Source organism: Lipophrys pholis, assembly GCF_963383615.2.
Source record: "Lipophrys pholis genome assembly, chromosome: 11".
Lineage (NCBI taxonomy): Eukaryota > Metazoa > Chordata > Actinopteri > Blenniiformes > Blenniidae > Lipophrys > Lipophrys pholis.
Window position 1 is genome coordinate 4,408,056 of NC_137631.1, and position 62,711 is coordinate 4,470,766.

The following is a 62,711-nucleotide window of genomic DNA, read 5'->3' on the forward strand; positions in this document are numbered from 1 at the left end:
CTGCATATAAAGAACAATAATCAACAGAGAGATGAGCATGAAGAGTGAAAGCAAACACATACAAATAACATCTGAAAGTGACAGGCCTCAGATATAATTTTTTTTTTTACTTTAAATCAATTCAACAAATGACAATATACTATTTACAACTTTTGTTTTACAACAAGTAAAATGTAAACACGACTACTTTGGAATTTATTCTCGACTTTTGTGATCAACTGCATGATTTTCAAAGAATAATTGTAATTGAAACATGAAATCTGTGCCCACCACAATGTTTTATTTCATTGTTTCACTAAAATGAAGATGGAAATAATAAGACAAAGATATATTTCAATGCAAACGAGCCTTTTATTGGAACAGGAAGTCATGAGAACAAAGTCACAAAGAGACATTTGATAATATGTGAAGCAGTTTGAATCATGGTAGGATTTATAATCCACAACAGTTTCACAGTTCAAATAGTCAAACATTATTGTATTGAAGAAGAGACAATCCTCCAGTAGAGTGGTCATAAAGGATGTTTCAGACTGGTTGCATTATTCTCAGAGAGCAGGCTCAGCTCGGTCACCACCACAGCTCTCAGCGGTAAAAACACAGGTGGAAGGTGAAACTTCCACAGCAGCTGCTGACTTGGGTCATCATCATGACGTTGGCCCCGACCTCTTGATAAGGCTGGACAGCTCGGTTGGTGATCATCCCCATGCCCCTGATGGGGTTGTTCCCATCCTTCCTGAACCACAGGAACACCTGGTTTCTTCCGGTCCCCTTGTTCAGATCCATGTTGACCAAGTTGAACCCTTGTTGTTGGATGTTGTTGTACTCGTCATCATTGGTGGAGACCTGCAGATCCCTGATGGTCTTCTGCTTGTCACTGGTAAGAAGGTACCAGATGTAGACCCGGTCCTTGTCCACAAACTTGTTGGTGTTGTCATCCATTCGGGTGTAGCCTCTCTCCAAGAGGTCAACGTCACTGGTCCAGGTGGAGGTGGCAGTGATGTCACTGATGTACACTGACGTCTGTCTCTTCACCCACAGGTAGATCCAGTTTCCTCCAGCCTCCTGGTTCAGATCACAGGTCAGCCTCTCCCAGCCGAATCGAACCCTCTGGGCTTCATCAGTGGCGTCTGTGGAGACATGAAGGTCTCTGATGGCAATGTCAGCCTCTGTGGTACCCTTGAAGTACCACAGGTAGACACAGGCTCCACATGCTCCGGCGTTGAGGTTCTTGTCGATCTTGCGGTACCCTGCATCAGAGAGACCCTCTGCCATATCATCGGTGTATGAAAACTGGATCCTGGTGATGGCCTCGCCACACTTCTCATTCTTGTACCAGAAGTGGACCTCGTTGCCTCCGGCTCCTTGGTTCAGATTCACTTCATCCTTTTTGAACTTCTGTGCACGGAGCTGACTCTCCTCAGTTTCATTCAGGGAAACGGCAATCTGAGTGATGGGCATTTTGGTTCCTGCATCAAATGAAGTGAAAGAGTTCATGAGTGAACATCAGCTCATACACAATGTGTGTTTACACATGAAGAAACACCCTGGACATGATTCAAAGGATAAATTCATGTACAATGTGAAGAAAGAAAACATTCCAACTGAACTCCCTGAAACTGAGGCAATCTTTTAAAAATCACTTTCACGTGCACCAGAAGTAATGCAAACTCTAAATCACAGGCTTTAATTCATAGGATATCAATGTATAGATCAAAATGAAGACAATGAGATGTGGATCAATGTGAACATGCAGAGTATAAAATATCATCTTATCTTATTCCAAGATACTAAACTTTTTAAACACTCAGCTGTGGACCAACTGATTTCTGAAGTGAAACGTGTAAATCATGTCTAACAATGTTTGAACAATGTGAAAATGTAATTTCAATGGTTAAAAAGGAAGCACTAAAGTCCAGTTTTAAAGTCTCCATGTTGCAGAGACATGATAAGAATGCTAAATATTTGATGCAGAGAGATGCTGCATGTGTGTGTTTTTGTCCTACAAATGGATTATTGCCATTTTGGAAAATTTAACATAAAATGACTCTTTGTCAAAGATAAAACCAACTCAAAAGATTAATGGGTTTGACATGTTTACATCCATAATATTTATATCCAAAACATTAGAGCTCAAAATGCTCATTATTAAATATTCTAAGTGGTCTTGAAGAACAACTTTACAAAGCATCCTTCAATATGCAGTGAAAATCCTCCTGATACTGACCAACATGTTTATCCAGGATAAAAGGACACAGAGAGGAAGAAAGAAAACAAGAAGCAGGTGAACACTTACGTGAAGACTGACTGTGTCTGTTGGTCTGAAGTCAGTTGGAAGCTGCTGGATGCTGCTGTTCTCTCACAGAGTCACTCGTCTTTATATAGGGAACAAAACGTGGAGGTTGATTGTGAAATCACCACCTGTGGCTGTGAAATTCTTGAGAAATCCTTTTGAAACCTCCAACACTGTCAATCATCTGTCTCACCCACCCACCTGTCTTTACCTCTTTCAGGAGAATCCATCTTTCAGTTTTCTGTCTCAGTCAATTCCATATCAGATGAGTGTCCCCTTGTATTCCTCGGGGCAAAGTTTCTTTCCTGGGGGTGGGAATGAACTCTGCGACTCCTGTTGCCACATCCACCTGAAGTGGCACATTAAGCCGTCCATTCTGAGGACTGATGGACTCAGTGTCAGGAGCTCTCATGGAGGATCAGCATGTGGGTCCAGCATCAAGCCAGAATGGGTCGGCTTTTGTTGCCCCCTTCCAGAGAAACGCTGATGTCTGTTGTGAAGTGACAATCTGTGTTCATAAGCTTTCGCAGTATTGTTCCAATCTTTATGTGCAGGTTACGGATTTCTGGAAGAAGAAGAGACATTGGATTCGATGCAAGAGACTTTATATAAGGGAACTGCCAGCGATCTCACAGCACAGTGAACGGACACCGGCAGAAAACAGACCCCCGGACACCTCTTCACCTACCCTGAAGTCATCTCCCCAATGTCAATACTATCCGCCCTGGCTCCACCAAATCTGTGAATGAACCCTCACGTTTGTACCATATGGAAGGTCTCTGAAGGGGGGCCACTAATAAACATCTGGTTGGTGATGGCTGTATTGTACCAATCTTTATGTGCAGGTTACAGATTTCTGGATGTTAATCATATTTGTACTTCTCCGGGGAATGTAAACTATCAGATTATGTTTATTGGTCCTCAAAAGACAAGAGGAGCAGAAATCTCTTTTTCCTTAGGCTTCCAGTGTAAGACAACCTCACATTTACAGAACAGCTTCTCTGGAAAAAACTAACATTTGGACCATTACAATAGTTTCATTTTGCTGGTTCCTGTTTTCATCCATCCATCTTCTATACTGCTTCTATCTTGTGGAGAATAGCAGGGCGCTGGAGCCACTGTCAGCTAACTATGGGCGGGGCAGGATACGACTGGACAGGCCTCCAGTCCATCGCAGGACAAACAGAGTGAGACAAACAACTGCACACACTGCCATCACACCCATGAACAATTTAGGCTCACCAATTAGCCTCACCGGAGTACCCGGAGGAAGCCCATTCACAAACAGGAAGAATATGCAAACTCCAGATAGAAAGGCCCGGCTGGTAGTTGAACACATGACCCTCTCCCCGTTAGGCATGTGCTGCTACCCACTGCACCAGCATGCAGCCCAGTTCATTGATCGATCCTTTTTATTTAAACCCCCTTGTATTTTGAAAACATTTTTATTGTCCTCCCAACAGATTACTGAAGTAATCCCTTTTGTTGCTGCTCCTAATTCCCATCAGTTTATTTGAAATACAAAACGCAGGCCTCACTCCTACTGACAGCCAGAGCCCATTTTATTGCCTTGGACCCTGAAAACGTGGACTGACTGTACCTCTGCTTATCTCCCCTCCATGTAGCCTGCTTGAACCCTGCTTGAGCCACACCCTCAAAATGCCCAGGCCCTGTGTTCTCTGGAACTGCTTCTGCTGTGTTCCCACCACTGAACACCTGCTATCATACCAGAGAATCAGGGGCGAGGTTGTGGAGCTGGAGCCCATGGCACGACAAGAACTTGATTGATGGATGAAAAAAAAGGACAAAAAAGGCCCCAGGACCAGCAAGCCGAAATTCATTTCATGTGAAAGTGGTTTAGAGAACTGTATGGATTCTGTGGGATGAAGACATAAAGACAGATGGTTATGCAAGACTGATAATTCATTTTCCTGTTGTTGGTTGTACAAGAGATGTCAGTGTTTCTGTGGAACGTGGCTTGACTTTGGACCCCGAGGCAAGTTTATTCATATGGCACCATTCATACACAAGCAATTCAAAGTGCTCCTTCAAGGCAAATACATTAAATGACATTAAAATAATCAATAAAACACAATATTATGGCAATAAAAGAACATACAAAAGTCAAATAAAACTGTAGAATGAATAGTCAAAAATGTAACTGAAGCTAATAATTAATTTAGAATATCAAAAAAAGTGATTAAAAAAACATAATTTGTAAGAATCATGACAATGCTGCAGTGAACAATAATGTTTTCAGATCTGATTTAAATAAGCCGAGTTGGAGAAGTTTGTTCCACAAGTGAGGAGCATATAACCTAAATGCTGCTTCATTTTGATTGGTTCTAGTTCTGAGAACACACAGTGGACCGGTCCCAGATCACCTGAGGGTTCTGGATGCTTAATAGGGAACTAATCAATGTTGCATATGTTTTGGTCCAGAACCATTGAGCGTTTTGGAGACAAGCAGTGAGATTTTAAAATCTCTCCTTTGACTCACAAGAAGCCAGTGGGGAGTGTTTTGAGGACCGGTGTGATCTGGTCCAGGTTCTTGGTGTTTGTTAGGATCCTGGCTGCGGCATTCTGGATCAGCTGAAGCTGCTTGATTGAATTTGTGGTTAAAACCTGTAAAAACACCATTACAGTCATGGAGCCTCCTGAAAATGAAAGCATGAACTAGTTTTTCTGTCTTTAAACCATCTCATCCGAGGGGATGAGGAGGAGGACTGCAGAGAGGAAGTGAAGGCCTTTGTGGAGCGGCGTGACGGGAACAATCTGATCCTGAATGTCAAAAGAACCAAAGAACCAGTAATCAACTTCATGAAGAAACAGCCTGTGCACACCTCACTTTACATCATGGACACGGCAGTGGAAATGGTGCAGCACACCAGATTCCTGGGGGTGAACAACCTCACCTGGTCTCTCCACACCTCCTCCATCGCCAAGGAGGCTTATCAGTGCCTGATCTTCTTGCGGCGTCTGAAGAGAGCTCACCTGAGCACATCAGCCTCACCACCTTCTCCAGAGGAGCCATAGAGAGACGCTGACCAGCAGCTTCTCTCTGTGTCATGAGAACAGCACTGCCTCTGACCGAAAAGCACTGAAGAGAGTGGTGAGGGCCGCCCAGAAGATCATTGGGGGCTCATTGCCAGTAACAGGGGGCTTGGCAGAAAAACGTTGCCTGTCAAGGGTATTGAGGATCACCAAGGACCCTGCTCAGCCTGCCCTGGACTGTTTCCTCCCCTCCCCTCAGGCATTAGGAACCACAGCCTGAGATGTAAAACTGCCAGCTTCAAGAACAGCTTTTCCCCCCACCGCCATCCGTCTTTTAAACAGAGGACTCTAAATATTATTAAAGCTTATTTCCACTTATTTATTCTTGTAATGCATTTTAGGCACTTTTTTTAATCTCTGGGATTTTTAAATTATTTTAACTCCGGTACTTTTTGTGTTTTATCGTTGACCCTGCATCGGAATTTTGTTCTGCAGTGCATCTCTAATGTAATTGTCAGAATGACAATAATATTTATTATCTATCTATCTATCTATCTATCTATCTATCTATCTATCTATCTATCTATCTATCTATCTATCTATCTATCTATCTATCTATCTATCTATCTATCTATCTATCTATCTATCTATCTATCTATCTATCTATCTATCTCTCTCTCTGTCTGTCTTTCGGTTTTGTGACAGTTTATCACACCAGAGAACCAGGGGCAGAGTGCACAATAATGGTGCTTCAGGAACTGGATTGATTGATGACTTTCAATCATGGTGAGATACTTACCTACACAAGATTGACTGAGAGATAAAACTGAAAGATGGATTCTGTTGAAAGAGGTAAAGACAGGTGGTGGGTGAGACAGATGATTGACAGTGTCGGAGGTTTCACAGGGATTTCTCAAGGATTTCACAGCCACAGGTAGTGATTTCACAATCAACAGCCACGTTTTGTTCCTGGGGCCTTTTTTTCATCCATCAATCAAGTTCTTGTCGTGCCATGGGCTCCAGCTCCACAAACTCGCCCCTGATTCTCTGGTATGATAGCAGGTGTTCAGTGGTGGGAACACAGCAGGTGACGGAGCAGCAGGGCAGGAGTCCTCTGAGTGCCAGAGGCAGAAGCAGTTCCAGAGAACACAGGGCCTGGGCATTTTGAGGGTGTAGCTCAAGCAGGGTTCAAGCAGGCTACATGGAGGGGAGATAAGCAGAGGTACAGTCAGTCCATGTTTTCAGGGTCCAAGGCAATAAAATGGGCTCTGGCTGTCAGTAGGAGTGAGGCCTGCGTTTTGTATTTCAAATAAACTGATGGGAATTAGGAGCAGCAACAAAAGGGATTACTTCAGTAATCTGTTGGGAGGACAATAAAAATGTTTTCAAAATACAAGGGGGTTTAAATAAAAAGGATCGATCAATGAACTGGGCTGCATGCTGGTGCAGTGGGTAGCAGCACATGCCTCACGGGGAGAGGGTCATGTGTTCAACTACCAGCCGGCCTTTCTATCTGGAGTTTGCATATTCTTCCTGTTTGTGAATGGGCGTCCCCCAGGTACTCCGGTGAGGCTAATTGGTGAGCCTAAATTGTTCATGGGTGTGATGGCAGTGTGTGCAGTTGTTTGTCTCACTTTGTTTGTCCTGCGATGGACTGGAGGCCTGTCCAGTCGTATCCTGCCCCGCCCATAGTTAGCTGACAGTGGCTCCAGCGCCCTGCTATTCTCCACAAGATAGAAGCAGTATAGAAGATGGATGGATGAAAACAGGAACCAGAAAAACAGGAACCAGCAAAATGAAACTATTGTAATGGTCCAAATGTTTGTTTTTTTCCAGAGAAGCTGTTCTGTAAATGTGAGGTTGTCTTACACTGGAAGCCTAAGGAAAAAGAGATTTCTGCTCCTCTTGTCTTTTGAGGACCAATAAACATAATCTGATAGTTTACATTCCCCGGAGAAGTACAAATATGATTAACATCCAGAAATCTGTAACCTGCACATAAAGATTGGTACAATACAGCCATCACCAACCAGATGTTTATTAGTGGCCCCCCTTCAGAGACCTTCCATATGGTACAAACGTGAGGGTTCATTCACAGATTTGGTGGAGCCAGGGCGGATAGTATTGACATTGGGGAGATGACTTCAGGGTAGGTGAAGAGGTGTCCGGGGGTCTGTTTTCTGCCGGTGTCCGTTCACTGTGCTGTGAGATCGCTGGCAGTTCCCTTAAAGGGGACATATCATGCTAAATCCACTTTTTTAGCCCTTAAATGCATTTTGTTGTATATTTAGAGTGTTTAGAAGTACAGAAAAGTTCAAAGTAGTCTCTTCAGGTGCTCCGTTGATATCTTTATATTCTGTTTTGGTCATATTTTGCGATCGGTTTCGATTTTTCTATTCTCTATTATGTTTTTTGAACAATGACGTCACAGTATTCTCAGCGGAACTGCCAAATTAGGACATCGACATTTCGAGCAATCCGCCATTTTTGTTTCTCGCTGCGATTTTGTAGTCCAACCGAAGTTACGAGAGGATAAGTTGAAATGTTCGGTTGTTGGATGTAGTAACCCACAAGCTTCGTTACACCGTCTCCCAGCATCAGAACCTTTTCGAAGTGCCTGGTTGAGTTTTATTTTTCACAGAAATGTACCCACATCTGTGGGTAAGGTCATTTTTGTGTGCGCGAATCACTTTAAGGACGACTGCTTCAACAACCTCCGCCAGTATAAAGAAGGATTTGCCGAAAGACTTGGTCTGATTGAGCGGTCAGTTCCTTCTATCTATGGAGACGACGAACAGAGCACTTCGGTAAGCTGTATATAACGCTAAAAAGTGTGATGATAAGACGTCCCTGTCATTGTTTTGTTAGCATTAGCAGTTGCACCGTCTTCATATGTTAGCGCTGTGTGCTCGTTTTAGATTATAATGTAACTTCTGTGTTAAATAGTCGTTGTAATACAGGCAGTATTGTAGTAGTGGGCATGGATGGAGAAGTTAGTGTAAATATAGTAACACACCATTGCGTTACATCCATATGAAGACGTTGTTCTGAAGGTGCATCATCGTCATTTTCATCTCGCTCCGCCGGGTCCGACTCTGGCTCCAACATGTATGGCTGGATGGACAAATCTTCCGTTGTTGACATTTTGTAAATAATGTGTGACTATAAAGTTTCTGCGCCGCTAGATAATTGTATCTGTTCTATCAAACTACAAAGATGGCCGAACAGGGTGACGTTGAACCGAGTGTCACCTCTGCAACCTGGAGAGGAGGTGGGGTATGAAGTGTCTCATTTGCATTTGAAGAGACCGCCCCAAAACGAGTTGCTCTCAGAAGCGCATCAGAAAAGGGGTAGAAAAGGGGCCTGTGGAGCTATAATAATGAGGAATTCAGACCCAAGCATTACAGTTTCGCGTTGTATAGACCACAACTGTATGATTTATATGTAAAAAGGAAGGATTTAAAAGCATGATATGTCTCCTTTAAATAAAGTCTCTGCGAAAGCTTATGAACACAGATTGTCACTTCACAACAGACATCAGCTTTTCTCTGGAAGGGGGCAACAAAAGCCGACCCATTTTGGCTTGATGCTGGACCCACATGCTGATCCTCCATGAGAGCTCCTGACACTGAGTCCATCAGTCCTCAGAATGGACGGCTTAATGTGCCACTTCAGGTGGATGTGGCAACAGGAGTCGCAGAGTTCATTCCCACCCCCAGGAAAGAAACTTTGCCCCGAGGAATACAAGGGGACACTCATCTGATATGGAATTGACTGAGACAGAAAACTGAAAGATGGATTCTCCTGAAAGAGGTAAAGACAGGTGGGTGGGTGAGACAGATGATTGACAGTGTTGGAGGTTTCAAAAGGATTTCTCAAGAATTTCACAGCCACAGGTGGTGATTTCACAATCAACCTCCACGTTTTGTTCCCTATATAAAGACGAGTGACTCTGTGAGAGAACAGCAGCATCCAGCAGCTTCCAACTGACTTCAGACCAACAGACACAGTCAGTCTTCACGTAAGTGTTCACCTGCTTCTTGTTTTCTTTCTTCCTCTCTGTGTCCTTTTATCCTGGATAAACATGTTGGTCAGTATCAGGAGGATTTTCACTGCATATTGAAGGATGCTTTGTAAAGTTGTTCTTCAAGACCACTTAGAATATTTAATAATGAGCATTTTGAGCTCTAATGTTTTGGATATAAATATTATGGATGTAAACATGTCAAACCCATTAATCTTTTGAGTTGGTTTTATCTTTGACAAAGAGTCATTTTATGTTAAATTTTCCAAAATGGCAATAATCCATTTGTAGGACAAAAACACACACATGCAGCATCTCTCTGCATCAAATATTTAGCATTCTTATCATGTCTCTGCAACATGGAGACTTTAAAACTGGACTTTAGTGCTTCCTTTTTAACCATTGAAATTACATTTTCACATTGTTCAAACATTGTTAGACATGATTTACACGTTTCACTTCAGAAATCAGTTGGTCCACAGCTGAGTGTTTAAAAAGTTTAGTATCTTGGAATAAGATAAGATGATATTTTATACTCTGCATGTTCACATTGATCCACATCTCATTGTCTTCATTTTGATCTATACATTGATATCCTATGAATTAAAGCCTGTGATTTAGAGTTTGCATTACTTCTGGTGCACGTGAAAGTGATTTTTAAAAGATTGCCTCAGTTTCAGGGAGTTCAGTTGGAATGTTTTCTTTCTTCACATTGTACATGAATTTATCCTTTGAATCATGTCCAGGGTGTTTCTTCATGTGTAAACACACATTGTGTATGAGCTGATGTTCACTCATGAACTCTTTCACTTCATTTGATGCAGGAACCAAAATGCCCATCACTCAGATTGCCGTTTCCCTGAATGAAACTGAGGAGAGTCAGCTCCGTGCACAGAAGTTCAAAAAGGATGAAGTGAATCTGAACCAAGGAGCCGGAGGCAACGAGGTCCACTTCTGGTACAAGAATGAGAAGTGTGGCGAGGCCATCACCAGGATCCAGTTTTCATACACCGATGATATGGCAGAGGGTCTCTCTGATGCAGGGTACCGCAAGATCGACAAGAACCTCAACGCCGGAGCATGTGGAGCCTGTGTCTACCTGTGGTACTTCAAGGGTACCACAGAGGCTGACATTGCCATCAGAGACCTTCATGTCTCCACAGACGCCACTGATGAAGCCCAGAGGGTTCGATTCGGCTGGGAGAGGCTGACCTGTGATCTGAACCAGGAGGCTGGAGGAAACTGGATCTACCTGTGGGTGAAGAGACAGACGTCAGTGTACATCAGTGACATCACTGCCACCTCCACCTGGACCAGTGACGTTGACCTCTTGGAGAGAGGCTACACCCGAATGGATGACAACACCAACAAGTTTGTGGACAAGGACCGGGTCTACATCTGGTACCTTCTTACCAGTGACAAGCAGAAGACCATCAGGGATCTGCAGGTCTCCACCAATGATGACGAGTACAACAACATCCAACAACAAGGGTTCAACTTGGTCAACATGGATCTGAACAAGGGGACCGGAAGAAACCAGGTGTTCCTGTGGTTCAGGAAGGATGGGAACAACCCCATCAGGGGCATGGGGATGATCACCAACCGAGCTGTCCAGCCGTATCAAGAGGTCGGGGCCAACGTCATGATGATGACCCAAGTCAGCAGCTGCTGTGGAAGTTTCACCTTCCACCTGTGTTTTTACCGCTGAGAGCTGTGGTGGTGACCGAGCTGAGCCTGCTCTCTGAGAATAATGCAACCAGTCTGAAACATCCTTTATGACCACTCTACTGGAGGATTGTCTCTTCTTCAATACAATAATGTTTGACTATTTGAACTGTGAAACTGTTGTGGATTATAAATCCTACCATGATTCAAACTGCTTCACATATTATCAAATGTCTCTTTGTGACTTTGTTCTCATGACTTCCTGTTCCAATAAAAGGCTCGTTTGCATTGAAATATATCTTTGTCTTATTATTTCCATCTTCATTTTAGTGAAACAATGAAATAAAACATTGTGGTGGGCACAGATTTCATGTTTCAATTACAATTATTCTTTGAAAATCATGCAGTTGATCACAAAAGTCGAGAATAAATTCCAAAGTAGTCGTGTTTGCATTTTACTTGTTGTAAAACAAAAGTTGTAAATAGTATATTGTCATTTGTTGAATTGATTTAAAGTAAAAAAAAAAATTATATCTGAGGCCTGTCACTTTCAGATGTTATTTGTATGTGTTTGCTTTCACTCTTCATGCTCATCTCTCTGTTGATTATTGTTCTTTATATGCAGTGGTGTTTCTATATGTAAATACTTGGTGGGGCAAGACTTTATTTCAGGTCTAGTGACACCACTGAATGCCAAAGTAAAGTGGATGCATAAATTTTTTTGGCAACCATATAGGCAGGGATCCCGTGAAAAGGATGTGCAATGGAAATAGTCGATTAAAAATAAATAAATAAATTGAAAAAAAGGTAAAGTAGGGAATCCACCAGTGTCTGCTGTTTCGGAGATGTAAATTCTACCACTGGACCACCAGCAAAGTTAAATACTTAGAAATTCTTTAACATCGTGTCACTCAGTTTATCACCAGTGACTTTTAGTTTCTCCACTAAAGTACAAGTTTCAAACTAGTACTCCAGTAAATAATCAACCTAATTAATTCAGATTCTTAACTGTTTGTTAGCTTTTGCTGCTAACAAGCTGGTATTTGTGAGAGTCGCTCAGGTTCTGTGAAGCTCCGCCTCAATCAGCACCAGCCAATCAGCTCTGAGCATTTAAATAACGTTGTTGGTGGGGCTTCAGGCTTCAAGCTCCACGAGGCATCAAAATCACGTGATCTGAATGAATGGAGCCACAGCCTGAGCATGTGCACTTACAGTTAACTGCGAGCATTACACACTGCATGGTGAGAGAGGGGCGAGCTACACTAATGCACCATCGGTGTGGATCAGGAGGAAACAACCTGAAACCACAAGAGGAGACCAATAACCAGGGAGTACAGTCCTCACACTGTAATTATGTGCTATATCAGAGGAAGTTTTAAATTGAGGAAAGATGTAAGGAGACTCCCTAAAGGAGTTAAGGAAAGGTGTTAGGAGAATTCCTTAATCATAAAGTCAGTCATCAGGTGAAATGAGTCCTCGACTGTCTACAACAGAATGGACCCAGGACAATCTGCACACGCAACTACATGATATTTTCATAAGTTTGTGAAATTTCTTGGAAAACATTTTTGTTTCTGAACAACTTCAGTTCTTCCGCTAAATAGTTTTTGCTTTGTTTTATTGTCCCTGCAAGGTCCCTGGTGCAATCCCTACAAAAGCTGACCCAGCTATTAAGCGTGGCCAGGATCACTTCATGGACTTGGTGGGACAGATGCTCAACACAGACTATTATACAAGGATCACAGTATCCGGGGTCCTGTCCCATCCATATCTCACATTGGACTATCTCAAAGACAAAAGGGACAGCAGCTAGTAAGTCTGTATACAAGTAATCAACATCATTGCGCAAAACAAACATGAAGTTGTTGATGTTATTGTTTATCTTCCATTGTGAACGTGTGTGAAGATCCTGAAGACTGTCCAACCCCATGAAGACTGTCCAGCCCCTTTAGATTGTCAAACCCCTGAAGACTGTCCAGCTCCTGAAGACGGTCGCTTCACTAAAGTGATGAAGAGGTTCCGCACATGTTGGAGGAATGTCAAGAATGAGTTTTCTTGCTGCCTCCATCCCAAAGTTGAGGAATAAGGCTTTCAACATATATATGTATATATATATATATATTTATATATATATATATATATATACACTGCTCAAAAAAATTAAAGGAACAGTTTTTTATCAGGGTATGGCATGAATTCAATTGCACTTTTCTGATAAGGTTTTGGTCAGGTACGTGGCAGAGGGGGTTGTTAATCAGTTTCAGCTGCATTGGTGTTGATGGAATTAACAACAGGTGCACTAGAGGGGCAACAACGAGATGGCCCCCAAAACAGGACGGGTTTTGCAGGTGGAGGCCATTTCAAGTTCCTCCCTCTTGATCTTTTTCAACTGTTTTTCCACAAGTGTTGGCTTTAGCTAGAGTCATTATCACGACTGGGAGCATGAGGCGATTTCTTTACCCTCCTGAAGTTGCGCAGATTGTCCAACTCCTCCAGGATGGCACATCCATGCGTGCTGTTGCAAGAAGATTTGATGTGTCTCCCAGTACAATCTCCAGAGCATGGAGGAGATTCCATGAGACAGGCAGTTACTCTAGGAGAGCTGGACGGGGCCGTAGATGGTCCTCATCCCATCAGCAGGACCGATATCTGCTGCTTTGTGCAAGGAGGAACAGGTCGAGCACTGCCCGAGCCCTACAGAATGACCTCCAGCAGGCTACTGGTGTGAATGTCTCTGCCCAAACAGTCAGAAACAGACTTCACGAGGGTGGCCTCAGGGCACGACGTCCTGTAGTGTGCCCTGTGCTCACTGCTCAGCACCGTGGAGCTCGATTGGCATTTGCCATAGAACACCAGAATTGGCAAGTCCGCCACTGGCGCCCTGTGCTTTTCACAGATGAGAGCAGGTTTACCCTGAGCACCTGTGATAGACGTGAAATGGTCTGGAGAAGCCAAGGAGAGCGCTATGCTGCCTGCAACATCATTCAGCATGACCCGTTCGGTGATGGGTCAGTGATGGTCTGGGGAGGCATTTCCATGGAGGGACGAACAGACCTCTACAGGCTAGAGAACGGCAGTCTGACTGCCATTAGGTATCGGGATGAAATCCTTGCACCCATGGTCAGACTGGGTGCAGTAGGTCCTGGGTTCCTCCTGGTCCACGACAATGCCCGGCCTCATGTGGCAAGAGCATGCAGACAGTATCTGGAGGATGAAGGAATTGACACAATTGAATGGCCCTCACGATCACCTGATCTAAACCCGATAGAACACCTCTGGGACATAATGTTTCGGTCCATCAGACGCCGCCAGGTTGCTCCTCAGACTTTACAGGAGCTCACTGATGCCCTTAGACAGATCTGGGAGGACATCCCACAAGACACCATCCGTCGTCTCATTAGGAGCATGCCGCGACGTTGTCAAGCATGCATACAAGCACGTGGGGGCCACACAAGATATTGAAAAGAATTTTGAGTTGCAGAAATTGAATTTAGGCAAAATGGACGAGCCTGCCACATCATTTTTTCACTTTGATTTTTGGGGTGTCTATATACTGAGCCCTCTGTAGGCTGAAAACTTTTATTTCCATCAAAAGATGTGGCATCCTTTTGTTCCTGAGACATTAAACTGTCTATATCAGTATAGATATCCAACATTTTTTTTTCACCATTGAAATCTGATGTGTTTTCAAAGTGTTCCTTTAATTTTTTTGAGCAGTGTAGTACAACTGGCCGTTGGACTGGTTTCGTTGTCAACCTTAAAATACCTCCAGACTGCTGACATTTTATCCACTCAATGGCTTTAGGCTGCTAACGGCAGTTTACGGCAGGTCGCAAACGGGTCTCGTTTTACGGCAGCTGACGTGAAAAAGTTGGTTTTTTTGATCAGCGGAGTGAGCGGCTGGATTTGCCGATTCCCGATCACTCACAAATCACCAATATCGGCCCCGATCGGAAATCTACCGATCGGATCGGGACATCCCTAATATAAATATATATATATATATGAATTTATTATATTATTTTTTCCAGTACATATACACTCACTGGCCGTTTCATTAGATACACTTGTCCAATGTAATCCATTCAAATACATCAGCGCTGCCATTGATTCCACATTAAAAAAGCTTTATCCTTTTCAGTTTTTGTTGAAACAGTTATAGTTTTACGTAGTGTTTGTTATTGAGATTGTAATGGGTGGTGGTGGCATACTGGAGTGTAATGTGTAATTAAGTGTTCCTAATAATTTCTCCCCGTTGATGTATGTTAATGGCTTGACGTTGGACAAAAGTAAAAGAAACACACAGCTCAATATAATGCACTCAAGTACACCACGCCCATCCACTAAGACACAAGTGTTAAACTCAAGGCCCGCGGGCCAAATGTGGCCCGCCACGTTATTTTATGTGGCCCACGAGGGCTTAAAGATCTGATTGTCTTTAAAAAAGTACCGTATTGTTTTCAATAGATGCGCAGAGCACGCCTTGGGGTGCGCGTCTATTGGAAACATTACAGTAATTGCATGTGCCTTTGTTGAGTGGAAGTAGTTCTGAATTTGTGCAAATTCAGATAAGATATTCCCCACGCCGACCCGTGTTCCACCCGACGAAAGACAACCCCATTGCGAACACCCCCCCCCCAACCAGGTGCGCCGTGCAGTTCAAGCCCCAGGCGGAGCGGTGTTATGAATTAAAAAAAAATGCTTAAAAAAATTTAATTGACTGTTGTATATGCACTTTTGCACCAATTGCAAAATATAATTTAATCAAGCAGTGAGGTTTGTTTCTTCAAGCTCGCGACATCTTTGCATGCATTGACATTTCCTACAATGCATGCCGAGTCTGTTAATTTTATAATACGAAAGATTTAAATTTGCAGTTTTGCTACAATCTGGCACATTTACAACTTGTGTACAATTTATTTATGATTGTTATATTATATTACCCATGAAGATTGCAGTGTATAAACATCAATGCAATTTTCCACAAGTAGAATTGAGAAATATAAAGTATCCCAAAATGTCCAGGAAGAGAGAACCTGATGTAGATGAAAGGCTGTTTCATGAACGATGGGGAGGAGAAGACATGTTTGTCTTTTGTGTTCTGAGGCGTGTCGGTTATCAAAGAGTAAAATATAAGTTCACATCTTGACGCCAAGCACGGAGGTAAGTATGACAGAGTTAGACTGAACAGAGCAACTAGCAAATATATATTTTATATCTATCTGCTAATGCATATGTAATATTTGTAATATGAATAAGTAATGAAGTCAGAGTTATTAAAAATTGAAGAGTAGTTACATTCATTTTAGATTATATTTGTTTAGATTTAGTTACATTTATACTGTCTTACAGTTACATTTGGCCCTTTGAGGGCAGCCATGATGCTGACGTGGCCCTCGGTGGAAATGAGTTTGACACTCCTGCACTAAGACTTCAATAATCCCCAGACTCCTGAGAACGTCAACAAAAACAGAAAGTGTGTAAGCTTTTAAAAAAAAAAAATTGAAATTATGGTAAAGCAGTTGTATGTGCTTGCATTAGATTGCACAGGTGTACCCAATACAGTGGCTTGGGAGTGTTTATCGACATATAAGGTAATGAATTAATTACTATATCTATACTAAAATATTTAAGACTGATAGCATCAGCTTGCAAAAGATTTGACTGGTAACCACATAACTCAGTGACTCCCAAGCTGCACATGAAAAGGCAATAGGCCTGTTCTGCTCTTTGACATTAATAAATACTGACACATGAGGAACGTGTCTGCATGTTCTTGACTGAATAGAACGGTTGGGTTTATGCCAAGTAAACTGTTTGGTTTCTGGAAAGTTAAAGCGCCAGGGATCTATTAAGTTGACATGGCTACATAAATTAGCAATAACAGGATGAGAAGAGTTTTTTTGATTTCCTTTTGAGGGAACTCTATCAAGGCATCCGTTATCAACCACATTATAATCTCCACCAATAATTATATTTGCTGATGGAAATTTAATTTTGAGATCTTCAATAGCTCGAGAGATACATTCAATTAATTGCTTATTTTGGAGTAAGTTATTAAAGCCATAGACATTAACCAGGAAGTAATGGAGATCATCAATATTAACCACAGTAATAAGCCAATGTCCAGTCTTACTAAAGTTTGAGGTTATTAGTTTTCCAGGAGAATTACAGAACAGAGTTGCTCAGCCAGCAGATTTATTGGAGCAGTGGTAGAATATTAATTTGCCGCCCAATTTTTTTTTTTTCAAAAATTTCTCATCTGTTGATATTGAGTGAGTTTCTTGTAAAAAAAAAAATTGCTTTTTTCCCCTTACAAAAAAGAAAGGTTGCTTTTCTTTTAACACGGTCCCTTAAGCCCCTGACATTGAGTGACATACAACAAAAAGGAGCATTCATCTGAAAACAACAAGATGACTACAACTAGAAAAGAAAGACTATAGAACCTATGGAGTAAACGATCTTACGTTAAATTCTGTAATTGTGAACCATCTACAACTTTATAACTGTAACAACGAAGTAAATCTTTAATGAGTTAAGTTTTTGTAAACAGCTGAACCTCAGACCTCAGATGTTTAGGAAAATAGGTTTTCCATCACTGTATCCATCACCGCCTCTATAGTAAGCCCATCTTAGGCCACAGCGCCGCTCTCTGGTCACAGCCAGCTTTGCAGAGATCCTCAATGTAGGTGATGTGCTGCTCTTTGCAAATCCCAGATTCTTTGGTCATCCTCCACAGCGCATCCCGATGAAACGATCACATGCCTTGTCTTGTCGTCATCACGGCGGCAAAAGTCGGTGAACAGAATCCAGGATGTAGCTGAAGTTTGATGACCACGAAGGGGAGATTTTGGTTATCAGGCCTTTAATTTTTTCACGAATGTCCCCTCCTTCTCCTTCTTTCATTCCACTGATACGGCGTTTGTATCGCTCCAGCAGCTCAGCGTTGGTTTTCTTTAGTCGTTTCTTCTCCCACAGTTGACTGCAGTCGGTTCTTTCAGTCTTTGATTTCTGCCGCGTTAAGCTCCACTGCTTTAGCAATGCTAGCTAGCATAGCAGAGTTACTGTTCATCCACTTTCTCCGTCAATTCAAGTATCGCGTCGAGGACCGCATTGGTTTTTCCATTGTCCTCATCGTAACCTGTGTCCTTCTTTTTGGTTGATGGGGGAGCTTCACGGGTGAAAGGGGGTCTGAATGGTTGCGGCAGGTGCGCTGCGGCGGGTCGGCTCTGAAGTCTACTTTATAAACTTAGTCCGCTGTTTTCAGGAATTTTAATTGGTGGAGAGTTTGAATGGCATCCCTCCGGCTGAAGGTGTAGAATTGAAGTTGTAAGATGGGTGGAAAAGGTTCAAATTTGGGATGAAATGACAGAGCTCAAAGCGCCAGATGCACCCTGTCCGCCATCTTACCGGAACCATCACTAGTAAATCAGGCCTGCAAAGAACAAACACGTCCCCACAGTGCCACCTGCAGGCCTTCTTTTGGAACTGCTTTTGGCGCGTTGGTTGCCAGCAAAAGGCAGTTTAACGTCGAACCGAAGTAACAGGGTTAATCAAGAGTAAGTGCGAAAAAAATAGCAAAGTGCAGAGTGTGCATGTGTGTATCACATTATAATATAACCTACAGGGTATTTCCGGGAGACAGCACAGACAGGAGGCTGCAGTGGTTATTTGTACAACTCCTTGTAAACACAACGGGGAGTTTTGCTTTGAAAAGTTCAGACAACAAACCAATCAGAAAAAAAAAAGAAATGCTGAAGCCCTGCCCATCATTGACAGCAATTAATGTGCTTTGTTGGTGATAACAGAAAATAAGAAATTGAGTTAAATTTCCGTTTGTCTTTAAATTTGTGTCCAAAAAAAGTCAGAAAACAAATAAAACTAATTGAATTTTTTTGTTTTTGTTTTCTGATCAAAATTAGAAAATCAAAAATTTACTTTTTTTGGTTCCTGATAATGTGGATTGTGTCAAATAATCAAACATTGATTGTTTGATATAGTTTCCTTTGATTTGTGTGGTGTAGTTTAGTATGGTTTGGTTTGTCTCAGTTCAATTTTTCTCTATAGTGGCTATGTTTTTAGTTAACCCTTCTCTGGAATATTTTTCTTTATGTTGTGGAAAGCAACCAAGAATTTTCCTCAATGGCCCCTGAGTGACCATAGAGGAAAAACTTATAACACGAGGGAATGAGATAATGTTCCTTCAAGTTAATAAAGCAAGGGAACGAGCTCATTGAAGTCGTGGCAGAGTTACAGTCAAATGAATTGATGTCGTTCCCTGTATATGGTAGCGATGGCGGAGCTAGTTGCTGTATCTGAACTGTTGTGCTGCAGTTCACCTGAGCTGTGTCGCACAAAGTCAGCTGAGTCAGATACAGAATATAGGATAAATTTTCTTTTGTCGTTTTTAAAAAACTCATTTTAACATATTGTAACTAACTTCACTTCCAGGCCTTGTATTGTGTTATGTCCACAGGTTGAGGTCTGCATACGGGCTACTTTGCATGCGTGCTCCGCTATGAGACACCCCACTATGTTGTTCTACCCCGCAGTACTTCTTTATAATGAAGCCATACTTTTAGTTCATCAGTAACAAAACACTCAAAGTACATAGTACTGTATATGAAGGCTTGGATTTATTGGCCATAAAATGTGCATTTTAATGGTGCTTCGTGTGAAAGAGAACTTTTGTTTTCATCAGTGTTTACGTAGGTTGTCATTGGAAACAGCTGTCGAGCTGCGTTCTATCATTCTACACCTCCATTCCCCCAATGTAGAAGCATTTGAGTCAGACACATCCAGAAATAAAGTGAATGAAGCAGAAATTCATAATGTAATGCAGAAATGTTGAAAAATAAGCCCCAAGCTCATTCATTTATGGTAAAGAGGGGATACATCATTCGCCAGGGCAGATTTTTGGAGCTGCTGAGATTTACATCCTTTCTTATTGGACCAAGATGACTTCTACATGTCTTGATCTCAAAACCTCCTTAACAGCAAATAAGACGGGAATGGAGATGACATTGGTGAGAAAAAAAATACAACACGAGGGAATGAGGTAATACATCGTTACCTCAAGTTAAAAACGTGAGTCAAATATTATCTCCTGATTAAATGATCTTGTTACTGTGCTTTATTAACTTGAGGGAAATACTTATTATCTTGTTCCTAAGGGTTTTGTTTTTTTTTTTCTTTATGGCCACTCGGGGGCTCCGTACAAACTGGCCAAACGTGGGGCTTTTGGGGGGGTTGTTTGTGTGGCGAAACCAGCCATGACTCTTCCGCACCGTAAGGAGGCGACAGTGAGCGTCGCTGGACTCCGTCTGCCTGTGAAGCAGACGAAGAACAAACCCTGCTCGTTGATTGGCCCATTTTCCTCAGTGTTTGCCACGTGACATGAAAGATGGCTGCTGGTGGTCCGGGCAGAAACGGTACGGAGCAGACTTTAAATCTTTTAATGAATTAAATCACTCTACTGAATTATAATTCCCACCGTGTTGTCAGGATGGTGCAGTACTACTATCGCTGATACTCGTAAAGTCTGTCAGCGGCAGCTGGCTGTGCTGTTCGTCTGTTTTTCCATCAACTCTGCTGCTCTCCAGAAAAAAAGGCTCTGGTTTTGCTCCTGGTTTATTATTGTTTGTTGTTATTTACACAAAGCAGAGAATCATTCAGTCAAAACGAGCCCAGAACTGTGAGAGGACCGGAAGTACTGTGTGCAAAGACACGTTTCCAGATAGATACCTCACTTACAGATGGAACTGTGTCTTAAATAACAAATTACCTGGTCATCCATCCATCCAGGGAATCTGGTTACATTTCTTGGGAGTTTCAATCTGCTGAGGTGGACTCTGTACAACCTTTAACTGGATCAGAATACATCTCACATTTCTTGTTATTCCCACATCAACATGCACAGTATAGGAGTACAGTATAAGAGTGGCTAAACTGTGATACATTGTGTTTTCGTTTACTGTGCAGTGTGTTATGTTCGGCAAACTCAAAAAGTGTGGCAAATTGTGATTAACTGACGAGAACATTACCAATAACTATTTAAAAAAAAAAAAAAAAGTTTAAGTGATCGACAGAACAAATGAAATGGCACAAAGATAATGTCATTCCTTAAAAGTCCAGTATTATACGGTTTTTCCAACAATTTCACATAGTTGTCCAGGATTTCATCGGGTTGTTTTCCATTCATTGTTGTAGCTCATATGAGGTAAAATTTCAACTTTTACATGACACGTTTGGTGGAGTTTGATAGCTTTGAAGTACTTAATATGATTACTTAGAATGTATGCAATGTGATTTGTAATTGGTACCAACTGTCATTGAATATATAAGCTATTTATTTGAAATATACATTTTTGCACCTTGCAGACTTTCCTGCAGCCGAGGTGTGATGAACATAGATGTGTTCAGCGATGCAGAGATTGAAATGTCGGTTTTTGTCGGCTAAAACAACATGCCAGTATAAGTGCAATGCCAGTCCTGCGTCCTTAAAGAATGCACAATATTTCTCCTGTTGGAGATGCTTTGACCCATTTGAGTGTCAGATTCACAAAAATGTATGTCAGTGGTTTTCTGTTTCAGGTCTAAACATTGCAGGTCTGTGCTCAGAAATGTTTTTCAAAGCATAAAAAGAGAAGTGTTTGTATATTTACAATAAAACAAGTTATTCGTTTAGTGAGTTCTTAATGTTTTATGTTGAAAGCTCAGGCACATATAATCCACTGGAGTGGATGTTTCTGTAACTTTGAGAGAAAAAAAAAATTTCTTGGAGGGGAAAAAAAAGTTTAGCAGGTTTTTTTTTCATGTCCTGAGAAGAATGAAAACACTTGGTTGTCAGATTTCCAAAAACAATGTATTTGAAGAGTATTTCCCCAAATCCAGCCTTGCTCCTGAATTCCAGCGAGTCTAAAAGTCCCTCTAGTGAGCTCGACTGAGAACAGGCTGTTTCTGTGTCTGTACCTTTAAATGCTCATGAGCTGTTTCTGTTCTCTGGTAGCATTTGCGAAGAGAGAAAGTGGCGCCCACTCATAATTTTAAAGCGCAGAGCTCATCTAACTGTGTGTGCCGGGGGGGTCAAAGTGAGTATCCACTACCAGAGGGAGGGGTTATTTCCTCTCATGAGGTCATGAAGGGAAACTCTCTGCTTCTGGTGTGATTAACACACATTCACTAAAAACTGGAGCGAGTGAGGGAGATGATGAACCTTCTTCACTGTTGGGGCCTCGTACTCAGGCTGTGGGGACACATATTACTGTTAGAAAACCATTATAAAGTGAAGTTTTTCCATAATATGGGACCTTTAAATTTTTGTATTTGTTGTGAATCAAGTTCACCTAATAACGCGTTAAATAGCACTGGTTCGTCAAACGTAAGGCCCGTGGGGCAAAACCGGGTCACAAGAGGCTCCAGTCCAGCCGCCAAACCAACAAGCTCATTGTAGAAATTTCAACGAAAACAGAGATATTTTTTTTTTCAGCAAATTCCTTGAGATTAGTGGACAAAACACAACACTAGAACTCGAGCTGAGATATTGGTGAAGCTGCCACGAAAAGCAACCAAACTAGCATGAGGCTCAAAGCCACGCTGTCAGGGTGAGTTTGTAAGAACATCCAGAATGCAACAGGCACACGAGACGTTTTGGGGACATTTCACTCGTCTTTGCACCAGGTTTCATTAAAACTGGCTTTATGTTGAGATTGTAGTTGGTAGTAATTGTTTGTTTTTGTGAAACTATAGACATTTCCATCTGCGCCATGACAAAGATAACATTTTAAAGTTTAAATTCGAAGGTTATTGTGGCAATATTTTCCCTGTCCGGCCCACTTGAAGTGAAATCCGCCCGTATGTGGCCTCTGAACTAAAATGTGTTTGACACTCTTGATATGGGACATTTCATACAATGAAAATGAAAAACCATCCCGCCTTCTCACTGCAATTTATTCATGTTATCAGCAGAATGTGTAATTTATTAGGAGATGGAGACGACTGAGGGAAAAACTCTCTTTACTAAAAACACATTAAGTGTTGTTAAAAGTTGATATTGAGAAGAGGTTGGAAAAGGTAGTGCCCTAAATAGACTAAAAGAAAGTGATGTTGGCGTGAAGCTGCTTCTCCCCGCTCTAGTACGCTTGCGCATGATGTGTTTGGTAGGTGAGCTGTCTCCTCCCCTCACAGGTCAGGACAGTATCCTGGAGCCTCTGTGTTTCCCGGAGCGGCCGGCTTGCGGCTGCAGTGCTGCCACTGTGCAGAGTGGGGGCGCCGAGCTGCTGGTGTGCCTCTTCTGCTCCGAGTCGGTCCCGACGCTGCAGAAAGACGCGCTGCTCAAACACCTGCTCCTGGAGCACAAGCTGGTCATCGCTGACGTCAAGCTGATCGCAGACCTGCCAAAGTGAGAGGACGTCTCACACCTGAACACACAGCTTTTATCACCTTTTCCCCGACAAGAACAGCAATAACATAATGCTTTTGCAAAGTGGCACATATACTTACATTCACCTGCAACACCTCTAATTCCATCTACACCTGGTCGTTTCAGTATAAAGTAACGAGTTCAGGTTTATTTGGGGTTTTTTTTGTTAGTTTTTTTTTTTATTAAGGCTTTTCTTTTAACAATTTTGGTGGTTGGGTGTAACACATATACATAATTAAGTATTCTGCTTTACGGTGAGTTAAGTCCTTGTTGTCCGGTAGAGGTGATGGTGGTGTCGTCCTCGTCCTGTCTTCTGTTATTTGCCCATTTCTCCCGTTTATTATTAAATTGCGGGTTTTGCAGTGTCGGTTTGAGTGTGAGTTTCTCCATCGGATGAATCTCCTCCACAGTGCTCGCCCACTGCTCCACGGTCAGGGGTGTTAGTTAAGGCCATAAGTCTTGTGATTGACTTTTTAAATGCCAGCAACGGTATTTTAATAAGATACTGATCCTCTTCTTGTACTACCTCACCTGTCACGTGTCCCAAGTACAGAACCTTACAAGACCTGGGTATCTCATATCCTGGTATTTTTAACATGAGCCATATTTGGTCCCAATATTGTTTTATGTTTATGTCCTGAGACTGTAGTTAAATAACTCATATAGAACTGGGATTAACTCCTCTTTAAATTCTTTATAAAAGGCAGTCCCAAAGCCGTGAGGTCCCGGTGATTTCCCAGATTAAGCCTGGTTGATTGCCTTTTCTATTTCTTCTCCTGTTATTACTGAAGTCAGCGTTGTGTTCTTATTTAAACGTTTTGCTGGTAGGTCGAATTTGTCCCAAAAAATTCTCATGTCCTGTTCTCTTATTGAGGGAGGCTGTGTATACAGTGTAGTGTAATAGTCCTCAAACACCTCTTCTATTTCTTCTGGTTCATAAAGGATTGTATTGGTCACTGGGTCTCTTATTTTATGTATCTTACTTAATTCTTGTTTTTTCTTAATTTGTCTAACCAAGGATTTGCTGGCTTTCAATCCTCCCTCATAGTAGGTCTGTTCAACTAATCTCGCTTTCCTTTCCACCTCTTCTAATGGGATCTTGTCTATTTTTTTCCTAACTTCTTTAATTTTGTTGAAAGTTTCTGGGTCTTTTGTCCATCTGTGGTGTTGTTCCAATTCTTTTAGTTTTTCTGTTTGGTTCTGGTATTTTTCTGACCTGGCTTTTCTTGTGAATGTTGTGTGTGAAATCAGCCTCCCTCTCATCAAGGCGTCCCATAAAATGGTTAGATCTACTTCGCCATTATCATTTTCCTCTTTGTATTGTATTATTCCCCCCTTTTAGTACATTAACTAGTCCCTCATTGTTAAGTATACCTTCATTGAGTCTCCACGCTGTAGTCTTCCTTTTATTGTCCAGGTTAATCTTTAGGTGGACTGCACTATGATCCAACACATCGGTTCCCCCAGTCCTGCACTCCTTCACTCTGTATACGTCTCCTTTATTTATTAGGAAGTAATCTATTCTGGAGCGTGCAGCATGTGGGGCAGAGGAGTGAGTATAGTCCTTGTCAAGTGGATGAAGTTCTCTCCATACATCTAGTCGATCCAGATCTAACACGGCTCCATTCATATACCTATTCTTTTGTTTTCTGCTTCCCTTCTTACCTGTATTATCCAACCCATCGTCTAGAACCACATAAAGTCCTTCTGATTCCAAGTTTACGAGACCAAGTATTTTGTCATAGAAAGCTTTTCCGCTTTCCAGAGCAGCTTTCTTAACTGATTCACTTGTTTTAGTCATTTTGACACTTTCAGACATTTTGGCTGTTTTTTTCCTGTTCGTCCTTTTTAATGTTCGAGCTGTTAAAGCTGTTTGAAGCCAGGAGATGAACTTGCTTGTTCTTTTGGATATGATTCTCTGAAAGCTTCCGGGAGTCATTATAAAGCCTGTCTCACCCGTTCACAGTGAATTCTTCACACACAGACGATGGGGGCTCCTGACCGATGTCTCCTGCTGGTCCAGGCCCCATTCATTACCGCAAAGCTGTTTCCCATCGTGTCGAGCAGCTCTGACGTTCCTCTGCTGTTTCCCCATCAGGTACCTGCTGTACTGGAGGGGCAGATTCATGGAACAGTCGCTCACCGACTTCTGTAGTGTTTTCAAAACCAACTCCACCGGGCCAGTAGGTGAGTGAAACGTCTTTAGAAGCTCAGATTAGAAGCTTATTCACACTCTGTGTAAAAAAAACTTTATAGTTCAGTAACAATTCATTCCAACATATTGCTGATACGACGTTTTCGACACTGCAGAGAAACAGGAGGAGTACTTCCTGCTGTGCGACGTCCTTCCAGAAGACCGGCTCTTCCGAGAAAAGCTCCAGCAGAAACGACTAGTGGGGGATCATAAAAATAAATATCTTCTCACCTGACACATTTGAGTTTCTGTGACCTGGATCCTACATGTTGAGCACGGCTGTATGAAACTGAAACAAGCTTCATCTGTTGGTGTTGAGCAGGAGGAGGTGCTGGAGCAGCAGCAGAGGGAGAGAGAGGACAGCAGCTTCCATCGTCTCTGCATGTTCTGCAGTGAAGAATTCACCGGAAACAGGTCAGGCAACCCGTACATGTGGCTCTTTAGCCCCTCTGTAGTGGCTCCCTCAAGCTTTCACAGCAAAGCTTATTTTAGCTTTATTTCAGATGAACTTGTGTCTCACGGTTCAAGGTGACAAATGGGACATTTAGATTAATGAATGAGTCAATAGTTAAACCTGTGTCGCCTGCACGCTGCCTGCTTTCATTTCAGCTTGGGACAGATGAGTTTCCCAATAGATCGACTGAGAGAAGATACCTTATTCACTAAGAAGGGAAATTCAAGGTGTCCAACAGCTCACAGTATCATAAAAATTCATTGTTACAATCGTTCTGCCAATATTAAATGAATAGGTAATTAAAGTATCATAAAACTAAAGCAGCACATGTTGCTAGAAGTTGCACAGAAAGATGCCACCAGCTGTTATTTCTGCTGATGGCTGGTGAGAGGAAGGATCTCCTGAAGCCGCTTTTCCACCGAGCCGGATCCAGTGCTAGTTTGGAGCCAGAGCCTGACTTAGAACTGGTTCTTTGTGTTTCCGGCTCCAGATTCGTCAAAACTGGTGCTTAGTGAGCAGCAACTCTTTGCTTTGCCAGAGCGAAGCACGGAAACATCAGCGGCTTGAATCGGGGTTATCGGGACCGGCTGAACAAACTGACAGCGGGGGATGGCTGCAGCAGCTCTTCAACTAAATTGAGGAGTTCAAACAAGATTCCAGAACATTGTTGGTGAACGACTGTGTACACAGGCGGAAAAAAGAATAAACACAACTGTGTCTTTAAAACAAACTAAACATTTTTTTTTGAAGATTTTTCGACACGACCAGGGTCACGAACCCGGGTCTCCCGTGTCGGAGGTAATAATTTTACCAGTGAGCCACAATGGCGTTGTACATGATGTGAAGTCTTTTTGGGTTAAATATGTTGGATGCAGTGGCAGACCAACCACTCTCACATGGTTCCTTGTCAATGGAAAATCAGCGTGTTGCAGAGCCCCCCCCCCCCCCAACAAGCAGTATAGAACAGCACAGTGTGGTTCGAACATGTACAGGAGTTCACTGCAGACATTGAAGGATCTGAGCCTCCTTTAGATAGAATAGGCGTCACTTTCCGGACGGATGGGTGGACGAAATCCAAATGAAGAAACGTCTCACAGGAGAACAGAGAGTTTCATTCAATGTGGACATTAACATTAACAATCCTGAAACTATCGCCACTTCTGGTCGCGGTGTTCTTCTCCTATCCTAAAGTTCTTTATACAGGTACATCTCAATTTGGGTGTTTCACTATCTGTAAGCCATAATCATCAAAATTTCAAGAAATAAAGGCTTGAAAAATGTCCCTCTGTGTCATGAGACTCTTTGGATTGACGTCACCATGTCGGCCGGGGTTGACTTTTCTTCATTAAAACTGTCATCACTGCGAGCCTGAATCCTTGCGTCATGTCTCCAGGTCAGCCATGTTGAACCACATGGCTCGAGAGCACTCCTTCAGCATCGGACTGCCCGACAACATCGTCTACTGTGACCAGTTTCTGGACACACTGCAGGGCAAACTGGACAAGTAAGAACTGTCAAGTTTGTCTCACTTTCTGTCACCTTTTTTTTTTTTTTTTTTAAAGTTCTCACTGTGTGACTTCAATGGTAAATGTGTGTTGGTTGGTCTTTAAGGTGAACTCTCATGAAATCCAAAAACTGGGTAAGGTTGGATGGGAGAATTGTGACCGCGTCAGTATGAAACCAGAACTTTCAGTTTGAAGTTTTACAAACTGACTGAGACCAGTCTGGACATTTGAAAGCAGTAAAACTACTCTCAACTTGTCCTTGTTGGAATTAGTGACAGTTCAGTCTGTTTGTTTGTTTTGTCCCAGACGTACACTCCACAGATTACTACTGGAACTGGGATCTTCAGATGTGTAGCTAAAAGATCTGGAGAGGATGAGATTGTGAGCTGGGACAGACATGATTTGGTTACTCTGTTGTTCTGTGTGAAAGAAATAAAAAGATTCAATAAATATCAGTATTTCACTTCAGAATTTGATTTTCTAAAGTGCCACCACACGTTGAATCCGTGTGGCGATTCAAATTTTCTGTATCACAATGTGTTATTGTGTGAAAACAGATATTTTGCCTCCAGAATCAGTTGCTACAAAATCTAAAAACAGACTCCCGGCTCTGTAATGGTTTTACTAAAGATTAATCCAGAGGTGTCAAACACAGTTCAGGATCCACAAACAGCCCAGGTTCATCTTGAGCGAGGCACACAGCTTAAATACTTCCATAATAACCTTTAAATTTAAACTCTTCTTTGTTGTGCCGCAGAGTATATGTGAGGAAAGTATTTTCCCCAGACCAAACAATTATTGTAGAGAATGACTACAATCTTAACGTAAAAGCCCATTTTGATGCTGTAAAACAGTGAAATGACCAAAAAACTTGAATAGCTGTTGCATTCTGGGTGTTTTTTCCAAACTCACCCTGACGTCAAGGCTTTGAGGCTAATGCTAGTGTGCTATCTTTCACGGCGCATCACCGACACCTCAGCTCGTCTCAGTGTTGTGTTGCATCTGCTACTCTTGAGAAATTTGTTTAAAACGTCAACGTTTTCTTTGAAATATTGACAATTTTCTTGGTGTTTTATCAGGTTGGAGCCTCTTGCAGGCGGGTTTTGGCCTGTCTGTTACTATTTTGAGGATATTAAAAAAGCATTTCATATGTAATAGTTGGTTGACCGAGGTTGGTTCCTTTGCCTTCAGTCTGCAGTGTTTGTACTGTGAGAAAACCTTCCGAGATAAAACCACACTGAAGGATCACATGAGGAAGAAAGCTCACCGCCGCATCAACGCCAACAACCACGAATACGACCGCTTCTACGTCATCAACTACCTGGTGAGAACAGACCACCAAAGAACAGTGGAGGGTGTTGTTGTCCTCACACAGTGACGGTGAAGGTGTTTGTGTCTCCCCGGCAGGAGCTGGGGAAAACCTGGGAGGAGGTGCAGAGTGAGGACGACCGAGAGCTGGTTGATGAACAGGATGAGTGAGTAATCCTCCGAGACAAAACATCTCCGCCTGAAGACGGGCAGACTTCCTGTTTTACATCTACAACAGGGGTGTGGCAAACATAAGGCCCACGAGAGTAGCAGACACAACACTGGGGCCACGTTTATACCACAATGTCTTCAAGTGAAAAAATGGAAAATTTCCATTTCATTTTAAGAATCTCTTCACATGACACGGTGGCTTGGAGCCACTGAAAACCAAACGTTTTGAAAAATGCTCCACCTCCGTATCGACGGAGGAAGACGCATCTTTTCTGAAACGCTGCTATTGTGCATGGCATCACGGCCGCAGTAACTAGTAGTTCTGCACATGCTCAGTAGAGCCAATCGGAACAATGTTTCCTCCGTGGTGTCATGACTCCCCGTCCATATTCTCCTGGGACTTTGTAGTTTTATTTTGACACTCACCGTAATTACAATCCAACTAGAATGTCGGTGTTCTCCCATTGTTAATTTTTAGAGCAGATTGTTCTCTGCTGCATGTGTGTGCGCTTTCATTGCCGGAACAAACATCAGCACCCACTAGTGGCCCAACGTGAAAACTACATTGCTTTCAGCGTTTCTGCCATTTCTGTGGAAAAGGACATCGTTTTCAATACTTCCCTGTGTACACGTGAAAGTTTTCTGAAAAAAAAAACGCACAAACGATGCGTTTTAACATGAAATGTTGTGAGACCCGAGCTGAGAAACCTTGCTGTCAGGGTGAGTTTTTTAAAAACTCCCATAATGCAACAGCTACAGGAGAAGGTTTTTGACATTTCACTATACTTTGTACTAAAAGGTTTAACTAAAATTGACTTTTTGTTGAGATTGTAGTTGTTTTCAGTAGTAATTGTTTGGTTTTTGGGAAAATATCAACATTTTCATCAGGTATACTCTGCACCACAACAAAGAAAGAAGTAAGAAAAAAAAGAAAGAAGTTCCAGCTTACTAAAGTTGCAATGTCAATCCAATTCAATTCAACGTTATTTGTATTACACCAAATACAACAAAGTGATTTCACTCAGACACTCAGAGAAACCCAACAAATCCACATAAGCAAGCGCAGGTGACTGTGGAATGTGTTTGACACCTCGAGCCACAAAGTTATGACGTCTGTCATAACTGTCAGACTGTGAATGGTGGTTCACTGTCGTGTCTCAGCCGTTCGTCTCTGTGTCGTCCTCAGTGATTGGTCGGACTGGCAAGCTCACCCGGTTTCAGCTGTGTGTCTCTTCTGTGATCATCAGTCCGAGACGATGGAGCAGATCTACACGCACATGAAGGTGAACCATTCATATTAAAAGTGTTTGATTTGTTAAGCTTTGATACAAGCAGCCCTCATTCACACTCACTGCCTGCACTGCATTTACATGTAAATCATTTTGAATTAACACAATTTTACAAACTGTGAAATTGTATAAATGTGATTGTTGTTGATTTTTGTTTGTTTTTTGCATAAATTTATCACATTATTTCAGGATTTCTTTTCCTGCGGACACTTTAATACAAGTTTTTCTTTGCACCCTAATTAGTCACACTGCCTTCATTCCCTTCAGCTGAAGTGTCAGGGCGTGTTCACATTCCCCTGTTTGATCTGGACCAGAATATCTAAAGGAAAGAAACGGTTTTGTTTGTGCGACGTGAACACGCCCACCAACTTTGAACCGGCGCTAAGATGTCTAAGATGTCTGGTCCCCTTCAAACGCTTCGGTCTCGGTTCCTTCACAGACAACCTTTCTAGTGGGCGGGGTGAGAGGACATGATGTAGCACGCAGTGCATTCTGGGTAGTAAACACCAAGCTAACCACACGAATCAGATAAAGCAGGTATAGAAAGAAGGGAGGAAGAAGAAGGAAGGAAGAAATAGAGAAGAAGAGAGGAAGCATTAATGAGGAAGAAGTAGTGAGGAAGAAAAGGAAGAAGTGGTGAGGAAGAAATAGAGACGAAGAAGAAGAGAGGAAGAAATCGTGAAGCTGAAGAAGTAGAGAGGAAGAAGAAGGGAGGAAGAAATAGGAAGAAGGGAGGAAGAAATAACAGAGAAATAGTGAGGAGGAAGGAGAAGAAGAAGAAGGGAGGAAGAAAATGAAGAAGTGGTGAGGAAGAAATAGAGAGGAAGAAGAAGAGAGGAAGAAATAGTGAAGCTGAAGAAGAAGATAGGAAGAAGAAGGGAGGAAGAAGTAGAGAGGAAGAAGAAGTAGAGAGGCAGCTGTTGTAATTGCGTGACATTTTCCAGGCGGTTTGATCCGGTCTCTGAACGCAGTGTGAACGCCACTGGAACAAATGAAACCCAAACACCAACAAACACTGTTCACCTTCACTGACCAAGAAGAGGAATCGGCTGAAGCCAGTGGATTGTTTAGGAATATCCTCTAAATTCTGTGAAGAATATAGAATCTGTACAAACAACAACAGAAAAAAACCCATCTAAGGAACAAAACATGAAAACAACATTAATGATTCACTTTTTCTCTCATCATCAGTCTGAACTGTAATCCTGAATTATTTTGTATTTCTCAGCTTTTTTGAAAGGTGACAGTGAGCAACTACACACACACACACACACACACACACACACACACACACACACACCACACACACGGTTCCGTCTAGCATTTCTTTTCTATCTCAGCCTGTTTGGAAGCAGGTTTTATTCTGGATCAGAGCTCAGTAGTTTTTCTGTGATTGTAGGAGAACCATGGCTTCGACCTTCACAGCCTGAAGACAGAACTGAGTGAGTCAGACCGCCTCGATGTTTCTACCGTGACAGTTTGAGTCCATAATGGAGGAAAGTTCCTCTTCATTGCAGGATTGTCTTTGTCTTCTTCCAGACCTGCAGTTCTACCAGCAGGTCAAGCTGGTCAACTTCATCCGGCGTCAGATCCACCAGAGCCGCTGTTACGGCTGCCAGCAGAAGTTCCCCTGCAGAGCCGACGTCCTGCGGCACATGGCGGCCGAAGGTCACGTGATGGCGCTGCCGGAGGCGTCCGCCTGGGACCAGCCTCAGTGAGTACACAGACCGGATCCTCCAGTCGGACCTGATCCACGGGTCGGCCCGTCAAACACGTAAATATCACCAAGTGACCACGGCAGAAGAAGTACTGAGAGAAAAGGCTTCAAACTTACAGCTCCTTCTACACGTTTCAACTGAACTCTAAACACTTTGGTCGCGTTCTGGGAATCTGTTTACACAACAGCCGCGCTCAGAGCCACTGAAAACACAACTTTCTAAAAACGGCTCTCAAGGAAGAACTTTTATACAACACAGACTCCGTCTCCGTGGAAACGCTCTGCCTCCATTGCGACGACGAAATGCTGCCACTACTCACACACACACACACACACCACTGAGACCTCGTGTACACCACAATGCTTTCAAGTGAAAAGGGAACGTTTTCATGGCATTTTTGAGGATTTGTTTCCATGACAACGATGCGCCGAGCCACTGAAAACACACGGACTCAGTCTCCGTTTAGACGAAGGAACACCGAAATGTTTCTGAAGTGCTGCTACTGCACATGCTCAGTAGAGCCAATCAGAACACTGTTTCCTCCGTGGTGTCATGACTCCCAGTCCGTATTCTCCTGGACTTGGTACTTTTATTTTGACAGTCACCGTAGTAACAACGGAGCTTGGTGGTCTCCCATTGCTAATGTTTAGAGCCCATTGTTCTCTGCTGCATGTGTGTGTGTGCTTTCATTCTAAAAACTAACAACAGCACCCACTAGTGGCCCAACATGAAAACTACGCCGTTGCTTTGGTCGTTGATCAGAAGCTGTGGAGGTCCTACATCCTCAGTCACTGCCTACAGACCTTTATTCTAAGTTATTTCAGTTTTCTATGACTTAGTCTCGTGTAATAAAGCTTCGTTCGTCTCTTGAATTTAGGAATAATGTGGCTTCTCTTTCTATGTTCCAGCCTCTTCTGAGTAGAACCATGTCTCGGCCTGTCACGATGACAAATTTTGCTGGACGATAAATTGTCCCAAAAATTATTGCGATAAACAATAATATTGCCGTTTTGATACCATTTGTCCACTAATGTATTAATAATGGTATAATGAATGAATGAATGAATGCTTTATTTCGGTTAAAAATAAAAACAAAATCATGTTTTTACAAAATAAACAGACAGCAACCGAAAAAGGAATAGGCTGAAGCCTCAAGGCTTATTTGTGCCTATCCTGTACCATCATAGGATTAACTGAATAATTCACAATAAAACATCACTAATACTCCATTACTACTGAAAAATCAAATTCAATCAAATTTCATTGTAACCTTTGATAATTTTAGACTTTAAAGTCTTCTTGAAAACATACATAGAATTACACATCTTTATTTCATCATTAAGTCCATTTCATAATTTTACACCCAAAACTGACACACATCTGTACCTGATATTAGTTCTTACTTTGTGAGTGTCAAACATTAGCAAACCCCTTAGGTTATAAATCCCCTGCCTTAGTTTAAACAATTTTTGAATGCAACCTGGAATTGTCTTATTTACCACTCTAAACATAATTTCTAATGTTTTTGAATATACAATGTCCAAAAAGTTTATTGTATGTGATCTTATAAAAAGCTGATTTGTGGAATCACGATATCCAAATTCATTTATTATCCTAATAGCTCATAATAATGCAAGTATACCATTATAAAGATAAATAAACTTTTAATTCTTAAGAATATTTAAAATTGGAATTGTATTATGAAAAAACACATCGTAAATATCCAAAATAAATAATCAAAACAATCTCTCTCTCTCTCTCTCTCTCTCTCTCTCTCTCTCTCTCTCGCTCTCTCATGCTGCACTCAGGTTGCACTCAGGTGTGCCAGGTGCCCCCTCCTCCCCACACAAGAGTGATTGACAGGCAGTGTTGGGAAAGTTCACTTTCTACATGAACCAGTTCAAAGTTCAGTTCACAAATTTTAATATGAACTAGTTCAGTTCATAGTTCTAAATTCATAGTTCCAAAAATGAACTAGTTCATAATTCTTTTTTTTCCAATATGTTGAGTTCAATATTATGAGTTACGTGATGCACCTGAACGCATCATCCAGTATCAGCAGCATGAAGCTTGTTAACCCTTAAAAAGCCGAGTCGTCCTCTGCAGGGTTCAAAGCATGTAAAAAAAAAAAGAAGTAGCGGCTTGACGTCCAGAAAGTACGGTAACCATACGAAGATGAAGTAATAATGGTGGAGACAGAGTCTGAGGTGGTGCTGCTGTCTTCTACTTGTTTTTGTCGTGATGCTTCACATTTTGATGACGTATGCGGTGGTGCGACTCAGGTGGCTGCTGTTGCCAGATTGGCTGTTTTCCCCCCGGCATGTTAAGGCCCGTTTACAGTGAGCCTTACCCGGGTTTTCTACTGGAAGGCTCAGAAATCTGGCAACTCTCTAAAACAACATTAAACTGTGAGAGCCGTTCACTAACACCAGAATGAGCGCCGCTCACAGTGACGTCTTTGGTAAATGACACATTATCCAGCCTGGAAAACTTATTGAGCTCATTTTTAATTATCGTGCAATTAATTTATTGATTGATTATCGCGACAGGCCTAACCATGTTCATTCATTTTGGCTCAAGAGGCCGTAACAGAATTACCATCAAACCGCCTGCAGGAGACGGTTTGTTTTGGTTTCTTCTTTCTGGAGTCAAACGGCTGATCATGGTAACTAAATGGATGTTTTCTTTGGTTTTAAGGACTTTCTTTTTTTAATTCAAGTTTTTATTGTAGTGTTTACTTGGTACATGCCAATCATGCAGTGCTCTTTAATGTTAACGAGCAGGGCTTTTATACACAAGTGAAGAGTATCAATAATAATACTCCAAGTTGTGGAAGTTCTCAGTAAGAAAAAAAAGCATAAATAAAGTAAATAGGGAAGAAAGTGAGCGGTGGTCCTGCTGACTGGCAGTGAGAGTAACGTGAGAGCAGAATGGAACTGTCTGGCAGTGAGTCAGTCTCACTCAGTCTCGTCCTCCCGGGGGAATAACGTCCCTTCTGTTCCAGAAAACCTTGAAGCGCCCAGGATGAAAACGAGTAACGCCATCATGGTGTCTTGCAGGTACTACTTCCCCACGTATGAGAACGACGCCCTCCTGTGCACGCTGTCCGACAGCGAGGAGGACGAAGGCGACGGGACGCAGCGTGGCAAAGACGTCCCGGTGATGGCAGAGGACGTGTCCGACCCGAGAGAGATCAGACAGAACAGCGTCCTCAACCAGCTGCTGCGGAGTCGAGCGTCTCGCAGCTAACGGCGCCCTGGACAAACCCTCAACATGCACTTTCAACCTTTTGACCTTTGTTCCAGCAGGGAGGATTCCAACATGCCGTATTCAAATCAAGCAACTGACCTTTGACAGTCGCATGTAAATAAAATATGAATTTGATGCAGCGCCTCTTCTCTACACACTTTGATGGTGCCAGTGTTTCTGAATCTTCCTACATTAGTGGATCCATTCTTTGTCCACAGAAAATTTGTTTCAGAGATCTGGCTACAAAAGAAAACCCCGAATCTACGAGCGCCCACTGCTTCGAAAAACTAGTTATTGAGGTGCAATCAGATGACTGGGAAGTCATTTATGAATACAAGAGAAACTGAAATATAAAGATGTTTAATGGATCACAAAGGGCTTAAAAAATGCATCCAAGAAGAAGAATACATGACATAGAGAATCCAATAAATGTAGAACGAAGGAGATGGAAAATAAATACAAGAAATGTAAACATAAGTTCACTCATATAATGAGAAAATGTAGGAAGAATTATTTTAAGAAAGTACCAGAAAACAATAAAGACCGTGTCAGCAGTAAATAGAAGGTTCTACATAGTATTATTCAACAGGCTTCCAGTAAGGATACTGTTATTGAAAACAGACACACTTCACAAACTACAGACCCACAATTCTCCCAAATCCTAGAAAAACTCTTCAACGACATACTAGACACATTCAGAGAAATGAACTCTAATTCATTAAATCTAGTTAAAACCAAAATCATGATATTTGGAAAATATGAAATAAATAAACAGGTAAAGGTTCAGGTAGAGGGTGTAGATAGAGAAAAGGTGATTGAAGACAAATTTCTCGAAAAATGTAAGGATGAGTACGAGCACATTACAACTCTACAAAGCTGATTTCCTTTGATCTCAGCATCTCCATGGCTCCAGTGCTGATCTCCTATCAGATCAAAGGAGATCAGTGCTTTTTGCCATGGAGATGCTCAGATCCAAGATTTCCTCCGGCTTTGATCTCCGTTGATCTCCATCCGGTGCCTCTCCCATCCACTTTGTAATGAAAGGCTCATTATTGTTCTTTTTCACAACCTTGGTGATGACGTCATCATTAGATTCAGGTATGCTGAAGCAGGCAGAGAACTAAAACATGCAGGACACCAGCACTCTCTGACCCAGTTTGGACACCCTGTTGTAGACCATCAAGAGACAGCTTAGTTTTATCCTACTGATGATGTGTTGCTGCAATAGTCATCCTGCTCAGTTTCAAGTTTGTTCCCACAAAAACAAAGAGCACTCTGTAACAGGATTTGACAGATAGTGACGGGGCGCGGCCAGCAGGGGGCAGCAGCGAGGCTGACTTGCCCTTTGACCGTGTGACTGGTGACCAAATCCAGGGGGCGTATTACATTGGTTATTGATGTAGCTTAAAGAGGTGGAACAGATTAAACATTCAGATGAAACAATCAGCAAATAAAAGTCAAATGAAGAAAACGTATAAGGGTGTATTAGTCAATGATATCAGTGATTTCATGTCTGTTTGTTTTTGTTTTTTTACTATTTCCAATAAAAACCACAGAAACATTAAAACAGACAACAGATGGATATCAGTACAAATGAGTCAGAAGAGAGGAATCCCTGGAAAAACGAGTTATTGAGGTACAATCAGATGACTGGGAACGCATTTATAAAGGAAAAGACGTCCTGTCACTATGAGTGTACAATCAAAAAATACAAGAGAAAGTGAAATATGGATCCTGGACTCTGGGAGTAGTGGGCGGAGCTGAGGTTGCACCGTGAGAGAGAGAGAGAGTGAGAGCGCGAGTGCGAGAGAGTTTTACAGGCACACGACCACCTCAGCTTCCACTCATTACTACACATGAAGATGGATTCAAGAAAGTTCCCCAAGAAAGTTGCAGTGAAAATTCTATTTTTGTCTGCATGTATTTATATATTGGTTTGTATCAACGTATTTTACTAACTTTTTGCCAAAACTATTAACCCAATTTGCCTGAAGAGGTTCAGGGATGATTTGTCACCATCCGAGGACCAGTCGGTAAAGCAGCACCCACTCCAACCAATCAACTCACTCAAGACCAAGACAAAAACTTTCCTTCTCTTTATTTCAAACATACAATAATACATTTCTAGAATTCAGTGTCTGACGTTCACACCACAACAGTTCAGACTCAATAGCATGAATTCATCAAATGAAAAGGAAACTGTACAGACTTAAATACGTCAACAACTTCACTTTTCAATGGAGAAGATGCACAGTATCAAAAATAGATCTTTTTTCACTTGCTGGGCAAAATAGAGTGACTTTTTTGTGTTTTTGTGCAACTCCATCCTCAACAATGTCGTTAGCAATTGTTCTGATTGTGTTAAAGTCTAATCACAGCCCTTGTGTGGTGGTCTGCAGGTCTTTCCCGTGGTGAGGAGTGATCGTTTGCCTTGTTTCCTCTGAACCGCGCAGTACAGCACGGAATGGTACGGAAAGGCAAAGTGCGCCCAGACCCAACTTTGTTGCGTAGTTCCACCGCAGAGAATAAGGTTAAAGTGTGGGTGGAGTTGTGAACGGCCGTGTAATGAAGCAGGTACGCCCTTACACTTGACAGTAAACACCGGACCAGCGCCGAACACATTTGGGGCGGTGCTGCTCAGGCGTCCGAGTAAAGCCGTGAGCCTCCGCTCTCCTGGACACAGCTTGGAAAACGTTCTCATTCTGAACAACAGCCTCCGGCTCCTGCTGAATGTCCTCTCCTGTTACGGCGAGGAGCGTCTGCACCTCGTGGGAAGACCAGGGTGATTGTGTAGCACAGACATTTAAAAAAAACAACAACAGGTTAACAGAACAAACAGTGTGCGCAAAGCGGCGTATAAAAACAACAACGGGGGTTACAGCCGATGAGCTCGTCAAGAGTGATGAACGTCAGCGGACGGCTGCATTGCAGCTCCTCATTCTGGAGTCGGTACCGACGCGCTCGGTGCCTCGCCGGAGGTGTGACGACAAATGGTAAACGTTGGGTACAATCCACGATTATTGCCCGTGGAAACGCATGAAAACCTGTACTGTACCATACCGAACCGGCACATACTGTGCAGTGGAAATAAGAATTTTGATGTGTCATGAGGTACGAGACGGTTTCACTCTGAGATTCCTGAGACGGGGAGGTGGTACCGAGACGACGGAAGCCACCCCCCCCCCCCGGCCCCCCAGAGGCTGCCGCCGGCTTTTCAGGCACTTGAAGATTACGTCCATGCAAACTAGACATGAAGAGTGGGGGGGTGTCCTTGGGGGGGGTCGCAGAGCTACCGAGGACCCCCACAGGATCGCAGTATTGCCTCGCCAGGCCGGGGCTCCCGGTTCTAGTACCCACCCGGCTGGTGCGGCTCGGCTAGGCTCCCCCGGCTGCCGATGTCTCGGTCGATGATCTCGTTCACTGCAACCAAACACAAACAGGGGACAGGGTTAGCCTTGCTCTGCTGCCTGATCGGTTACCGGAGGTAGAAAAATGTCTCACTGCCATCTGCTGGCAGCTTGTTGTTATGCAGTATGAGGTGTGAACAAAACATGTGGCTGTACATCTGCATGATTCATCCATCACAGAACATCTTTGTTCAGAGATTATTGTGTTTTAACCATTTCATTTCCATTAACTTCAGAGTCTTGTTTAGAAGGCGTTGACTCACTGTCTGTGCCCAGTGGAAATAGGAGAGAAGGACACTTAAAGAGTAAAAAACAGTCCTCAGGCTTTTTTCTACCCAAAAGACATGGTCACATTAACTGACTCCCTGAAAACAACGCCCTTCATGTTTGCTGTTAAAAAACAGTGACATGGAGTCATTAGGGTCCGGGGAGGCGGAGCCTCACCTGGCATCATGGAAAGAATAAAATATAGATGTTATATAGATATAATGTTTTATTAGCATTCATTAATGGATCTTTCACTTCCTGTACTTATAAATTAGTAAATGACAATTTATTCTAACAAATAATATAAAATCATAAACTACTTCCAGTAATTTATTACTTTCAGTAATTTACTGCTAATAACCAAATGTAAATCCTAATATGATTAGGAGAAAAAAGGTGTGAAAAGGCTTGCTTCCTTTTGGTAAGAAATATTATGATGACTCTGCATCAAGACAACGCAAACTAACCAGAAAATTCAATGAAGTATAAGAATGTTTGTAGGTTTTGAAGCTCAAAGATAAAAGAACAGAATCACTCTTTATGAAGAGTGAGGATGAAGTGTGACAGTACATACCATCGTCCAAGGTGATCCCCTGGAGGCCCAGAGAGCCCAGGTTTGGCTGCTCCAGTGGCTCCTGTTTGATGCTCAATGCCTCCCCTGAGCCCCTCTGGGGGTCCGCACAGGTTACAAGAGGCAGGTCAGAGGTCTGAAGGGGCAGGACGGACGCATGAAGGGGCAGGACAGAAGACTGAGGGGGCAGGACGGAAGACTGAGGGGGCAGGACGGACGCATGAAGGGGCAGGACAGAAGACTGAGGGGGCAGGACGGACGACTGAGGGGGCAGGACGGACGACTGAGGGGGCAGGACGGAAGACTGAGGGGGCAGGACGGAAGACTGAGGGGGCAGGACGGAAGACTGAGGGGGCAGGATGGAGGTCTGAGTGGTAGAGGTCTGGAGAGGGATCAGAGTCTGACTGGAAATTGAAGAGATGTGAGAAGGCAGGGAGGAGCTGTGAGGAAACAGGGGGGAGGGCTGCAGGGGGACATATGAAGGGGGGTGATGGTGAAGATGAGGAGCGCTCTGGGAGGAAAGAAGCCCCTCAATGGGGAGGTGATGGGAATCGTAGTCTGGGTGGTGGGAGGGAGTCTGGAAGGAGGAAGGCCAGAAACCAGGTGGATTGTGGGAGACGTGGTCCAGCTCCCAAGGCTCCTGTTTGACCTGGGCCACCGAGGACGGCCGACGCTCCACTCCAGGCAGGTAGGTGAAGGTCTGCAGGACGCTTCTCCTCCTTTTACCGTTGGAGACGTAGAAATTGACTTGGACTGGACACGTTGTGGTCTTACTGTAGGGAGGAGTCTCAACCACAATGCTGGCCTGCAGGGGACACACACACACACACACACACACACACACACACACACACACACACACACACACACACACACACACACACACACACACACACACACACACACACACACACACACACACACACACACACACACACACACACACACACACACACACACACACACACACACACACACACACACACACACACACACACACACACACACACACACACACACACACACACACACACACACACACACACACGAGGTCAGGAAAAAAATAACATGAAACTTTTGTGTAAATAATTGCGTCTTATCTATTTAAATAAAATACAAAGTGAATAAAAAGAAACATTTGTATTTAGTGACCTTTGGTTTTCATTTTGGACTAGTTTTGATAGATAATAAATTCATTGGTTGTTTTTGTAATGAAACCACACGTACATGTGTGCAGAGAACAATACGCGATAAACGTTGACACAATGGAGAGAAACTGACATCTGTATGGATAGATGACGAACAGGATGCCTTACCACTCAAGCTGCACTCATCCCGGCCAAAGGCAGCCTGTAGCGGGTGGTGCTGGGGGAACCTCCTCCACAATGGTTTTTATTCCTTTTAAGCTAAACAACCACCCCAAATTGTTGAATGTGATACGGTAAGGTTAAGGGAAGTCTCCTGAGATACCAGGAACATTCAGAGACCTTCTGGCTACTGGAATATTGCGCGAAATTTTGTTCCACGGTGATTTGTTTGTGGGGTAATTCTTTCGAAATTCGTAGCTGTATTTTACCTGCTATATTTCAAAAAAGCTGCGTCCAGACAATCATCTCAGTTCTCCATTGTGCTTTGATGAGACGGAGGACTTGTTTCCTTTCCAAACCTGTCTCACTAAAACCATATACGAAGCAATAAAGCACCATCAACACAAGCTGAACCTGCTGCATGTTTGAGGTCGGTCATATTGGATGCTATCCTCTTTATCTCCTTTATGGCGGTTGGGTGTTGTTGGATTTTCTTGGAGTGGAACCCAGGAAACAATGGGCATAGGAAAACCTTTCAGTTTCTCAAAGAGGAGTAAACGGAGCTGAAGGTGCCAGGCGCTTTAGATAAGCCTGTATCTCCTTCCGGGGAGCTGACAAGTCCAACGCATCTGTGCCAAGCTAACCAAAACCACCGCGTCCCCGTTGGTTTAACTGCTAATAGCTAGCAGACAGCCTTAACAAAACCTAATGCTGATTAGGATTGGCTTTTGTTCTTAATTAGTGAAACTTACCCTGCTGCATTTTCCTGGCAAAACTTTGGCGTCCATTTCCCACAGCACTCTTCCATCTTGAGGGAACAAATCAACACATTTGTTGACAAAAAAAAAAAAAACAACTTGTGAACTTATTGAATGTGCAGTTGATCAGCATTAACACCTGGCCCCTTTTCCATGAACACAACCCTGGAGTGAGCCGAGATGTTGGAGCCGCTGATGATCAGCTTCTCTCCTCCTTCCACTGAGCCACTGGAGTGACTGACGCTCTCCATCTGAGGAAGATCCTGTCCTGAACGCTGGGCTGCAGAGCAACACAGGCCTCTTTGAGGATTTACTCCACAATAGGAGATCTCTTCATGAGACATGTTGATTATGATCGGTCTTAGCAAATCTGCGGCATGAGCACCGAGCAGCATCCCTTCAAATGTCTTCCCGTTTGGATTTTGTGATCTTTGTTTTTGGAAACAAGCTGCTTGAGGGGCATTTTTTGTGGACTGATAGTAATGTACTGTTGAAATGACTGGAGTACACTCACAGCACTCCACGGGGACAGATGTGGTCTGCAGCCACAGCATTTGACCATCCGGCTGAGGAACGGCGACCCTGAACACAACGCGCACCCTCGTGTTCTTTCTCCCAATGTCCGTCTCCCCTTTCTTCAGCTCGATGTCAGCGTTGCGCAGCTTCAGGATGCCAGCGCAGTCGATGCTGAGGAAAACAAACCCAGAGACGTGATGCTGGTCATTGAGATGTGGTCATCAGTCATTGTGACCACAACCACTGAGCTCAGTGACCATGGTGACCTATTGAGTGAGATTTTCATCTGGCTGCAAGTTGCATGCAAACAGGGAACATTTAAAATGTTTCTAATAGAGGAATTATCGCTCAGTGAGAACATGATGACGTTAACCCTGAGAAAAAGTCCCTGATCCTTTCACTTTGACTATGTTACACGAAGCTGCCTTTGGTCGTTGGCTTAAATGAAGACTCAACAACATCAGAAGTGTTCTCAGCTGTTCTACAGATGTCAGGAGCAAAAAAAAGTTTGCGTTGGTGCTCTACATACACTGCCTCTGTCTTCAGGAGATAAAAAGCTCGCCAACTGTAGTGAATGAAGAATGTGGATGTTTTATGTCCAGTTGCTTGTGTTGTGCTGATTTTGTCATTTGATCTCAAACTAGCTGGAACCCGTTTCTGGAGACCATAGCAAGCAAGAAACGTTATTTATTCAACACTTTAACTTAAACGTGGTGGGCCAAAGAGCTTTACAATAATAATGCACAGTGCACAATTCACACATTAAAAAATAGATTAAAAAAATACAGATATACAACTAAGACAAAACAGTTAAAATAAACAAAAGAATAAAACATGGGTGGTATAAAAGACAGATTGTTGAAGAGAATAGGTGAGGATTAAGATGTGTTTTAAAAACAGGCAGGGAAGGCAGAGGTAAGTCATTCCACAGCTTGGGGGAAATAATTGCAAGGACATGGACCCCTCTGAGCTTTCGCTTAGTTTTCAGCACTCATAGGAGCAGCCGATCAGCTGACCTGAGAGAACAAGTGGGAGAGTAAGCATGAATCAGCTCAGAGAGGTAGGGTGGAGCAGATAAAATGATTTTAAAATGGATCCTAAAATGTAAGGGCAGCCAGAGCAATGATGCTAAAACTGGGGAGATATGCTCATTATTATGTGTACCAGTTAAAAGACAAGCAGCGGCGTTCTGCACTATCTGAAGGTGGGCAATGGAAGCCGCACTAAACCCCACATGTAGGACGGTGTGATAGTCCAGCCGACTGGTAACTCAAGCATGGATTGCTGTTTTAAGATTCAATTCAATTCAACTTTATTTATATAGCACCAAACATAACACAGTCATTTCTAGGTGCTTTTAATCGAGAAAAACCCAACAAATCCACATGAGCAAGCAGATTTATTTGCTTGCTCTGGTATCTGGTCAACTGGTTCCACATCAGAGGAGCCTGAAGGCTGAAAGCTCTGCCTCCATTCTACTTTTAGAAAATCTAGGAACCTCCAGTAGTCTAGCACTTCGAGAACGAAGTGCTCTTCTGGGGAGATATGGGACTAACAGTTCTTTAAGATTTGATGGAGCCTGGTTGTTAAGAGCTTTCTAAGTTAAAAGAAGGATTTTAAATTCTATTCTAGATTTAACAGGGAGCCAATGAAGTGAGGTTAGTATTGGAGTGACGTGATCGCTGATGCTGGTTCTTGTCAGGACCCTCGCTGCAGCATTTTGAATCAATTGAAGACTTTTTAAGCAGTTATTGTTGCACCCTGATAATAGGGAGTTACAATAGTCTACTCTCGAAGTAACAAATGCATGAAGTAGTTTTTCGGCATCACTCTGAGTCAGCATGTTTCTGATTTTGGAAATATTACGGAGGTGAAAAAAGGCACTCCTGCAGATTTGTTTAATGTGGGAGTTGAAGGATAAATCCTGGTCAAAAAGAACTCCCAGGTTCCTCACAGTGGTACTGGAGGACAAAGTAATACCATCCAGTGTTATTATATCTTTAGATAATTTGGGCCAAATATAATAATTTCAGTTTTATCCGAGTTCAGAAGCAGAAAATTACGACTCATCCAAGCCTTTGTGTCTTCAAGACAAGCTTCTAGTTTAGAAAGTTGGTTATTATCGTCAGGTTTCATAGATAAATAGATTTGTGTGTCATCTGTATAACAATGGAAGTTAATTTTATGTTTTTTTTTTTAATAATAATCCCTACAGGAAGCATGTATAAAGTGGCCCTGCTGGAATGGGACATCTTTTATATTTCACTTGCAATTTTTTAAATACTTATTTTGCCCATTCTAAATTTTGTTCAACCATTTATTGATACTGGTTCCATAAAAGAGCGATTTGAGATGACAAGCTGAGAGAAATCCATCTCTTCTAAAGGGGGTCGCAGCAAACTCCGTCAATCCCTGGAGGACGACAATGAGCCTCCTGATGCTAATGCAGCACATCTGCTCAGTATGAAGGACATCATGGATGAAATGCCTGCTGACTTCAGTAAGTACGATTGACTCCATCACTTGAACGTGGTTGAAAAGAGAAATAAAAGCAGCTCTGGAACGACTTTAGAACATTATACCCTCACAGAGTGAGGCCATCGTGGCCCTGGAGCACTCTGCTTACAACCATGACAGCTCACTATTCTCGAGGCCAAGGTTGGCACACTAAAGACGCGGCAGGATACGGTACGGCAAAGTGCTCCCAGGCCCAACTCTGTCGCTGGATCCCACCACAGAAAGTAGGGTTAAAATAGGCGTGGTTGTGAACGACATGTGGACGCATCAGGTGAAGAATGCAGAAGCGGCCGGCTTCACCAGACCGCAACTCCGCGGCCGTCAAGAGTGGTTCTCTGTGACAGCTTAAACTTTCTGATTGTGAACAGCAGCATCCAGCTCCTGCTGAATCTCCTCCTCTCCTGTTACTAAGAGGAGCTTTCCGTCCATAATCGTCCACACACAACGGTGCCATATTACCCATGAAACCTTCACAGCATAGCTTCTCATAGAGTAAAATAAATTCTTAGCTAAACATATCAAGGAGTACAAAAGAGACACACAGCATTTATGTTGCTTCATATGCTGTTCGGCCCCACAGTAGAGGGTGTATTCCTACCTCCAGGTTCAAAGCTCACTCCACTCACCTTATTTAGACGATATGAAGCTATAAAAGATCAGATTTTATGACTTGAGCGTCTGCACTTTATATTTACCAGTGACTATTGAAGATTTATTCCCTTTGGTATAGTCACTGCATCCAAATGCCAGCTTTATCATACAAACACATTTCCACAGCAAGAGAACTAAGTTACTCCTTTTCTGCTGCTGAAATCTGGGGAACCACTGTGAACACTTACATCTCTCAACTTAATGCCTTCAGACAAGTATTAGAATTTTAATAATGCATTTTGGTTGGCAGGTCAGTGGCCACAGGTTCCCCCATGACAAAACACCCAGCTCTGACACTGTGCTCTCCGATACCTGCTGGACATGTTGTTCTCAGGAAGCAGGGGGACCTCCAGCACTTTGGTGCAGCCCATGACTTTCTCCTGGCAGGCGGTGGCGACGGTCTTCCCGGTGACTCGGTGGACCTGGTAGAAGGAATGAGGACGAAGGTAGCGGTCGTCCGCAGTGCCAATGAAGAGCAGCAGCCTCAGTGGCTGCTCACTGAATCCATTCAGCTGCGGAGAGAAATCCAGTGATCAGATCCACAGCTGCTCAATCCCGACAACGCTATATCGGACCCAGAGAGTGAACGGGCCATAAAACACAAACATCCATTCTGAAGGTTAAGTGTCGTCTCTCAGGTGAAATCAGTCCAGAATGGCATTTGAATTCCATATTGGAAAAGGCTACCATGCTCTGTGTTTCACTGGACATGGCATAAATTGTATTTTGTCTATGGGCTATTAGTTAATTTCTCTCTCCATTCTAGCCCATTTTTGGCAAAAAAACCCATTATGAGTACTTTTAAATTGAACTTCCTTCTCTTTTACTGTCATGTGTCTGAATAAACACTTGGTTTGTGTTAAAGTAGGTGTTAAGATGAAAGATTAAATGCCACATAAGGCAGAGACAGACTCGCCATCAGGGTTTACAACTAAAACACAAACAAGATAAAAACTTAAAAGGATTCCAGGACTTCCTGTTATGGCAAGGTGTTAGGTAGTCATGACTTCTTGAACTCTGCTGCTGGCTTGTAGAGGGGGGTTGGTAGAGGCCAAGAGTCTTGCTCAGGGATCCCCGGTGCATATTTTTGGTCCAAATGTATGTGTTGATAATCCAGGTCCAGTCTCACAGTTCCAGAAACGTCTGTGAATTTGTTCCTCAGCGTTTAGCCCACTTTGTTTTCTTCATCACTGAAGCAGTTTCTTAACAGGTAAACGGGTGTTTGGGCCACATTTTACATCCCACTTGTATATTTGAACCTCTGTGGCCCCGACACAGCAGACCAGCCGCTAAAGGGATAAGGCGTTTCCTGTGTCACCCCGCAGGAATCACAGCAGTCGCATGAGACTGTGACACCAAGAATAACCCTGCTGGTGTCCGTTACATACAAGGCCTTGATGCAGCTTTACTTGTCTCAACCTGCCTGTGTTATCTGATCCAGAGAATCCACATGGCAGTTTGCCCACAGCATCTCTGGCATGGCCTCACCGGCCTGTGGTCGTCTGTGTGATGGGTCATCACGGGCTCAGCGTGCGGTTTATTTGACACTGCGACCAAAACAAACCTGTGAGAGCAACTACGAGTCCTTTATGCTATGTGGAGTACTGCGCTGCTCGGCGGTAGTAAACATGGGACAATCATAATGCAGTAGCACTGTGGTTTTTACACCGTGCACTCTGGGTTTCAAACACAAGCTTTAAATAAGTAGAATTTACTTATATTGATAAGCAGAGCAGGACGTCACTCAATCTGAAGGCTGCAGGTTCAAACCCCTATCTGTTTATATGTTGACACGCCCTTGTGAATGGGTGAATGTGAATAACAGTATCAAGCAAAAATCAGTGTCAAGCACCCATTCACACACACCACAGTGACCAAGGTGGTATGTGGTGACAGGGACCTCATTAACATGAGCAGTGATGCTTATAAAGGTTAAAGCTATAAGAGTTTTTACTAATGCCTGCAATCCTACAAAAACATGTCAACATTTTATAAATGTTGTAGTTGGGAGAAGGACATAAACATATGTTTAACCACTCATCATATGTCAAATTAATTCCTCCACCACCAGTTCAGGGCAGTGGAGGGAATTTGCATGGAGGAATATTATCACGTTTATCACAACCCCGAATAGAAAGTCTCAACAGAGTGGCAGAACTGAATGTGGACATTGCTGGAGACAATGTAATACTGAGATGACTCTTATCATATCTGTTGGGGACGCCCTGGAATAAAACTCTTCTGGTCAACGGTAATCAAAGAAATAAAAGCAATGCTTGGTTGTGACATTGAGTATAACTTTCAAACGGTATATCTATGTAACCTACCATCTGATTTAAATTCCCAGGATAAGTACCTTTTGAAAATATTGTTGATAGCCAGCAAGAAATCTAAAACAAGGAAATGGCTAAACATTGAGCCACCAACAATGAGAGAATGGCCACAGCCACAGTAAAAGAAATATACCAAATGGAACGATTGACATTCTCCCTATCGTCATCCGCCCCTTTGTGCAGGGTCCACTGCGGCCCCACTGTGGTCGAGAGTGTGCATCTGAGACAACTGGCCGCTTGTGTGAGGAGGCCCTCCGTCTCCCCGTCTGAACAATCACAAATTAGAAGCAAATAAAGAGCCAGAGGCTCAGAACTCCTGAATAGAAACCTAAACTACTTTAGGAAAGGTGGAGAACGCCGGGTAGCAGAAGTGGTGATTTTTTCGGGATTGTTACGTTACGTTATGGAACGCGCACGGAAGAGAACCCAGAGTGGAGCATGAACACAATCATGTAGCACCCGCGACCTGCACACGGTGTGCAGACGAGCCTTGCAGAGAGCATGAAGGGGCCTTAAGACTCTGTGGCAACAAAGCTGAGAAATACTGGTTGAAATGGCCATTGTACATAAGAGAGAAATTGATTTAACCTCGATTGGCTTACTGAGAGTGATGGACGGACGTATACTGGAGAAAGTCTCACCCAGGGTCGGTTAACCTACACCCACACACCTGCCTCTCACTCTTCTCGCCTCTCCCACAGACTACTGTAAACCCATGCAACACAGAAATACTGCCGTTTGTTTTTATTTCTCTGATAAGCCACAATGTGTTTCACCCAGTGACCTGATTGTTCTGTTCTACATTGTTCCGTTTTGTTAATGTTTGATTGATGTGTTTTGTTCCCTTTATAAAAAAATACATTATACAAAAAAAAAAAAGATAAAATAAGATCAGACTTTATAAATCCCACATGGGGAAATTCAGGGGATCAACATTGCACAAATTTGAGACAAGAAATCAGCTGTGCTGATGAAAAGTTAAAACGCTGCTTTACACCTTCTCGCTCTATCATCAACACATTGCAAGAAGTGTGGCTGTGGTGAGGGGGCGTGGTCTGTTGACAGGTGGCGTGGTCTGCGAGTTCACACAGCTTCCTCTCAGACTATGAAATGTCCTGATGATAAACAAATTAGCTGCCAGCATGTCCAACAGGGTATATATAACCGTTTATATACACATGTTGCATCAACTTCTAAAGACCAAGTCAACTAGAAAAGTCAATGAAATGTGCTCTGTATGAGAAACAAGCCTCATCTGTTCCATTTGATCCTTGAAACTAATTTGTCAATTCATATATCTATATATATATATGTGCGTGTATGTCAAAACAATTAGAAATTATTTTCAGTAACTAAGCAACAAAAAAAGAAGCCACTTGAGAGCCAAAAGAAACGGCTCTTTCATGAGTCGAATCATGAGAACCGACTCTCCTAACAGGTCAGAACTTCCCTTCAGAAGTTCGTGTGGAGAGGCTGGCCTCTCCTCTTCGGTGTTTTCCTTATTTCATTGGACTACAAATGTTCTTCTAAGAGGTCTGCAACCTGCTGCTCTGTGGCCCATCTGAAGAGGCTCCTGAAGCTTTCACAGAAATGTCTATTTCTATTTTATCAGACTTTAAAAACTTGTCAAGTTTAAGTTAAGTTAAATTGTTAAGCTGGATGAAAATTACACACCCAAAAAAAAAGTTTTGCAAAAACTACTAGAAGAGGTAAGAAATAATAAGTCAGGTTATGTAGCTAAAGAAAGCTTGAACCCTCAAAAAGGAAAAATAAATAAATAAACAAATGGCTAAATGATCTAAAAATGCCTACAAGAGTACAAACAGCTAAAATATAATAGTCAAAACTGCTAAAATTGCTGCAAAAATCGAGAAAAAGAGCTTAAGTAGCTAAACTGGATCAAAGAGTTAAAAAAGAAAAAAAAACAGCTTAAATGCCATTAATGAGTCTGATCTAAATTGTAGTTATTAAACGGCATAAAAGCAAACTGAATATAATATTTGTATGTGAAGCAAAACCATATATGAACTTTACCAACTGTGTTCTCTTCATGTCAAATATCTTTTATGGATCCAGGTGAATTTGATTTGGTGGAAAGTGACAGAAACAACTGTGTTCGTTAAACTCATCAGAGTCAGGAGCTTCTAAACCTTCAAACAGAATCATCGACACAAAGTAATCTGACTGTGATCCAGACTCATTTCTCCATCATGTCATTGTGGCGTCAAGCTCAACGTGTCAGGAAGTTCTGTAAAGAGCCTCACTCTGACGACAGGGTGACCTCCAGTCGCAGCCTTGATGGCTCCTCGGCTGCCCTCCGTCTCGTAGTGCGCTCGGTGGTACGACTTGGGCTGGACCTCCAGCTTCAGCTCACACTGCTCATACTGGCTGGGCAGAGGCCAGTCGAGGGGAGGAGGCGATGAGGCGCTGGAGACCGAGACAAGATTTCAAGATATGAGGACTTGGTCGGCCGTGACCTCTGCTGCCACCCTGGGAGCTCGGAGTCAATCTCAGCCGAGTTCACAGGAAACACAGCGCTCACCAATCACACTAAAAGACATGTTTAACACTATGGGAGGACACGGAGATACACAGGGAGAACATGCAAACTGAACAGGGAATCTTGTGGGACAAACAGGCTGAACTCTGCACCATTAACAGAAAGTAAACAAAAAGTAAAAAAGGACTTGGACATACTGTATAAGTTGCAGCAATAAGACAATTATGGACAAAATGATTTAATACCACTTTGTATCAAGCTTTCTGTTCCATCCTTAATCTGTATCTTTCTTTAATTGTCATTGTCAATATAAATATATCAACAAAATTAAACTTAGCATGAGGTACATATTAAACATGTATGCTATAAAAGATTGCAATCACAATGTGCAACTCTCAACATTTGTTTTACTAAGCTCTAAATAACTAAGTGATTTGTTGTAGTTTTCTGGATGTAAAATGAAATATCAACCCCTCGTTTTCTTACTAAACAAAAGTACCTGTGCTTTTCTGGCTTAAATGAAACCTCTGGAATATGGAACCGCAAAGGAGCTCCCTCTTTTCTGTTTCAGGCTCTGACTGCAGAGGGCAGAGTGGGAACGACACGTTTTACCTACCAAACAAATAACCCCACCAGTGTCCCTAGATTGGAAGAATAAAGTCACTAGATCAGTGAAAGTTATCCACTGTGCTCTGTGGAGCTTTAAATCAGCTCCGTCGTCACCTTCTGTTTCCTACATGTGACTCATGTGTCGTCACCATCTGCTCTGCTCTTGTTGTCATTTCAGGCTGCAGGCTGGACGTGGAGCGTCAAGTCAGGCAGCACGATGAAGCTCGTCCCCAGTGGTCAGCTGTTTCATGTCATATGAAACTCAAATGGTAATACGAGTGTTCATTAGTGGTCTCTGAGGGATCTGTAGCTGCTGGTCGTTAACTAAAGTGGTCCAATACATGTGTGTGTTCTCCTCGTCCAGGAAGATTCTTTATTTTGTTTCTTTCATCCAGGTATTAAAGTTTCCTCTAACAGTTAAAAAACTTCTAGAGATTACCTAAGTATGAATGTGAATGACCTGTCCAGGGTGTGTGCTCAGCTGGGAGTGTTTGGGGAATCAAACCGACCTGAAGAGAGGAGGCTTTCCAGGATTGGGCTTGCTCCAGCTGAAGTGTGACGGCACCTGAAGGAAGAGCTCTGCCAGGCCGTCCTGCTCCTGCCCCTCCTCTGCGGGAGAGCCCAGGTAGGGCTCCAAAGCGGGCTCTGCTTGCCCGATAAGGAAGCCCAGCTGGCCCCCTGATGTCCTCCTGGTCTTGGAGGGAATGTCCAGCTCCTGACACCCGCTCATCAGGAGGGGACCCAGGGTCCCGCCGGGGCTCCCCAGCCAGGTTTCTTCTGTCACACTGCCCCGTGGGGAGGCACCGGGGGTTGGGCTGAGGGAGTGGTGAGGGGAGGGAGAGCGGGCCCGAGGGTCCGCGCTGGAGTGCCGTCTCTTCCCGCAGGGGGACGTCGGTCTGGACGACGGCCTGAGAAAGATTTCCACCCCATATTATACAGTGTCGCAACAATTTCACATCAGTGTCAGAGGTCCTACTACATTGTATATTCAAAGTGTAATTCCCCAAACTCAGCCTTGCTCCTGAATTTCAGCCGGTCTAAAAGTCCCTCCAGTGAGCTAAACTGAAAACAGGCTGTTTTCAGGAGTAAACACTAACGAGCTGTGTCTGTCCACTCCTACTCCACTGTAACATTTGGGAGGAAAAAAAAATGGCGCCTGCTCGAAATTTTAGAGGGCAGGGCTCATCTACCTGTGGGAGGGTCAAAGGAAGTGCCCACTACCAGAGGGAGTGGTTATTTCTCCAGATGACGTCACAAGGGGAAAATCTCAAAATCACCTGTATGAGCATATATTCACAAGGTAGAGCAAGTGAGAGAAGACAGACTCGCTTCACTTTTGGTGCGCTCGGTGGAACAGACTGAACACAGGCATTATTTTGGCTGCTGAAGCCAGTTTAAGTAGCGGCAGCTCCATTACAGTGCAGTTTTGGGCAGCGAGCCATACAGCCGTCAATTTTCGAAAAAGACGGCTGAAAAAACAACACACAGCTGCTCAAAGCCGTCCAAAAGCGGACAAGTGGTCGAGCACGGAGAGGTTTTAACTGTTAACACACCTAATTGAGCGGACAGCCTCCAGCAGGGGGTGCTGCTGTGAAGTTTCACTTCAGTCAAACATAAGGCCCGTGGACCAAAACCGGCCACAAAAAGCTCCAATCAGCCCCACAAACCACCAAACAAGTGGTTATATAGGATTTATAGATTTTTATTTTTTTTAATTTTTTTTACATTTCACTTTATTTTGCAGCAGAATGTTTCATAAAAATGTAATTTATATTGTGATTGTAATCATTTTCAGTACTAATTGTGTGATCTTGCAAAATAATAAGACAGTTTCGTCACGTAGATTTAAATGTTGTTGCATGAATATTTTACCGGTCCAGCCCACTCAAGATGAAACTTGACTTTATGTTGCCCCTGAAGTAAAATTTTATTTAGTATTTATTTTGTATACATCTTTGTATATAATATATACATATGTATATGTACATATGTTGTATATATCTTTATATTGGTTCAGCTATGTGCTTTAAAATAAGTATCTTTCTTTCATAACATATTTGTTGTTTGGTTTGTTCAATATCAACTGGTCCTACAATTTATCATGTCACATTCTAGTATTTAGTAGTCCACAATGCACCATTTATGGTCTATTTTTTCAACATTTTCAGGTGTTTGTGGGGTACTAAACCTATTTTTGTGCCATTTATTTATTTTCATTTTAGATTTACTTGATTTTATTTTATGATTGTATAGGAATAACAAAAAAAATTTGACCAGCACTGGTTGCTGCCTAAATGCTTCATGTACTAAGGATTAATACAGTGCTATAAATAAAAATAAATAAATGAATATATTATAACGACCCCCAACCGCCAGAGAGCCTGGCCCGGTTGCTGAAAAAAAAATCCTAGAGGAAACACTACACTGCACACTATAGGGGCACATATTACATTTTTAGAAAACAATTATGAAGTGAATTTTGCATCACATGGTACCTTTACCATTCAGGTCCATCACTCGAAAAGAATTCCATCTAAACGATATTTAACCTTCCAAGTCTGAGATTCCACAATACCTCCGTTAATCAGTTCACCATCATGCAATGTGCTTTATAAATACCTATGCAGTCACTATGTGTAACAAACTTCCATGGACTCATCCTAGCACATTGATGTCTTTGGTATATTACCGTAATTTCTGGAATATAAGTCACACAAGTCAAAAAACACAGCGAAGAAGAAAAAACATTCCTCACACACTAATGGAGGTTTTTCTGTGGTACCTAGCAGCTTTCTGTTGTCTTCCAGTGTCATCTAGTGGTCACACATGGTATTGCTGTGCTCAGATATAAAAGTCGCTTCGTAATTTAAGTAAAAAAAATTGTGACATAGTCTGAAAAATACAGTGAACGCATGATAGGAATTTTTCATAATTTGTTTATATACTTATTTATTGACGCTATAAACACATTTGAATCAGTTTGTGGCAATGCTGGAGCAGTTTGGCTTCCAGTTTGCAGAAAATGTCAAACTAAATGTTAACAAAATGTGGAAAGCTGTAATTCGCTCATCTTCCTGAAACTTGTCATTGCATGTTCAGTTTTCATTTGCCACAACAAGAAAGCTCTCGCGGGGTCTCTAAAGACCACGCTGACATCTACCTGGAAGTGGGCCGTCGGTTCAGCCAGCTATCTTCGGTGATGCTGTTGCGAGGGGAGTGGCAGGGTGACTGGCGGGGCGATTGGTAGGGTGAAAACGCCGGGCTGTAGGCTGAGGGATGCTGGTACATCTGCTGCCACAGCTCCACCCCAAAGGCCCCACCCCCACAGCCCGGAGATCCCAGGGGCGACCCGATGGGGGAGCCCAGAGCGAGGCAGGCAGCGGTCCGCAGCTCACCCTCCACGTCATCGTAAACCTGAGAGAAGGACTCGCAGGAGGAGAGGTCTGACATCCAGCTCCTGGAGGACAAGCTGCTGCAAGGGCTCGGGCAAAGTGCCGGGTCTCGGTAGCAGGGTTCCAGAGGCAGGTAGAGCTGGTCTCTGGACCAGGACGGCTCAGAGTAACCACCCTCTGCCCCCGCCACTGCCTGAACCTGCTGGTGGCTGCCGGTTTCCATTTGGTTATTTGGAGCGATGGATGTGATCTGAATGCTGGGACATTCGAAGGCTCTGGGGTTCCCCTGAGGCTGGTATCCAACATTCTGGTTGATGTCGGTGGTGGAGAAACATGAAGGGTGACCCTGCAGCTCCTGGCTCAAGGGAGGTCCGGCTAGAACATGGATGGAGGGGGAAGACCTCACATCGAAGCTTTGACCTGTGAAGTGTAAAACACAAGCCAACATCATTTGCATTGCAAACACACACATACTGCAACTTTGTACGCCACCGTTTTAGACAGCATATTTTGCATGCATGTTAACTGAATGCGAGCGTCCTTTAATATATCCTGTCTCTCTGTACCTGCTTGGTAATAATCTGTGCCTTTTCTGGAGTTCGGATGTTGATGCTGTCTTTTCTCTGTCCTGTTTCTTCAAACTGGGATTCTGGTTCTGTTTGGGTTTTCAAACTGTTAAAAATATGTTGTCCTCTCCAATTTCGCCTATGATTTGCTCATGAAGGAAGGTTTTTTTTTTTTTCTTTCCCCTTAATATATTATTTAAAAGTGTAGTGTTGTAATTGATAGTATATAGTCAGAATCGATGTACATAATAGCAGCTAGAAACCTTAAAAAATCCACAAATGTGTCAGACTTAAACCCTAAATCACAGAAACTGAGGATATGAAAATTGGAACGCTATTTGACAAAATTACAAGCCCTCATTCTCACCAAACAAAACTCAAGTTTGACTAATGGGGTGTGACGAAGAGAAGAACCGGAATAGTCCCCTAATGTAAACTATCCCCATGTATTTAATGAAGTATTTCAAATGTATTCTATACAGTGCATTTATAGTCGTATCAGTTTGCCTGGTGTTCAGTTCTATGACAGTAACTCTATAGTAGCAGATAACTAAACATAAACTGCACTAATAATGGTGACAGATTTTCTCCCACAGTTCAGTAAGTTCACTCACACAGCTGCACACAATCCCGACCACAGTCCGGCTATTATTACCTCACACACACACAAACACCTCACATGCTGTATGCAAAGTGGGCTTCAAAGCATCAACCGTGACTCGCTTCACTGGCTCGACATCAGAATATCTCAGCCTCACTACTGTTCTGGAGGGAAACTAATGAGATCTGATGCAACAGTTAACAGTCTTAAGGGAAGAACGAATGGGAGGAGCCGACACCCTCCACCAGAGCTGTTCTCAAACCAGGAAGTGAGATTTGACAGCGAGAGTCTGTGCACACAGAAAAGCAACAGATGCCACACACTGATAACCAACGCTAAAACCTTGAACAACATTTCTATATCATCAAAGTTGAAAGTACAAACAAATACAGTGTGCATTACACTTAAAACCACACATACTACTGCAAGTCCATGTTTTTGCTTAGACTGCTATTACACAGTCGGAGTACTGCTGAATACTAATAAATAAGGACTCCAAACAGAAGTTTCATTCGTCTGCATATCTCAAGTTGAATCAGTCAAGTCAGATAAGAGCAGACGTAGAGCTAGATAAACACGGGTTAACAAAAAAGATCTCTCAATCAATTACTCTGTATTAGACTGGATGTTGAAACTGATGAAAAGCCTTCAGTACTGTGGGTCCATGAAAGAGAACTGACATTTAAACGTTTCATTAAAAGCTCATCTGATTTGACTCAAATAGTTGAACAGATTCATGTTCACCGCTGTGCAGCATCCCTTCATCTTTGAAGAAAGTAATTGTCTCAGAAGCCAGGAAAGAAGTTGCTGAAGGTCGGGGACATCAACGTTGTCCAATTCCTTCCTGGATCTTCACTGCCACATTTTGTATGTGTTTTCTATGATTCTATTGGGGTAATGTCTTTCTATTAGGACAAGTCCTGGATTATTATTCTGTGAGGCAAGCTGACATATAGAGTGGTCTTACTAAAATAAGCAAGGCCTTCACTGAAAGAGAAGTTGCCTGGACTGGAACAAATGTTGCTCACCATTGATGGATCCATGACCTATGAGTCCACTTTACACACCATAGGCACTACCTCATACCATCAAGGATCAAGGCTTTTGAAATGTCGTCTGATAAAAACTTGAATGGTCTGTAGTCTAATGGACTCACAAGGAAACTCATTGTATTGATTCTGTGAATCTCTCAATGGTGCTGTAGACATATGCATGGTAGAATCTTCAGAATCTTTAATTCAGCATCTGACCTATTGAAGGAATTGGGGTTAAATATGGAAAATAGATTCCAATGAAGAAAACACATCTTTGACACGACCCAGTCAGACTCCAGGTCTGGAAACAACAGAGACACTCTTGAAAGAGCAGAGAGGGAAATGGACAGCAGACTTGCTGAGAATCTCTCTGGAACAAGTCTGGAAGGAAAGATGGTTCAGAATTTCTCCAGACCACCGTGCAGCTGTGATCAGCAGTCACTGGAGAGCTGGGGCGGCTCAAGTTACAAGTCCAAAGGCGGGTTCACACCAGCACCGTTTCATCCACACCGGATTTTAGTCAAGGGGCGAATTAGCTCGTGGCTAACGTGCAGCCATAAACGACCGCAATGTACAGTCGTCAGATCAGATATCAGTGAGCTCCTTCCTCACCACTTCTTCCTCACTCCTCCACGTCTGCCCACAAGATACTTTCCAACTTTTTGTTTCTGAGTCTGCTTCTTCCGATTTGCGCTGTTAGCGCGTGTTTATTCATTTGTGGCTTCCCAGTGAACATTTACATTCATGCCTGCATTCAGTCAATTAAATAAATAGTCAATAATCCAATCATCAGTCCGTCATGGAAACAATTAAGCGATGGACATAGGGAGACGTCAGAACAGCAAGATAAACCAGGATAAGACTAAAGATAAAGCACAGTATAAAAACAGTAAAAAAATCAAAACAAGAAATATAAATCATGTCCTCTTAATAAAGTCACTTAAAGGTCATTGAAAATTTATATGGGTGTAGTCTGTGTTTAAGAACTTAATAGAAGAGGAAATGGAAGACTATGAGTAGCGATTAGTTTTTCTTTAGGGCATAAGGTCTGTCTGAAGGCATGAGAGAAAATCCCCCAGACAGAACAAGATCTGGTTGACTGATGATTCTTTTTTTTTTGCTTTTTCAGCTTCTTGCTCCGATTGTGCACAAGTCCCACTGGTGATGAGCTCGACTCATACTGGATCACACTTTGGTGATCCAGCGTTTCGGATAGGCCATCATACCAGCATGTGAAGGAAAATGTTAAAAAGCTTTTAGTAAGAGAACGGTAACAATTTAGTAAAATCATGTCACAGACAATAAAAGAATTGAGCTTCTGCATTTCTGCCAGTTGGTCTCAAAAAAAGACGCTGGATGTCCAGGACGAGATTAACTTGGCTGTTACAAATGCAGTTCAGGACCAAAAGCAACGCACAAAGCGCGCCGTCGGAATGTGCCGTAATATTGTCGTCGCCTTTTCGCACAGCTGGCAGCAGAGGAGTGAACTGCACAAGAAGCTGAATTAGGATTATCAGAGCAGAGTCTCAGAACTGTAAGCTGACATCAATATGTTATCGGTCTACAGACAAACAGCCGGAAAACCAGAGTCTCATGAACGGAGCCATGACTTTAAATATTTAATCAACACATTTTACCATCTCAGCCTCGCAGAAACTACCGTTACACTATTTTGTGCTCCGGACACTTCATATCCAGGTTAATTCACACTCTTGTAAGTAGGGCTGTGTAATATGGGCAAAAAAAAACAACCTTGGTTTTTATGAATTTTTTTAAATCATGGCTGTTCAGCAGCTGTGTGATGTTCTTCTGTCAATATGGAGGAATATTTCCAGCAACTCGTTGAACCTATTGACACCAAGAATTACGTCAGTTCTGAAGGCAAAAGGGAAATCGACCCAGGACAAACAAGGTGTATCTGAAAACATTTAAGTTGAGTTCAAGTTTTGACTAAATTAGCTTCACATGGTTTTACAGAAGTAGCCAGTAACTGTAATCAAGTGGTAATTTTGAGTAGATTTCACAATCACGACCCCCCCCCCCCCCAACAGTGATGATGACTCTAAACCATCTTATAGTCTAAACAGCAGAATAAGTGAAAACAACATCGAAGGAGACTTAGATGAATTATTGTTGTGATCTAAGACTTCCAGTAAGAGCTCCTCAGGATTTTACCATTTTAATCAAAGTACAGTATATTATAGTGCTCACTTTAGTGAAACCACTAAACAACTGGGAATTATTTCCCAGGCTTGTTCATCAACCTGCCCATCAGGACATTAAACCTTCTGACGAGAGCGACTCCGGTCAGATAAGTACCCTGTGAAGATGAGTGCTTTTCTCTTAGGCTGCCTTAGCCCTTTCTTCACCTGCTGATCCCCATTTAAAATTCACCTAAATTTAACCGCAGACAGCTGGATGTGTCACATGGCTCTGATGCCTGGTTACACATTTCAAAGGGAAACCCTGTCCCTGTAGTGAAGCGTTGATATTAGATATTATTAGTCTTCAGACACAAAGAAAGATTAATCACTATTTGTGCTGTCAAATGACTACGATACAAACATTTTTAATCAGATTAATCACAGCCGAAATTAACGACCACAGAAGTAATTCTGTGCGGCAAAACAGCAGGTTGTCATGTTGACTGACCAGTAGCTAAACCTGGAGTGTGTGTGTGTGTGTGTGTGTGTGTGTGTGTAGTATATTACTGCAACTTTGTTCATAAGTTCACAACTTTGTTTCGAGAAATATTGAAATTCTCAAAGTGGTGAGACCTGCAGTCTGCAGTGTGACATTTGTTATATCATCTCTGTTAGTGGAGGGAAGGCAGATGGTTTTTTTTTCTTTTTGCTAAACTTGGAGAGAAACGGTGTTCACCCAAAGCTGAAAGAAAGTTTTAAAAATGGTCTTTGAACTTAATGTACTTTGTGTGTTGAGTCTACATTAATTCCATGATTTTCCATAAATTAATATCCATTGTCTTTCTGTACTTATGGTGTCTCCAGGTGTGGAGAACAACCTCTGAGACAGGTGGAGGACATCTACATACACAGAATGTCTCAGCCAGTCCTGACAGCAGGGGCAGAGCCTCTCTGTTTTCCCCCCCACCATCGGGTGGTGTTATCCTTGCAGGGGAGGGGGGGGGGGGGGGGGGGGGGGGGGGGGGGGGGCTGGCTCTATTTCCTCCTTTTGAGGAAATGTCCACTTTACAAGTATTGCAAGTTGCCCTGTTGTCATCCTTTCTCGTAAATTGGAACCAAACTTCCAGGTGTTTGTGGCTCTTGAGCGAAGAGTTTCCAGCTGGATGCACTGGTGAAATACCTTGTCACGTCATTTGCACCCACTGGAATCACAACGGGACTCGTTCAAAAAATCAGCAAACCATTGAAAGGGATTTAAAGTTCTCTATAAGAACCGGATTTGCGTTCCCATCCCTATCCGTCACAAAGTCAAAGTTTCACATCCCAGGATTTTGGCTGGATTTGGAACAGTCACCATATATTCCACAACAATGAAGGATAACTTGCTAAATAAATAGTCAGACAGTGCCAGCAGATCCGCTTCCACTTTTGTTCAACATCATGTTTTAGTAAATCAGGCCTGAGTCAAGTGACATTTTTCTCTAAATGTGACAAGAAGCTTAATAGAAAAGTTTCCCTGTGTGGGCCGCTACAGGTCCGCGGGCCGGAGGTTGGGCTCCTGCTGCAACAGGTGTCAGAGGCACCGTGTTTTCGGTGGGTAATGACAGTAATTAGGAGCAGCTCGGCCGGACACCTACCCGCCGCGTGCCCGCCGTCCCCCTCGAACATCAGCGTGAAGTCCAGCTCCTCCGCGCAGTTCACCGTGGACATTGACCCGCTGCAGCAGCTCTCCCTCCGGGGGTTCCCTGTCCCTCCGGGGGTCCGGCTGTCCCTCCTCCGGAGGTTCGGCTGTCCCTCCTCCGGGGGTCCCGGCTGTCAATCCAGATGATCCGGCTGTCCCTCTTCCGAGGATCCGGGGCTGTCCCTCCGGGGATCCGACCCTACCGTTGGTTCCCTGTCATCCGGTTCCAAACAACACAACTCCGGCTCAAAGTAAAGCGCCGACCACGCGTCCGCCGGTTCCGAGCCCAAAGATTCCACCAAACGTCCACAGGACCAGTTAGTAGACCAAATTGTTGAGTTTTTAACACGTTAAAGTGACATTTAAGAGGAAAGCCGCCGCGTGCGACTTTCACTCTCCTCCGGCTGATCCCCGTGCTGCCTTCACGGTCTGCTCGGAGACAACAGCTTCCAGATTAGCGCTGAGATTAGGGAAACGAAAATAAAGATTTAAAAAAACAAAAAAACTAAAGAATACGCCCCCCTCCAAAAGACAACAACCCCAAAACCAACCTTATTATACCGGAAGTTTACTCAAATATGCCGCATAATCTAAATATATGCAATGTGTGTCTTCTCTGGATAGATAGAAAAACAACATGCACCACTAATAATAATAATCATCATCATCATCATCATCATCGTCATAATAATAATAACTTAAAGAAAATGTCAGGGAAAATTCATATAAATATTTATATAGATATAGATATACAGTGGGTCAAAAAAGTATTTAGTCAGCCACCAATTGTTTAATTTCTCCCACTTAAAGCGATAAGAGAGGCCTGTAATTTTCATCATAGGTACACTTCAACTATGAGAGACAGACTGGGGGGAAAGTATCCAGGAAATCACATTGTAGGATTTTTAATGAATTAATTGGTAAATTCCTTGGTAAAATAAGTATTTGCTCACCTACAAACAAGCATGATTTCTGGCTCTCACAGACCTGTAACTTCTTCTTTAAGAGGCTCCTCTGTCCTCCACTCATTACCTGTATTAATGGTGCCTGTTTGAACTTCTTATCAGTATAAAGGACACCTGTCCACAACCTCAAACAGTCACACTCCAAACTCCACTATGGCCAAGACCAAAGAGCTGTCAAAGGACACCCATAAACAAAATTGTAGACCTGCACCAGGCTGGGAAGCCTGAATCTGCAAAAGGTAAGCAGCTTGGTGTGAAGAAATCAACTGTGGGAGCAATTATTAGAAAATGGAAGACATACAAGACTACTGATAATCTCCCTCTGGGGCTCTACGCAAGAACGGTGAGCAAAAATCCCAGAACCACACGGGGGGGACCTAGTGAATGACCTGCAGAGAGCTGGGACCAAAGTAACAAAGGCTACCATCAGTAACACACTACGCCGCCAGGGACTCGCATCCTGCAGTGCCAGATGTGTCCCCCTGCTTAAGCCAGTATGTGTCCAGGCCCGTCTGAAGTTTGCTAGCGAGCATTTGGATGATTCAGAAGAGGATTGGGAGAACGTCATATGGTCAGATGAAACAAAAATAGAACGTTTTGTTAAAAACTCAGCTTGTCGTGTTTGGAGGAGAAAGAATGCTGAGTTGCATCCAAAAAAACACCAGACCTACTGTGAAGCATTGGGGTGGAAACATCATGCTTTGGGGCTGTTTTTCTGCAAAAGGACCAGGACGACTTATCCGTGTAAAGGAAAGAATGAATGGGGCCATGTATCGTGAGATTTTGAGTGAAAGCCTCCTTCCATCAGCGAGGGCATTGAAGATGAAACTTCCTGGGTCTTTCAGCATGACAATGATCCCAAACACACCGCCCGGGCAACGAAGGAGTGGCTTCGTAAGAAGCGTTTTAAGGTCCTGGAGTGGACAAGCCAGTCTCAACCCCATAGAAAATCTTTGGAGGGAGTTGAAAGTCCGTGTTGCACAGCGACAGCCCCAAAACAACACTGCTCTAGAGGGGATCTGCATGGAGGAATGGCCCAAAATACCAGTTACAGTGTGTAAACCTTGAGAAGACTTACAGAAAATGTTTGACCTCTGTCATTGCAAGTATTAAGATGAACTTTTATTCTTGATCAAATATTTATTTTCCACCATAAATTGCAAATAAATTATTAAAAAAAATCAGACAATGTGATTTTCTGGAATTCTTTCTTTTCTTCTCATTTTTTCTCATAGTTGAGGTATACCTAAGATGAAAATTACAGGCCTCTCTTATCGCTTTAAGTGGGAGAACTTGCACAATTGGTGGCTGACTAAATACTTCTTTGCCCCACTGTGTGTGTATATATATATATATATATATATATATTTTTTTTTATATAGCTTTCATTCATGCTAATAACGATGTCATTGTCAGTGAGTGGTGAAAAGCATATATATATATGCTTCAGGGAATGGACGCTTCATTCCTCAACTTCAGGATGGAGGCAGCAAGAAAACACCTTCTTGACATTCATCCAAGTGCGGATCCTCTTCAATACTTTAGTGAAGCGACTGTCTTTAGGGGCTGGACAGTCTCCAGGAGCTGGACAGTCTTCAGGGGTTTGACAG

The 62,711-nt window shown here is 42.8% G+C and overlaps 2 protein-coding genes across 2 annotated transcripts; one reads left to right on the top strand and one right to left on the bottom strand.

Annotated features, from left to right (window-relative positions):
• The first annotated feature begins 20,352 nt into the window (after positions 1 to 20,352).
• znf277 (zinc finger protein 277) lies at positions 20,353 to 35,838 on the top strand. The gene is made up of 12 exons (XM_080475210.1): positions 20,353 to 20,404; positions 23,160 to 23,373; positions 25,493 to 25,581; positions 25,705 to 25,787; positions 25,911 to 26,002; positions 27,436 to 27,546; positions 28,739 to 28,871; positions 28,955 to 29,022; positions 30,213 to 30,309; positions 31,715 to 31,757; positions 31,855 to 32,029; positions 35,093 to 35,838. Exons 1-12 carry the CDS (start codon positions 20,377 to 20,379, stop codon positions 35,280 to 35,282), a joined length of 1,323 nt encoding a protein of 440 aa, XP_080331336.1. The 5' UTR covers positions 20,353 to 20,376; the 3' UTR covers positions 35,283 to 35,838.
• Positions 35,839 to 37,364: 1,526 nt separating this feature from the next.
• LOC308116662 (nuclear factor of activated T-cells, cytoplasmic 3-like) lies at positions 37,365 to 60,567 on the bottom strand. The gene is made up of 10 exons (XM_080474958.1): positions 60,093 to 60,567; positions 53,879 to 54,530; positions 51,228 to 51,626; positions 49,874 to 50,036; positions 45,589 to 45,788; positions 42,107 to 42,279; positions 41,732 to 41,872; positions 41,587 to 41,642; positions 39,531 to 40,332; positions 37,365 to 38,702 (listed from the first exon to the last, which is right to left on the bottom strand). Exons 1-10 carry the CDS (start codon positions 60,163 to 60,165, stop codon positions 38,629 to 38,631), a joined length of 2,733 nt encoding a protein of 910 aa, XP_080331084.1. The 5' UTR covers positions 60,166 to 60,567; the 3' UTR covers positions 37,365 to 38,628.
• Positions 60,568 to 62,711: the final 2,144 nt, after the last annotated feature.

Bases quoted from the DNA above. Each gene is read 5' to 3' on its own strand.
- znf277 (XM_080475210.1), top strand. From the start codon at position 20,377: ATGGCTGCTGGTGGTCCGGGCAGAAACG. The intron at 26,003-27,435 runs GTCAGGCAACCC...TCATGTCTCCAG, and splicing joins GAAGAATTCACCGGAAACAG to GTCAGCCATGTTGAACCACA. The intron at 30,310-31,714 runs GTGAACCATTCA...CTGTGATTGTAG, and splicing joins AGATCTACACGCACATGAAG to GAGAACCATGGCTTCGACCT.
- LOC308116662 (XM_080474958.1), bottom strand. From the start codon at position 60,165: ATGTCCACGGTGAACTGCGCGGAGGAGCTGGACTTCACGCTGATGTTC. The intron at 54,531-60,092 runs GTAGGTGTCCGG...TACACTTCACAG, and splicing joins GGACGGCGGGCACGCGGCGG to GTCAAAGCTTCGATGTGAGG. The intron at 45,789-49,873 runs GTGAGGCTCTTT...TTCTCTCCGCAG, and splicing joins GAGGTCACCCTGTCGTCAGA to CTGAATGGATTCAGTGAGCA.